The sequence below is a fragment of the Gymnoscopelus braueri genome (genome assembly GCF_963280865.1).
Source record: "Gymnoscopelus braueri genome assembly, chromosome: 11".
Taxonomy (NCBI): domain Eukaryota; kingdom Metazoa; phylum Chordata; class Actinopteri; order Myctophiformes; family Myctophidae; genus Gymnoscopelus; species Gymnoscopelus braueri.
The window spans coordinates 29,511,649-29,583,737 of NC_137613.1; the positions used below are offsets into that span (position 1 = coordinate 29,511,649).

The following is a 72,089-nucleotide window of genomic DNA, read 5'->3' on the forward strand; positions in this document are numbered from 1 at the left end:
CATTTACATTATAGAGCACCGAAGTCCTGACGTGACTCGTTCATCCCCAGGTTTGCGGAAGTAATTTCTCTATGGAGAATAACATTGGGTCATCTTAGAATCGTCTCATATAAGAATTGTGGTCCAAAAATAAACACCGCGTGTCGGCGTTATTGTCAGGGAGGGGGTTCTGTATCGTTTATGATAGTCAGTCACTTATATTTGATACAGTCTGTTTCTGGCGAAAATGTAACTAATTCGGCGGAAGTAACATTAGCGTTTTCTCACCGTCAGTTGATGCTTCATATCCATAAGAGTCAACACGCCGGGGTCATTTGTTTATTTTTGGAACACAGTTCTTATTTGACGCGATATTAAATACGTCTATGGGATTCAGAACGGGGGTGGAAAACTGCGAACCAGGTAGACAAACAAAGGATGTGTAAATGACGTCAGACTTCGGCGGTCTATAGGTAGGCTAGTCATCTATAGCCATATGGGTCTATTGTGTTAAGCCTACAAGTATAAATAATTATCAATGTATTAATTTATTTTCTAGTGTATTGTTTTTTTGTTGATGATATCAAATATCAAACATTGATTGCGTTCTAAAATACAGCACTGAGCGCACTGGCCAATGCAAACTAATAGGCGAGTGTGCTCCGGTGCGTAATTTTCGAACGCACCCTGTCTGCCTGCCCATTTCTGTGTCCAAGTCCATTCATTTGATTAAAAAGATCTAGGCTAGTTCTATAGAGCACCGAAGTCCTGACGTGACTCGTTCATCCCCAGGTTTGCGGAAGTAATTTCTCTATGGAGAATAACATTGGGTCATCTTAGAATCGTCTCATATAAGAATTGTGGTCCAAAAATAAACACCGCGTGTCGGCGTTATTGTCAGGGAGGGGGTTCTGTATCGTTTATGATAGTCAGTCACTTATATTTGATACAGTCTGTTTCTGGCGAAAATGTAACTAATTCGGCGGAAGTAACATTAGCGTTTTCTCACCGTCAGTTGATGCTTCATATCCATAAGAGTCAACACGCCGGGGTCATTTGTTTATTTTTGGAACACAGTTCTTATTTGACGCGATATTAAATACGTCTATGGCAGGGGTGGGCAACTTTGTAGATGGTGAGGGCCACAAAATTTCCTCAATCACTCTGGGGGGCCGCATTGTTTATCGGCAGGGACCCCCCCCCCCCCCCCTGTTGGCAAAACAGTCCGGGGGCGGTGCGCCGGTTCGGACCAAAATGCCAGGGCTGAATTTTGGTCCCAGTCCGCCCCAGTTTATCGGCACTCTCGCCAGTAGTACCCCATTACTCAAAAAGCCCATAATAGTCACATATGTGATAAATAAGGGATATTAACTATTATTATTTGTTATGACTTTGTTTTTATTTAGCATTTAGTAATGCTTCTATCAACTTACTACAGCTGTACTGCTAAACAAAACTTCACATTCCTGAGTATGCCTTTCAGAGTATTGCTGTAACCTTGGCTTAAAAATATACAAAAATGAACACTAGAATTATAGTTAATAAGGCTTCTATTAAAATAAACGAGAGCGCACTCTACTGGTGGACTGTTGTAATTAAAATGGTTCATGGAAAGTTGCATGTTTGGAACAGTTGAAGGCAATAGTTCTTCGGATATGTTTAGATTACTTTGTTTTTCTTTGAGATTAAAAAAAAAAAAAAAAAAAAAAAAAAAGTTTTTTTTTTTTTTTTTTTGGGGGGGGGGGGGGGGATTTTGGCCTGGGGCCGCATTGAGTGACGGTGCGGGCCGCATGCGGCCCGCGGGCCGCCAGTTGCCCATCCCTGGTCTATGGGATTCAGAACGGGGGTGGAAAACTGCGAACCAGGTAGACAAACAAAGGATGTGTAAATGACGTCAGACTTCGGCGGTCTATTTGGGCATTTATTTTGGTAAAAGTAACAAAAAAAGTAATAAGTTATATAATACTCTTCTTAGACAATAATATTGCAAGTTAACATAGGCCTACTATAAAAAAAAAATGAAGGTAATTAGTATTATGTTATATATTTCATTTTTAAAGTAACTTGCCCAACACTGCCCATGAATGACCAGGATCTTAAAGGACGATTTCACCTATTTTCAACCTATCTTCATATAATTATATTCACTATATGCTCATTATGTTTAAAAAAAAATCTACTCAGTCTGTGTCTCATAGGAGGGCTATATCATTAGGCAGAGTTTTGTTTTTTCAAACAAGATTTATTTGAAAAAAAAAAAAAAAAAAAAAAGAAATTATATATATATATATATATATATATATATATATATATATATATAAATATATATATATTAACGCTGGCTTCCATTATAGTATGCTAACTTTCCAGAAATAGAAAGCCTGCAGTTTCTATTAGCTTGGATTCCCCATCGATGATGTCACTGGTAGGCTTCAGGGTTTCTGAACTGACCACAGCCCTCCTCTGAGACACAGACTGAATAGACAAAAATGGTACCATATAATAATGACCATTAGTGAGGAGGACCAATTGTATGAAGATAGGTTGAAAATGTGTGAAGTCGTCCTTTAAGCAGTTCCACCACCATCTCTACGAACATCTATATCATAAGGTAATCGGAAGACTCGCCCCAAAACAGGCTAGCCCCCATTTTTGTTCGCCGACTTTCTGCCGACCGCTCGCTCGGGCGGTTCTTGTATTCTTGTATTTGTTTTACTGAGGATAAGGTTAGAAATAAATGTAGGGTTAGGCATAGTTTACGGTTTAGGAATACCAGGTAGACCGTTCCGAGGTCGCTGGATTTGCGCCCAGGGTGTTTTGGGGCGAGCGTTTTGGTATTCTATCATCACTGACCACAAGCCTGTTAGGTTTGAGAAGAAACTCTGTGACAAATGACAGAACTGAGTGATGTGCTCACTGTCCAGTAAACTGTGATCCACATAGAAGCACAGAAAACACAACGCCTTAGCCAGAGGTGAAAGTTTAAAGTTTAAAGCTGCAATCCATAACCTTTTATTGAATAAAACAGTATTTGAACATATCTGTTCTAATTAATAAGCTGCACCACAAACAACACATTTTCCCCCAGCCTAGGCTATACAGATGAGCAGGCTAGAGCTTTGTATGCCTAGTGCCGCCATCGGTGTATATGAACCTGTGTGAATGTGAATGTATGTGAGGCATACACTGTAAAGCGCTTTGAGTGGTCGGAAGACTAGACAAGCACTGTGTAAATGTAGTCCATTTACCATTTACCTACTCCAGGGTCTCGTTTTAAAAGTACTCTGCCTTTACTGATGTCTCTATGAAAGGAAATGACCTTTCAACAGGAAAGGATTTTAAAACTCATTATTTACCCAGAAATACTTTGACCTTTGCTGATAGTTAAAATACATAACCTCACTGGCATTCAGTTTGGGTTGTGAGGCTTTTGTTTTAAATAACAGTTTCGCAGAGTGTCTTGACACCAAGTTATTAGCCCAGAATGAATGTGTTGCTGTTATAATTCTTATGGGGCTCATAAAACATCAGTGTGTGTCTCAATGCTAAGTTTTATGCTGGCTGAGCAGTTGTAGCATTTTTGCTTGGAAACAGAGCAGAGGGTAAACTCATTAGCGTGAGACTCTAGGTCTAGTTCTGTGGCCTTGTGTGTTTCCCAAAGGCGGTTGGTGTAATTCAATACAGACAGGTCAGAGATTACTGTAAAAGTTTGCATAACTCTTGAATAAATCATTGGAATGTTGTTTTCAGTCTTTTCAAGAAAAACATCAATGTTTGTATTCACAATAATGTAGTGCCTTTTATTAAAAAAAAAAAAAAAACAACCAACCAAAAAAACAAAACAAAAACAAATAGAATATAAAACAAAAAAGTAAAAACCAACAGCATTTTTTTCATGACTTAATAATCATAATTACAAACTTTTAACGAGTGGAAGAGGCTTTTTCGACAAACTGTACACATCACAAAATGTCTGCCAGTCTGCCATTTACAATGCTTGCATCTTATTTTGTGATTGTCTAAAAATAACTAAACAAATCACACAAAAACACACAAATACAAGAACAAGCATCATAACCATGACTGCTATCACAAAACAGAACCGTTTCTCATCAGAAAGAAAGAAAGGAAGAAAGAATGAAGGGAAAAATAAAATAACATATTGAGCTGACAGCTTACTTTTGTTAACTGTCACCTTATTTTTTTCAAAAATATGATAACATTTTTATGTTGGTTTGTTTTTTTAGTGTTCAACACTTTGCAGCAAAACACAAGGAGTGTAATTCCTCCTCAAAAAGTAATATTATTAACAATAATCCTTACAGTGACCGCGCTGGGATTACAGAATCACCGTTTCAAGTCTCCGATGCCATTCATGTCCATGTTGACATTCTCGTCGCTCATGCAGTTACATCGATCAATTTCATTTATAGGCAATGGAGAGTGAAAAAAAAACAAAAAAAACCTGACCTCAAGTTCTTACATCGCTCACTTAGGACAGTTAACGTTGTGATTTTATGGACAAACAAACAAATAAAACAAATCCTCCCTATCTCTCCTTTTCCTCCAAGCTTAAGTGTCTTCATTATAGTAATACAAATGGCAGAAATTATAATATTATCATTATTATAATAGTCATAATACATATAGGGCTGAGTCCTGTACAGTACAATAATACACAAAATCCATTATCAAGATATTGCTTTTTGGAGACACACTCATTGTGTTAAGTTTGTATATACATCGACTTGGCACTGTACAGCTTCCTGTTCTCTCTCTCTCTCTCTCTCTCTCTCTCTCCCCCTCAGTCAGTTTTTCAATGTTTGTCATTTCTATGTCAGTTTATTACATGGGGATCCCATTTTACCAAAGGCATTTGGGGGGCGGGTAAAGAAATCTCATTGAATATCACAATTTATCTTAAAACATTCTCCATGGCAACCGGGAACATAATTTTTTAAGAAGTTGAAGAAAAAGAAAAACTAAATTTCCTTCTCTCCCGACATACAATATACACCCCCTCCCCTCCCTCCCCCAAAGAATATATGAAAATATGACTGTCACCATACATTTCATGTTAAGTATTGTTTCCATAATTTTTCTTAAAATTGTTAATTGCCATCAAGCCCTTATTTTTTTTCTCCATTTTGTTTTTCCTTTATATCTTCAAGAAGTCTGGGTACAGACACACACACACACGCAAACGCACGCACGCACACGCACACGCACGCACACACACACGCACACAAAAGAAAAGAAAGTGTGCTCGCGTGCACACATTTTGCGCAAGGCAGCCGGGAGCACGGCATTCTAAGGCGTTAGTACGGTGGGAAGCCGGCGTTCCTCCGCCTGGTAAAGTAGAGCTGGTGAATAAAGTTACCTCAGAAAGAAAGGAAGGGCGAAGCCGACTGCCTCACACAGGAACAACAAACGAGACCTCAACGAGACACTTGACGGACGAAAGCGCACACTCAATCCTCCCCGAGGGGCACCCCCCTCCCTTCTACACGTACTCTAGAAATAAACAAAACACAAACCCCCCCCCTGTCCCCCCCTGTCCCCACCCCATCCCATCCAGTCCTTCTCTGTTTCTAAAATGAGTTACTACAGTATAACAGGAAAAAAGAGAATAGATGTATCTTTAAACTCGTTTTTTTAATTTCATCTCTAGACTGCATCATCTGAATACTGTGTGAGAGTGTTAGTGTGTTTTGCTGTTACTCGTGTGTTTACGCGGAGCTTCACAAATGTCCATGGTACCAAAAAAAGTGCAGTTGACCTCCAACTCGTTCCTGCCGCTCTCTTCCTTCTCTCTCTCGCTCTCTCTCCTCCTTTTCCTCTCTCCCTCCAAGTTCATCAGCGGTGGTTTCTCACGTCACTCCTATGCCTTTTCATCCCAAAATCTTGGTACAATTCCTTTTCTGTGCATAATGTTACCAATTGTCATTACAGCTGAGACACACTAGGGGGCATCAGTCTCCAGCTTTCTCATTCCCATTTGATACAAAAACAACACACAGCCATTTCCCCCAAGCCAGTTCAGTACCATTTGTTCCTTGCAGGCGCGGTGGAGTTTAAATGAACCGTAGTCTGTGCTGATAATGCAGACGTGTTCGGTGCTTCAGTCTGTCCCACGCGGCTTGCAGGCTGCCGTTATTCATTTTGTTCAATGCATTTAAGTGCATGGGTTATTTCTCCTATGTTTATTAAAAAAGAAACACATTTTGCATCACACTACGTTGACGAGTCTGGGTCCACTGCCCCCCCTGAGTTCTCCATGTGAACTCTTATATATATATATATAAAAAAGACTGTAATCGCGACAACACTTCTGACCTCTTTACCCCCTCGACGTCTACTCAGTCTGAGATGACAGGGGTGGAAGGAAGTCCTTCTGGAGAGGGTCCTCAGTACGGAGTAGGATCTACAACACCTCTCTCTTGATGACGCTGTCTTCCCTTCTTCTTCCTGTCTCTCCACTCCGTGCCCCAGCTCTCAGATATGTGAAGATAGTGTGCTTTCCAGGCACGTGGCAGAGCAACTTCATTTCCTTACCACAAAATCCCCGAAGCCAAGCGTCCGTCGGCGAAGCCGTCTTCCGGCTCCCTCCTCCAGGAGGTATGTGACATCTATGGCTGTAGAAGCAACAGACAAAGAATTTCAGGGTTTCTATCCAACCAAGAACTCTAGTACTGCTGGTTTTCTATCCTAGGAAGAACTCTAGTACTGCTAGTTTTCTATCCTACCAGGACCCCTTGTAGTGCTGGTTTCGTATCCTACCAGGACCTAGTATTGCTGGATTTTCATCCTACCAGGATGCAATAAGAGTTTTTGTGTTGGATTACCTATCAAGCAAGTTTCAAGTCCCTGCAAGTTGTTGAGTTGTACTTGTTATCAATAAGCTGAACATGCAAGATTACTAGTCTAGACTACTCCACCGGTTTGGTCGTTTATATAAAAACCAGCAGTACCAGAAAACCAGGATTACCAGAGGTCTCCCTTAGGACCAGGTTTGAGGAACATCACCTCCCTCCTTCTTAACCGCCCTCTCAAGTCTCCTCACCATTCTTGCTGGGTGTTCTGTGCAGGAGGTCCAGCAGGATCTTGTTGAGTCTCTCCCTCTGTGCCTCCCTTCTGCCCAGCCCCGGGTGGTGGTGGAGTGGAGAGGAGGCCGAGGATGAGGGGAGCTCCAGCATCTCTCCCACCCTCTCCGTCGAGACCTCCTCCAACTCCCTCCGCTCCTCCGCCTCCTGGTGGTGCTGATGCTCCTCCACCTCCTCCTCATCTTCATCTTCCTCTTCGTCCTCATCTTCATCGTCAGGATCTCCCTCCCCTCTCCGCTGGGTTCTCTGGGGCCGTCCCGCTGCAGGGACGCGCTCCTCGGAGGCAGTGTCACCGTCATCCTCTCCTCCTCTTCCGTCCTCGCCCTCCAGAGGGAAGTCCTCTCCTCTGTCGCAGGAGGAGGCGTCGTCCTCGCAGCCTCCTGCTCCTTTGGGACGTTCGCTCTTCCAGGCTGAGCGACCACCATTCCTCTTGTAGTTGTCAGGGACGTAATGCGGCTGTTGACAGAGTTGTGAGTAAGTTAAAGATACAAATATAAAGTAATACTGTGTTCCAGTGGATGGTGAAGTGGTGAAGATGCGCTTGTGCCCTTGTTTGGTTGTTTAAATCCTGCCTGAAGACTTCATAATCCAAATTAGCTGTCTCCCTCTCAACTTTCCTACCGTCTGTTGCCCTCTCAGCTTTTCTATTATCTGTCTCCTTCTCAGCTTTCCTACCATATCTCCCTCTTAGTTTTCCTACCGTCTGGCTCCATCTCAGCTTTCTTACCGTCTGTTTCCCTCTCAGCTATCCAACCGTCTGTCTCCCTCTCAGCTTTCCTACTGTCTGTCTCCCTCTCAGCCTTCCTACTTTCTGTTTCCCTCTTAGCTTTCCTACCGCCTTTGTACCTCTCAGCTTGCCTATTTGTCTCTCTCCCTCTCATCTTTTCTCATGTTTTTTTCCTTCATAACATCTGTCTCCCTGTAGCTCCCTTAGACTGTAAGGGAGATAGATACACTGCACCATACCACCGTACCATGATAACAGACAACAATTGCCATTGTTATCTTTCTCATTATCAAATTAAAAACTTACCAACCATTATACAGGTTATTACATTCATTTTTATTACACGCTAATTTACAGTCATCACTGTGTAATTAATGATCTGTAATTAAAAAGGGTTAACATTTATTCACTGAAAATCTAAAACTAGTCTATCTAGCCTGAATGTGAATCTGTTAGCAAGGTGAGGAGTAGGTATGCTGCAAGCCAGTTCTAGGCCAGGTTTTCTTTTTCTTTTTTATCAACGTAGCCTTGCCTCTGCTTGTGCATATCTGTTTGAAGCACAGGGTAAGCAGAGTGAGCCCTGGTAAGTGCAGTGCTAAGTCATACATTAAGCTGTAACATTATCTCTCCACCCTTAAAATAGCTTCCCTGCGTTTATGAAGCAATGACAGCTCTGAACAGTCTGTCCTGTCTTGACAACACTCACCGAGAAGTCTCTTTTGGGCGCAAGCCGTTTGGGGAAATGGTTGAAGGCGTATGGCTTGGTGCAGACAGGGTAGCGGTTCCTGTGGATCTTGTAGAAGAGGTGAGCGGACTTGTCCAGCCGGTAATCGCAGATGTAAACGTCCTGCTCTTTGACGCCCTTGGGCCGTCCTGTAAGGCAGAAACACACTCTGTATTAGACTGGAGGTTAAACAGGTTATGTCCTCACAGTAGCTGTCAAATGGTGCAAGAGCAAGTAACGCCTGATTTATAATTAGTTTTGCGCCGGTGTTGTGCACAAAAATAGCAGATGTACAAAGTTTCAAACTCACAATGTATCACGCAGCGACGGATTGTGAGCTTGTTGTAGATTGGCTATTTTCTGTGCGTGACACCGAGACAAATCACACTTAACTGTACGGTAATAGCTGTATGTTTGTCACATGGCCACTAAAATCTCTTGCCTTGCTAAATGGCACACAGACAGAAGTCGTCAATGAAAAGCATGACTGCTATAGTATCATTTGTCTTTCCATTGGGTGTGGGGATTAAAACATATGCACTGTGGTTAGCATCAGTCTTCACTGTGTGTGTGTGTGTGTGTGTGTGTGCGTGTGTGCGTCCGTATGTTTGCGTGTTTGCGTGTGCTGTCTGTCTCACCTTTGCAGAAGGTGTAGAGGTCGAGGACGCAGCATGTCCCCACCACAGCCTCCAGGGGGATGATCTCGTACAACGGCATGCGGAACAACTCGTTCTGGTAGAACCTTCGTGATGGAGAATGGTGGGTCTCGTGGGGACGGAAGTAATGGTGGCCAAAGGCAAACCTCTCACCCCTTCAACAAGGAGAGACAAAGAAAACAGCAGCACGTCAGCTGCTTTAATACAACTGGGACTTTGTGGACTGCATATTAAAAACCTGCAATATGGGAAATTATTCAGCAAGCTAGGAACCTCTCCGTATAGAATTTTATGGACCATGGTCAGTCTTGCCAAAGTGTTCCACGGGAAGCTAATTTAGTTCCCTACACAGGCTCCGCCCAACAAAACCTATTATGACCCTAATAATAAGTCTATTCTGTGCTGACTGCAACTTAACTTTCTTGACTCTCACATGAGAGAGAAAGAGTTGTGAGTGTGTGTTTGAGAGATAGAGCGAGGGTCACATGTGTGGGAAGGTATGCTGTCTGTATGTGTGCAAAAACACCATGTTAATTATGTATTCTTGAAGTGTGCTGTAAACACAGTGACAATTTAATTTATTTATGCAAACTGAGCCAGGGGTAGGGGCCGTAGGGCTCGATAAGCATTATGCTTCTCCCTTGGACTTTTTGAGATTGTGCCTAGTTTTAAATGCACTGATATACATTACACAGACATGTATTTTGTTGTCCAAAAGTTCTGAAAATAAACTGTACTGAACTGAACTGAACTTTAAGTGGCTGGGTCAAGCTCTCAAACCACGAGGTACAGGTGAAATCAAAATGACACCAGAGGTGTTTTTGATGTCACCAGATGTGTCATGTAGGCAGAGATCTCTGATCGTCTAGCTATGCGAGACTATGCAGACAGCAACGGCACGTCACGCCGCTACGGTCTAGTCTGTGTTACGTCCGACTCACTTTTCGTTTTTCCAGAGTTTCTCAATGCGGAAGATGTCCAACTTGTCTCTGTTGACGTGAGACAGGAGACGGTACGACTGTCTGACAGGCTGTCCCTCTGGGGTACGTCTGCTATCCCTCATCAGGTACACACAGTCACCTGAATGAAACACACACACACACACACACACACACACACACACACACACACACACACACACACACACACACACACACACACACACACACACACACACACACACACACACACACACACACACACACACATTTGAATGTCTGACCAACTAACATTCAAGCTTCAACTTCAAACACATCTGAGTTAAAGGACAGCTCAATGCAATTACAATCTCTATTGGAAATCCAACAGATTGAAGATGAAGTGCTGAAATACATTTATGTGTGTTCTGAAATACCGGTCGAATTTGTGTTTGACATATGTTTGGCTGTTTATGATCATATATAAGTCATATTTTCATTACCACCTCTGTTCAGTAGAATGTCTATTTACAGGTTTGGATGATCTGTTGTGTTTCTTAGGGATTAATTCTGCCTCTGACAATAGATGACAATGTTTCTTTTGTGAAATATTAGGATCCATGTGTATTTTATAAGCACCCGAGAGCTTGTGTGTTTGAGTGGTTACCTTGGTGCAGCAGGAGATCGTCTCTGAGCAGGCAGATGTAGTAAATGGAACCTGACTGGGCGTAACTGGGCTGAGGCAGCATGGGGACTTCCTACACACAGACACACGGATTAGATTAGAAGGGGGACTCTAGTGGAGAGACTTCAAAGAAAGAAGAACCCAATAGAACAAAACGTCATACACAATCAGTGAACTGATCACTTAAACCCTATATACTTTGTTGTCCAGGGTCCACAAGGGGTCAGTCCTTTTTCCCATATTTATTCGCCAAAAATAGTTCATCTGTAAGATCACAACACGTCATGTTGCAACGCGTGTTGAGGGCTTGTAGATCAGCTATTTTCGCAGAATGTTCTCCTATTATGACATGCTCAGAATAGGGACGCTAGGGTTCATTTATGTAATGAAAGTGTTACACTAACAGTTAAGAGAGGCGAGGAATACATAATGATATCGATAATGATTTGAGATTAACGTACCCTGTCCACCGGGCGAGGATCACACTGTTCACACAGGTAATGCTCCACCTCCGTCTCCAACCGCATGCAGTCGAAGTGCTGCCAAACCTACAACAATATCAGTCAAACATCTAGTCAGACCTGCTGATGAACGCATGCCTTTTGCCTTCTAATTGGTTCTATGCATTGTATCTTCATTCCCATGCATTGTTTTAATCTGGTCAATTCAAGTCTCATTCTTATAAATTACTTGGATCATTTAACAGAAGTGAAGTAAATAAAACTGAACAATTTCCACCTAGTGACCAATGGTTTATCTGTCTGTAGGTTAAAATGGGTCGGTGGGGGCAATTACAGTACCTATGTTATTTTAAAAATTGTATCGCTGTCAGATCATTAACATTCTCTTTCAGCATCACTAAAATGAAATGGCCACTAACGAAGTAAAAACAACATTCATTACAGCTAACCGCAAATCACTGGACTGGGAGGAATGTGCTCCCATGACAGCTCCATCACAGTCACTGTCTGCCTTGGTGCCTGATTCAATCATGTGGAAAAGAAACGGTAGGAATTTGATTACAACTCTCTCCCTGCTGTTGAATCAGACCACACGGTGCAACGTTTGTGACTACCGAGGGCTTCACCCCAAATCACTTACAGATGGAGAGGGTCGTTTGATTCCCTCTGCTTTAACTCCACGTTAAAATAAAGGATTGTATTGGGCATGTCAGAAGGTCACCGGGATAGTGTGCGGACCACATAATCGGAGCATTCCCCCATTTCAATTTCTGCTCGAGACCAGTGTTGCATGTTCAGCCCCCTCTCTCAGCCCTCAAGTTTCCTGTCTCTCTATTATGCTATCTAAATAAATACCAAAAACATAAAGGATCTTAAGACTGCACGACTGTCCTGTCTGCTGCTCTATTGGCTATTGTGACTCCAGAGCGGTTCAGAGAAAGCTTTTGTTTGTTTTACACTTCATATGTGGTTGATAAAGACCCTACCAGCCACAATGGCCAATAGGCAAAAGGTTTGTTTTTGTGGCCATAGATGTTGAAATGGTTTACTTGTCTACTGAGTGCCACTACCAACCTAGTTGAACCCTGCCTGAAGCCCTATTACTATACTATACGGTCTGTCTCCTACACTGTCTCCCTTTCACATTTCCTACTGTCTGTCTTTCCTATACTTTCTCCCTCTCAGCTTTCCTACTGTCTCCCCAGCACTGTCTCTCTCTCAGCTTTCCAACTGCCTCCTACACGCCTGTCTCTCCCTCTTAGTTTTCTTTCTGTCTGTCTCTCCTACACTGTGTCCCTCTCAGCTTTCCTACTGTGTTTTTTTTACACTGTCTCCTTTTTAGCTTTCCTACTCTCTATATCTCCTACATCGTCTACCTCTCAGATTTCCTACTGTCTGTCTCCCTTAGAAAGACAATCCTTACCATGCACTTTTCACACTGGATCATGAGTCCCTCATCCTTGTACATTCCACAGATACAACGGATGACATCGTCGTCTTTGTCGTGGGACCCGGGCCCTCCCCCACCATGATGATGGTGGTGGTGGGCGTGGTCACGCTCCAGCGAATCAGAGCTGTCAGCCTCACTGGCGGTCTCGCCCACGATCTCATCAATCTGGACAGCAGCTTCGTGCCGGGCGCTGTAGTACGCCTTCCTCAGCCGACACACGTCCCTACCCACAGATGACTTCCTGCCATAGTATTTCTGAAACAAATTAAGTCATTTTTATATAATGTTACCCACTTAAGCCCTATTTTATACTTTGTTGAACGGCAGCATCAGGCAAAAATAGCTGACCTACAAGCTTTGTGAACCTGCGAATCTGCCATTTCCTCAATCTTCAATTTTTGGAAAATAATGACATGCCCAAAATAGGGATTCCATGTTGAATGTGTTTTAATAGAAAAAATCATTAAAAATCTCCAGTTAGGAGAGTTATGTGTGTCGTGAAAGCATGTGAACTCATCGTGTGACTATTTTAAAGTTGTTTTACTCAAAGCTCTTAAGCACAATTGTAACTATAATACTAGCTAATATAATCTGCTTTTGCTTTCACAGCTGCAATCATCTTGTAAGACCAGCTGTTGATTTCTTTCAGTGGTAGAGACCTCAGTTTGAAATTAAATTTGTCTCAGTGGCACAGCTGCAGGCGGACATACTGGGCTTGCTGCAGACACATTAAACTAAATATTGACAGGTGCTAAGGAACAAAAGAACCTCACAGTGCAAAAGGGACACTGTATTACATACCATATACACCATACTAGACAAGCCCCCAGCATTAAAACTACGTATTCATCATTCTGTCACTGAGTCTTTGAGGGGAGCTTCCCACTACTCCACTGGGATGTGACCAGTGTTAAAGGGGCATGAAATCCCAAGTCTATTTTTTTTTCAAACAGCTTTTAGCAACGGCCACACCCCAGGAGATTTGAACTGGACAGCACTTCATTGGATAGCACCGCCCACCCTCGGTCCACTGTGTACGCTTCTAAACAACAAGGCAGTGGCACTCTGGTTTGACGGCTGTTTACATTATTTAGCCAGCTAGTGTGCTAATGTTAGCTAACATAACATTTGAATGTATTGAAAAATAAAGTATTTTTTTTATAACAAATGTAAGACTTTTTACATCATTTGACAACAAGGCAGCTGCAGCGACAACGAGGGCTTGAGGCTCGTGAGGCATGCCCATGCGAGCATTTAGGCGAGCGAGTGCCCACGGGCTAATATCTTGAAATTGCACATAGTACTTATATATATATGAAAAGTATTTTTGGTTCAAAAACCTTGTCAACATTCAACGTAGATAGCTAAGTTTAGCACAGCTTGACAAGATGCGCAAATACAAGCCGACAAGAATGTGCATCTGGCCACATGTCCCCGGGCTCGCCTGGGGTGTGTGTGGGGGGGGGGGTTACTATCCCAATGAAAATTATCTATCCAATGAAAATTATCTGGGCTGAGGGCATTGCTGAAGGCTGCTGGAAAAAATAATGGCACTTCCTGAACAGGTTAAAAACTTCAGAAGGGTAAATAGATGTTAGATTTAGGGGCGCCCAAAGCCATAGGTGTGCCAAAGTATAGACAGTAGTAAACAGTATTGTCAATGCTTGCACATTGGCACACCTAAATATAACACACCCATTATGAATTTTGATAGCTGCAGCTGTGTTGCTTACATCACGGTCAGACTTATGCAGCCTGCCATGTTTTTACCCGTCTCTAGTTTTTAATATAAACCAGATAACAAACTACTTAAATCAGCCTAGGGTTTCTTAGCTCTTCAAGGGGGTGAGAAAAAGACAGTTGAACAAGCTAGCCAAACTAAAAAGGCAGCACCCATACATCTCAACCCAACAATAAAATATTTCCTTGACAAATAAGTGTATTTTTTTCTTTTAACAAAAAAAGGTTATCCTAGTTTAAAGGTCCACTTAAGACCTCTGTGACCTTAAGACCAAGTGCCCCAGAGAGGTTTTTCAAGTGGCGCTCGTTTAAACTAAGCCAGACTCAATACACTTGTAAATCAGAGGGTCTGTGTGTAGAGGAACAGCAGGCATGACAATATAGCCGATCTGAGAGCTGTGTCTCTGTCTTATGTGTGTGACAGAGCGTGCATGTGTGGTGGAGAACCACCCACCTCTGCGTTGCGGAACACTTTGAGCATGTCGGTGTCGAAGGCCTCCACCGTCTTATAGTGGCCAGTAAGGATCTGCTTCTCGATGGTGCTGAGGTCCAGAGGATCAGACACTTTCTCATAGTACTGACTGTTCCTAATAATAACACACAGTCAGGTGCTGTTTATTATGGTAAATGTCAGAACCATTCATCTCAACGCTGTTGTAATTGGAAAATGTCTGAAAGTTAATGATTAACAGGAGCAGTTTTGACAGTATGTACTCTGATTGAGTGGGACAAAATCAGGTTAAATATAATAATATAAATATGTCTTGAAAGATCACGTAGCACAAAACAGTTGATAAACAGCCAAGATTTATTTTAACTTGAGTCTTTGCTTGCACTAAAGTCCTGTCAAAACAGTTTCCTTTGAGGTTTCTAACTGTGTTTGTCTGCTGGTTGGTACTGCTTAACTTAACATTCTGTCAGAATTCAAAAGCTTTGTTCATTCCTTGACCAGTGCGTGGGTTTGAGATACATTCTTACCTCTTCCTCGATGGGAGGTTCACCAGTGGAGCGGCCAGCGTCTGCCCAGCTGAGTCTGTGGTCAGAGAGAAAGAATGAATTTCCTGTCAACACAATGTCATTATTTTTAAATCACAGTGCATCGTTACACAGTGAAGAGAAGGAGAAATGCTGACTGACGGACCAGTGAGGTTTGGAGGTCAGAGTAGGAAAGGAATTTAAAGTTGTAATGGAACGTTTAGTCTAGTTTAACCGCTCAATGATAAAACAGAGGGATGAAAAACTTTTGTAGAATTATAAAAAAATATAGATAATTGCATTTGTGCAGACAAAATAAAAAACGAGGACTTATTTATACTGTATGATCTAATCTAAAAAACAATATTGTATTATACTGTATTTAAATATCTATATTTTTTACAATTCCTATGAAAATATCTAATATAATAATAATATCTAACAACAGCCTGGTTATGGTTAGTAAATTACAACCAGCCTCTCTGGCAGGTTTAATTCTATTGTTGGCAAAATTGGCATTATTTTAACTAAACTAAACAGTATAAAATGTCAGGTTCATTTTAGGTGTGTTCAAACGAATGTACTCATTAAAAGTTAAAAGAGGAATCTTGCCCTCTGAGGTTTCATGGTTGTTAGCCGCACCCCAATATACCGTCCTCATACTGAAGTGTTTATGTTAACGGCTGCTACGCGTGTTTACATTCAGCCTACATGCCTTTCATTGAGACGCTCAAAGTCAAGTTACATGGCAGCAGCAGAAATACCGTGGAGGTAATATGACTACAGTTTAAACACACGAGAGAAATGACTGGCACTTCTTGTAACCTACAGAGGGCAGCGTGCACAACCAACCAACAACCGCATGCTCTGAGACCGCATGACAACAGGAATAGCCGTAAACCGCATGTACATTTCCTGCAGAGAAAAGTCCTCAAAAACATATTTTTCATGTATATTAATGGAGGGCTTCGTTCTTTTGCTTGGTGTGTGAACTGACCCTTGTAACTGGTGATCATGTCACAGATTTCCTTGAAGATGTGTGCCAGGCGAGCCGTGCGCGTCACCTCTGTGTTCTCTTCGGCAGCAGCCAGGCGCCGTGTGCGCACAGACCTGGAGGTCTGCAGCGCTGAGAACTGAGTCAGGAACACGTCTGGAAACCACAAGAAACGCTGATGTATAAACTGGTACTTTATGAAGGCAACGCGCCCATCCGTTCATTTGTTCTGCTACTTCCTTACAGTCACTACAATAACGCTGTGTCATTGTAACAGAGCAAAAGTTATTACAACAAAATTACACTTTTTCTCATAGACTGGAATATCTAAATCTTATTAATTTAGAAGATAATTTATTTATTCTTAATTTAGAAAAATATAACCAAGTATAAGTTATATGTGTTTCATACACGTTTCATTTACCCTCTTAAAAAAACTAATTGTCTCCTTTAGTTGTTTGGGGGTATTTGTCACTGCGCATTTGCACATGCATGAAAGCTCTGTATTTAACCAACTTTAACTATTAGAAGCAATGGGGAAGTAAAATTAACATGGCGCCCGGGGGAGCAGTTAGGGATTTTAAGTGTCTTGCTCAGGGACACTTCGACACTTCGACTGGGCGGCCGTGGAGGTGAGCGATTGACCTTCTGATCACCAGACGGCCTCTCCTGCTACAGCCACAGCCGCACTTCCGCGTTCACACACTCCCACACACCTGATTTGATGTTGCCATCGTCTCGGATGACCCCTCCCCAGCGGGTGTAGACAGACAGGCTGCTGGCGTCTCTCTCTCTCTCCCCTTCTCTCTTCAGCAGCTCCTGCTTCTCTCTCATCTTCTCCCAGTTCCTCAGGAGGAACACTCGATGCTTCAGCACAAAGTTCCTGACAGGGCCAGACAACCCAGGACTCTGTTAAAGCACTGCATTCATTCATATGGATGTACGTACGTATATGTGTGAGGTGATGCAGTCTGTCTGTGCAAGCATGTGAACGGTATACTGTACACGTACATCCATATAAGACTGAAGTAGAATTCAGACTGCCATCAATCAGTCAATCAATCAATCAATCAATCAATCAATCAATCAATCAATCAATCAATCAATCAATCAATCAATCAATCAATCAATTAAAACATTTCCACATGCAGGGCAGTGTTGATTTCGTCGACTAAAACTATGACGAAAAATGTTCGTCGACTACCTTTTGTCACTGACGAAAACTAAATAAAAACTAAGCTATGATGACTAAAACTAAGACTAAATATATTGACAATTTCGTCAACAAATAAAAACTAGACTAAAATGTTAGGGAGGGACTAGTGGAGAAGAGATCCAGTAGAACTAAGACAAGTCATTTTATGTTTGGTTGCGTTCTGAAAATAGCAGATCTACAAGCTCACCACCACGACGCGTTGTGAACTTGTAGATCTGCTATTTTCAGCATACAACCAAGTGTAAAATCAGCAATTACGACGCCATCAAGGCACCGCCAAAATACATTTTAGTCGACTAAATCAACTGTAGATTTAGTCGACTATAATCTTATGATATTTAGTCGACTAAAACTCGACTAAAACTAAAACCTTTCAGATGACTAAAATATGACTAAAACTAAATGGAATTTTATTCAAAAGACTATGACTAAAAGTCAATCAAAATCTGCTGTCAAAATCAACACTGATGCAGGGTAACAGACAGAAACAGAAACCTTGTTCGAATTGGTGTTTTGCTAGAAATTCCATGTAAAACTTCACTACTAAGAGAATGTTTTCTTACAGAGTTCTAGGTAGCTCGCAGACTACTATACTTGGCTGTTGCCGTTGTAGAAAACTGAGCCAAAGCATTTGGTTTCAGGACTCTGTAACACTTCGACCTATACTTCCTGTTTACTGGTGTTTGGGTGAGGGTGCGTGTGTGTGTGTGTGTGTGTGTGTGTGTGTGTGTGTGTGTGTGTGTGTGTGTGTGTGTGTGTGTGTGTGTGTGTGTGTGTGTGTGTGTGTGTGTGTGTGTGTGTGTGTGTGTGTGTGTGTGTGTGTGTGTGTGTGGTGTGCTTGTATTACTATCCACTTGGGGAAATGTCCTCTCCAGGATATTAGACTAGACAAAAAAAATGATGTAATTCTTTTTATATAGCTAATTACAAATTAGGATTAGGCTTAGGTTGGGTTACAAATACCCCCAACATTTAAAAAAATGGCACCTTTAATGAAACATTTTGTGTCTGTGTGTGTGGGGGGGGGGGGGTTACCTTTCTCTGTTGGACATGGGTTTCATGAGGTGAGGGTAAAACTTGCTGCTGTCACTTGACTCTTCTTCCTAGAGAGAGACAGACACAGGGTTAGAGACAACAGTTCACAGGTCACTATACACCATTCTGCCTAATGTATACTCACAAACGACAGTGTTGCTTGCTGGCAAGAACTGATCTCCAAGTTAATGTGTCACAGTCTGACGCGTTGTTAGCTTGAAGATCAGTTCTTTCCACCACAGCACCACCAGAAAACATGAACTACAATAAACAAAACAAAATAAAATAATAGAGCCCAGAGCTGCTTCATTGACTTTGAGGAATTGTACAAGGTTTGCCTTTTGTTTTATGTCTGAGGTTTCTATTTTGGCAGTGGTGCCATGTCAGAACTAGTAAGTAAACACTGATTCCAGACCGGACCCTCTGTTCCTTGCACAGCTCATCTATTGTATTCATATTGTGTTTTTTTTAAGTGACATTAAGCATGTACTGTGGGATAAGAGGTGCTGGCAAGAAATAAATCAGAAACAAGATGAGCCAGAGCCACAACCGTTTGTCTTAGTAAGTAACCACATACTGTCTCCAGCCCCATGTATCTGCATCATGTGTTTGACTGATACAGTTTTCCTTTAAATACACATCTGATCAGACTTTTTAAGTGTATTTATGCTTTTTCTCAAGAAAATACCAAAAGTTCCACAGTCATAAGGTTTAGAATTTACTGGTTATATATACACACATGCGCGTGCGTGCACACACACACACGCGCAGACAAACGCACTCACGCCAGCGCGCGCGCACACACACACACACACACACACACACACACACACACACACACACACACACACACACACACACACACACACACACACACACACACACACACACACACACACACACACACACACACACACACACACACACACACACACACACACACACACACACACACACAAAAAGTCGCAGACTGGTGGTTGTACTCTGATGTCCTCCGGAACAACAATATCATATTTCAAAGCTAAAATTAAGCGGCATGGCCCTTTAAGTTCTTTGTGTCACATTTTTAGAAACCTTGTGCCCCAATAAGAGTTCCTCAGAGACAAAGGAACACTGATGCCCTACATACACAATGCACCTGAGTTTCAACAAAGCCAAAAAGGACTTGGCTCATTTTTCTAACCAGCCGGTAACTGACAAAAACAACAGTCTGCCTTTCAACAAATGAGGGTCATTAATGACTGATTTGTCGCTATTTTGGAATAGAGCAACAGATTTATTTTTAAAGCGGACAAGGATTACTAACAAGTGGTTTTCCATGTGTAAAATGGTTTCAGTTTTCTCTCAGTTCAATCTGTGAGTGTTTTTCCTTCAAACTGTTAAAACTATTTTCTGACCAGTAATTCTACCACAGGCAGCCTTTGCTTCCAACACTATCTTACTCTGGCTCTTTGTCACTCACTCGTTTTTTGAGTTGGTGTTTGGACTTTCGTTTCTCCTTCAGACGGCCGAGACGCCGAGTCCCGCCTGCTTTGCCCGGCAGGCCGTTGATTCGCTGGCTCTTCCCGCCAATGATTCCTCGACATCCTTCAGAACCGCACTCACACACTTGCTGTAAAGTAGAAACAGAGGGTCGAAAAAACCAGAGGGAACAAGTTATGGCAAGTCACGAATTGGAAGTCTGGAGACACTTTGGAGCATCCAATCCATGTATCCAATTCTATATAAAATGTGTCATTTTCTGAGAGCGATCTCTAGATACACAGACATCTGGAAATGTCACATTTTATTCAGGTCAAAAACTGTTGTCCTTAAAGTTAATCATGATTGTTTGACAAATGCAATTATTCAGATTAGAGTAATCTGAGTATCCTGGTTACTGGCCCGCAGTGTGTGTGTGTGTGTGTGTGTGTGCGTGTGTGTGTGTGTGTGTGTGTGTGTGTGTGTGTGTGTGTGTGTGTGTGTGTGTGTGTGTGTGTGTGTGTGTGTGTGTGTGTGTGTGTGTGTGTGTGTGTGTGTGTGTGTGTGTGTGTTATCTGAGAGTTGCCTCACCTGTTCCTCTGTGTTGAAGGAATGGAAGTTGTAGTCGTAGGTGAGTTCAGTGCCACTGTTCATCTCCTTTAGGGCAAACAAACCGATTCTATACACACCATTCACTGACCTGGAGACAAGACAGACACATCACAGACACACAAGTAATCAGAGACGGACAGCCCACGACACAGAAACACACAGATGCAGAGAGTGAGACGGAGATAGAGAGAACGAAAGAGAGGAGAGAGAGAGAGAGAGAGAGAGAGAGAGAGAGAGAGAGAGAGAGAGAGAGAGAGAGAGAGAGAGAGAGAGAGAGAGAGAGAGAGAGAGAGAGAGAGAGACAGAGATAGAGACAGAGACAGAGACAGAGACAGAGACAGAGACAGAGACAGAGACAGAGACAGAGACAGAGACAGAGACAGAGAGAGAACGATTAACAAGAACAGAAAAAGTTAAAGGAATACAGTTCACAACTACCAACCAACCTGGTGCAGAGAGTGAGACGGAGATAGAGAGAACGAAAGAGAGATAAGAGAGAGAGAGAGAGAGAGAGAGAGAGAGAGAGAGAGAGAGAGAGAGAGAGAGAGAGAGAGAGAGAGAGAGAGAGAGAGAGACAGAGACAGAGACAGAGACAGAGACAGAGACAGAGACAGAGACAGAGAGAGAGAGAGAGAACGATTAACAAGAACAGAAAAAGTGAAAGGAATACAGTTCACAACTACCAACCAACCTGGTGCAGAGAGTGAGACGGAGATAGAGAGAACGAAAGAGAGATAAGAGAGAGAGAGAGAGAGAGAGAGAGAGAGAGAGAGAGAGAGAGAGAGAGAGAGAGAGACAGAGACAGAGACAGAGACAGAGACAGAGAGAGAGAGAGAGAGAGAACGATTAACAAGAACAGAAAAAGTTAAAGGAATACAGTTCACAACTACCAACCTGGTGTCCCTATTTTTGGGTATGTCATTATAGGCAATTTTTTAAGAATCTTTCAAAAAGTAGCAGATCTACAAGCTCACAACATCAACACACTGTAAGCTGAGCATGCTGCCGAGGGCAGCATGCTCCTATCCTCATTGATGGGGTGGAGGTGGAGTGTGTCACCTGCTTCAAAATGTTGGGGGTCCATATATCAGAAGATCATTCCTGGACCCTAAATACATCCTCCCTGATAAAGAAGTCCCACCAGCATCTCTTTTTCGCGAGGAAATTGAGGAAATTGAAACTATCTCACATTCTCAACTGACTCCGGAAAACTTTTACAGCTGTACCACTGAAAGTACCCTCACCTACTGCATCACAGCTTGGTATGGAAATTGTACTGAGCGGAAATCACTGCAGAGGGTGGTGAAAACTGCTCAGCGTATCATAGGCTCTTCACTACCATCAATCGAGTCTATCTACCAACAACGCTGTCAGTCTTAAGGCCCCCTCCGCTCTCAGAGGTGAAAGGGCTACAGATGTCTCAAGACCTCATCCACCCTCATCCAGGAACAGCTTTTCCCCCTCAGTTATTATTTTGTTGAACTCTAAATGCAAGTGATAGTACACCCCGCCTAACCCCGCCCCGCCAGACCTGACTTTGTATTCCTTATTTATTAGTACCTATGCTGCTACCATCTATCTAACATCTATGCATTCTATCGCTCTTTTTGCATTGGATTGATGCCATCAAGATAACTTTGTTGTATAATTGTGTTCAATGTCAAGATAACATCATCCACCCATCCATCCAAGATAGGGCTTAAGTGGTCAACTAGGTTATTTTTCTACACAACAATACAATACATGATGTCTCCATTCCCTGTGAGTTTGTTTATTCCTAGATAGCCAACCTAAATACAGCCACGATTCAACATTTTGGATAAAGAGGCTGGGCTGTATTTTCCTTGGCTTTTGTTCAACGGGATTTCATCAGTCAGTCTGTCACTACATTGCTCCTCCTGTTAGACTCAAGCAGCACTTCATTTCTTTTTTGCCACTCTCTGCCCAGAAGAGAAGAACATTATTCTATTTGCCCGGGTGTCTTTATAATTTATTCCTTCTATAGGTGCAAAATGCTGCTTCAGCACCTCATCTACCGCTCTACAGCTGTATCTGAGGCCTTGCTTCATGTAATCGCTCTTCTATGACAAGATGAATGACTCGCCATGCTTTGTGCCCCAAAATCCTCCATCCTTGTACAAGCTTTTATTTCGGGCACACATTCTGGTGTACACGCGCACTAGCACATGCATGCCACGTACACACACACACGCACGCACACACGACACACACATAGGCGAACATCGTAAACAGAAAAGCAGGCTGTTGTCTGACACGTGTGCTACACAATCTGTTCCTGCAGGCAAGCCTCAGTACACTTCATGCACACCCACACCCACCCACACCCACACCCACGCACGCACACACAAACAAAACGCACACATACTCAACACGCACTTACATCCACTTGGTGCGTGGACACACACACATGAACATGGAGTGTGTGTGTGTGTGTGTGGTTGCTAGAGCTGTGTCCTACATTGCAGGCTGGTGCATGCTGCAGGGCAGAGTAGCAGGTCTCTGTGGTCGTTAGCTGTCTGTGTTCAGCCCCTCTGGGGTTAAACACTAGTAACACAGCGCTAGCTGCAACCATCCTCCTACACAATGGCAAAACAATAGCAAAGCAGGTCTTGTTGTTGTTGTTGTTGCCTGGCAGTGGAGACGCCTACTTAAACTGGTCTCTGTTGACTGTGGATTTAACCTGGCCAAGGGCAGGGTCCTGACCCTGCCGAGAAACCAGTCAATTGGTTTATCCTGGACTGTGGACGTTAAAACCATTTAGGTCTTTGTCCGCTGGCTGAGAGGAGCCAAGGTGATTGGATCACATTACGACCGCAAACCTCCACTAATGACGAGAGGAGGTTAACACTCTCATTTATGATCACTGAACACCTGCAGCGTTAAGGGCAATACACAAAGAAATGCATACGAGAAGCCACATCTTTTAAAATGGCAGTGTAGTGTGCACAATGTTACGTGTTGATTTAGACATGGGTCAGATGTTATTTGTCTCACGCTGCCCAAACATCATACAGGTGAAATCTCCTACTTGGGTTGATGCAGAAGATATGGGGCCCTATCTTGCGCGCTGTGCTATGCCTTGGCACTACCTGCTACCCGTTCATTATGCACAAGGCAGCTGGCGCTGTCCCCAAACGGCATCTTACGGCCGCGCTATCCACTATACATTATGTCGACTCCTTTATTTGCGCCTGGAGGTGTGGCCGATGGGCGTGTTGTTGTGCTATCCCTAAAAGTGCTATCTTGCCCACACACATATGGGAAAGCGCATAGTGGGTTTTCAGACCACTCGCTATGCCAAGTTTGGTAGAGCGCGCCTGCAATGGAAATGTCGGGAGTTGGGCTCCTAATTCTCCTAATTATCAATGAATCTCTGTGATTCTAATTTTCCTATAATCAGCAGAAGTGAGAGTGTCAATTAATTGTGTCAATTGTGTTTATATAAGATGTTAGGCTATTCAAAGACAATGATTTGTGCTGCGCAATGCCATTCACTCCAAACCACACTCTTCAGTTTTATTAATCCATTGCACAGGAAATCAAGAACGGATTATAATAATTTACCATTCTCTATAATCAGTAACATGTGGGTGATACTTATATGTATCAAATATGGTTTTGGTTTTATTCAAAAACAATCAAAGGCTAGAGCTTATGATGTAAACGTCAGGATTTGTCCTGTGCCTCTCATTGCGGCTGCAGACACAGCGCAACACTTCTGAATTAAGTGATTCTGAATGTGATTGTCATTACAATTTGACTGTAATCCACAAAAGTGTGACTGTTAATTCCTTCCGTGTAAACAATACATTGTGTTTTTATCAGCAGTTGCCAGTTAAGCTTATGAAAGACAATAAAATGTGTTTTGATCTGCCTTTGCTATAACCACACCAGACCATTCAGTTTAATTAATCCAGAACACAAGCGATTGCTGTAATTTAAAGTTCTCTATAACCAGAAATGTAATTCTGTGTATCAAATATAATTTTATTACAAGGCAATCAAAGTCGGACTGCCTCTTCCATGGGCAGAGAGGGAGAGAGCGTAGATAGCACTGGACATAACGGCTTGCACAGCCGGCTCTTAAAAGCAATGGCACCTACTGTAGCTGGCACGCTGATTGGTTTTATTAATGGAACGCCCAAACCACACCTATGCATAATGTAACGGGTAGCGCAGGTGTTTTAGGGATAAGGCTGGTGTCACAAGATAGCAACTCGGCCACGGGAACGCCCCTTGCGTGATGCCAAATCCCCAAATAGTGGGTAGCGCGACTTGGGCGCAAGATAGGGCCCTTAGTCTAAATTCCAATCAATAAATGAAAGGATGTGAAAGTGTATTTAGTATTAGTTTCTGTGATCAACAGGTGTTCTGATGCAGTAAGAACCCCACCCTTCAGTTTAAAACAAAACAAACGCCACATTTACAAATTCTATTCAATTGGGGTTTAGCGAGGGGACACAACATTGTGTTCATATGTCCAAAACATCATATGGCAAGCTCTCAGGCCTGAAAAGACTTAGCAAAAAAACAAAACAAAGGCATCACAAGGAGGCTGTAGAGGAAACAGAACAAAGAGTGACACCCACCACTTTTGCATTTCACAGTTGGGCTCACAGCTGTGGTTGATGAAGCGCGCCTCGTTGCCCATGCGATAGCTGTCAATCACCATGCCACTGTCCAGATTCAGACAGTAGTTACCACTATGGGCATAGTACTGCTCCATCATACGGCTCCTGATGGGAGGAGAAGAAGAGACAGAAGGGGGAGACATACAGAGAGAGAGAGATCATGTAAGGGAAAATATATATATTTCTGAAGAAATAAAAAAAAATCCTCTACATTTCCTTATTACACAATCCAACAATGTCTATCAATGTTTCATATGTTATTAAATCAGATTTATGCACTCAGGAAAAACAATAGACAAAGAGAAGATTTTGGTGAATTATTTTCCTGTTACTACATTGAAAAATAGAATAAACAATCATTTGTGAACATTGTTACTGAATTCTCTATGTTGCTTATTAAAACAATCAGTACCTATCATACTTGGAGAATGTAATGTTATTCACCCATACACAACCCACATGACTAATGCCCAATATTCACCTTGAACACATGAGCCCTTATTCTGGGCATGACATAATCGGCGATCATTCCGCAAAAACAGGCATTCCGCGAAAATACACAACGTGTTGTGAGATTTGGTGTAGAGGGGAAAAGGAGGGAGCCAAGTATAGATCCCTGGGGGACCAGTTAATGAAATATATAGGATTTAAATATTTAAAACAATCATCACTGATCATCATCACTGGTCTCACCTGAACTCGTGCTCGCTGACCACCTCTCCCAGGTACTCGATGATGAACTGCCCTGAGCGGAGTGACTCCTTGGTGCGGATACCCCAGCCCTTCCCCTCGGCACGGAACCGTTCCAGACACTGGACCCAATCGTGTCTCTGGATATGTTGGTTGTCACATTGCTCCCTGCAGGGGCAGGTGCTGGGAGAACACTCGGCGAAGCTCATCCTGAGGACGATGGAAGCGAGAATGAAGTTAAGTGTCGAGTGTAACGTGAGGCCGTTCTTAGAATGATCTGGTCTGTTCTGCCATCATTCACATTCGCCTTTAGCAAAGGAAACACACAAAAAAACAAAAAACATAGGAATAATGACAAGTTATGTAAGTTCCCCAGAGTGCTGCTTAATTGTCCAGCACTCACAAGGGGAAAGCAACCTCAATTTGTTATGTGTTTGTATGTTCGTGCATGTGTGTGTGCGCGCGTGTTTGTGGGTGTGCATGTGAGAGTGTGCATTTGTGTGTGTGCGTGCATGCGTGTGTGTGTGTGTGTGTGTGTGTGTGTGTGTGTGTGTGTGTGTGTGTGTGTGTGTGTGTGTGTGTGTGTGTGTGTGTGTGTGTGTGTGTGTGTGTGTGTGTGTGTGTGTGCATGCATTTACCTGTTAAGGCAGTCGTCCAGGCAGCCTTTATCAGTATGTTCCTCAGGAGGTCTGCAGCTACATGTAGTTGTTTCATAACCAGAGAGAGGCTTCACATCCACATAAACATCTGTGATAGGTGTGACAATGTGCTTTTAGAAACATTTACATTTACCTGTTAACAACAGAACCAGTTAAGACACAGTTCTATAGTTTTAATGCACCGTTATCATGTATTTTATATTATTACGTGAAGCACCTTATAACATTTGGATTTAAAAGTGCTGTATGAATAAAGTTATCATTATTAATCCCTGATCATGATGAATAATACATGGGAAAATCCTGTAATAGACACTGATCCATTAAAACAGATGTGAGAGACATTCCGGTGTCCCAGGAATTAACAGAGAATTACAACCACCAGAATTTGTCAAACCATAAATACATTTTTGTTAACCAAATAAGTTCTTGTCTAATAACTGGATCCAGTGTGGGCAAATAAATAGCCTCTAAACCAAAGATTGGGAACATTTTGGTTGTGGCAGGTGAAGTTGTTCTAATCTGCCAAATATTCTGGGATTACAGCCTAGTTAAGACCATAGATTTGCAACGAGCTGATTCTGTTTTAAGACAGATTTAGATTCTCGTACGATAGTGTCTCATAGTAGATCTACAAGCACACGCAATGTGTCACTGTGAGCTTGCAGATTGGCTATTTCCGCTATTCATAATACAACAAAGTATAGGGCTTAAGTGTTTAACCCATCCTAACTATTAGGAGCAGTGGGCAGCCAGTGAGCAGTGCCCAAGGATCAGCTCCAGCTCTAAGGTTACTGTCTTGCTCAAGGGCATTTTCCATTCGACAAATCATATTTGATTGATGAGCCAACGTAACTGGAGAGTTTTGAGAACTGGCTAACGGCACCAACCGAGTGGAACACACAAGAGCAATACTGGCTACTCACTTGATCTGATCTTTTTATACAGGGGGACATCAGGCCTCTTGTAGAGCTGAAAACACACACGCACACGCACACGCACACACACACAGTGCGGTCAGCACAGAACAGTTTAAGAGAAAGAGACAAATGTATAGTCTGTAGCCCTCACACGACCCTCCTCGTACCCCAGTGAGTGGAAAAACAGTAATAACACGTAAAGGAGTGGACAAGACTGATCACCTGGTCATGTTTCCACAGCCACAGGATGTCGTAAGGCAACTGGAAATCAATGCGCTTCTGTCTCAGGTACTTCCCTGGAAAGAGGAGAGTCGGGGAGACAGGATGCAACATAATTGGGTGCGTGAGAAAGGAATGCTGGGAGACAACAGAGCTTTCTTCCTCCTTCACCAAGACAAACTTCAGCTATGAGTTATTTTGGATTTAGCATAAATTTGGCTTTGGATAAGTGACTTTCTTTTTTTTACATTTTACTTCATGGATTTCAATTGGCCGATCACTTGCTTTTTCAAATGTTTTCTAATGTTCCTGATCACATCCTTGCAGATTATGGTCATTTTGTTGATGCAGCAAGACTCACCAACATGGATGGGAGCAGGGAAGAGTCCGTAATCGTGTTCTCCAGGTATATACTCTAGCTTTTCTTTCTTTAGCTGCAGCAGCTGACTGCGGGGACTGCAGGGATGTAGGACAGAAACAAACAGAGCATGAAGCACTACAAAGATGTGGATAGTAGAGAAGACATAAAAATATATGTAACATACTATTATGCAATAATTGTATCCAATGTGGGATGAAGACTCGAAATATAATTAGTAGTTAAATAGTACTAATTGTTTGTAAAGACGACAAAATAAATAAATATTCATCGTAAATCATTTAATTGATACATTTTTGATTATCAAACTCACTCTTCAGTCTTGTACACATCAGAGTAAAGCCCCGCCTTCTGGAACTTCTTCTTTGGAGGTCTGGCTGGTCTCTTCTCCCGTTGGCCGGTTATGGACGTGGGGGGCGGAGCTTGTTCCCTGGAGACGGCGCCTGGGCGTTCCGGAGAGGAGTGGCCGTCTGGCTTGCCTTCCAGCGAGCTATAATTAGAACCGTGACTAGGTTTCTGGTGTTGACTGAGCTTTGATAAATGAACCTATTTATACAATCACACTGAGTTCTAAGATTAGCGCTTGCTGTGACGGTTTTGCTCAAACAGAGTCCCACAGTCACTACCTGTCACACTGAAAACCCCTTTCAGCTAATTTTACACTCTGTTCTTCCCCCTAATTCTATCAGCAAACCCCACGTACGCGGGTGTGTGGTTGTGGTTGATGCGTGAAATCGCCTTAGCAACGCTATGGTAACGAGGCAGACTGGCAGGTCGAGACTTACAGTCAATTCAAAGTGGGCGTGCTGGCTTGGTTAATACTATGTAACTTTTACATCACCCATTTCAAGAGAGCTATTGAACTTCACACTTATTTGTCCAAAATGGTCTATGAAAATATACAGCTGAAAAACACAAATAATACTGGAAGAGGGCTTTAAAACCATAGTGAGAGTTAAGGTCAGTTTGTGCTTTGAGCATAATTGAGCAACAAGTGTCAAACGATGCAGCACTTTACGTGTCTCTGGGCATCTGAGTTTTGAGCATTAATACTGTCTGTGACAGTGAAGAGGATGTAGTCTCGTGCATCTCTGTGGTAATGGAGTCTTCCTAAACAATCAGAGTACGCAACATTACGTACTCTCTGCTGCTCCTGTCCTCCCTAACTCACTTTTGTTGTGCACCGCATCATTCGACACTCGCAAAGCATAAATTGACCTTTAGACTCACCCTCTGAAGTGTTGCAGCTCGTCCGGCGTGATCCAGACTCTTCCTGCCGGTCCAGACGCCCCAGACCTCACTGCCAGACCGCCTGGGTTCTCCTCTCTGTCCACCAGCTGCTCCTCCGTCTCCTCGGCCTCCCCGTCATCCTCCCCGTCATCCTCCTCGCCCTCGCCCTCCTCTTCCTCGCCATCTCCCTCCCAGTGCTTCCTCTTCTGGCCTTTCCTGCGCTGGCCCTGGATCACAGACTCAATGGCATCTGTCACTGTGTCCCCCTCCCACCCTCTGCCTCCTCCCAAACCTCCACCACCACCTCCTCCTCCCCCTCCCCCTCCCCCTCCTCGGTCCCGGTGCCTGGCCTGGGCCACTTCAGCGGTGACAGCAGGGAGTGGAGGTGGTGAGGGAGGCGGCGAGGGCAGGGGATGCTTCCTGGGGCGCCCCGGTCCCCTCTTCTTCACCACGTTGTTCCCCGTTCTCGCCTGCCTCTGCAGCTTCTTGGCGCGGAGGATCTTGTTGACGTGGTGGAGGCTGTGTTTAGGGGGCTGTGTGCCCCGGTGGGAGTGGTGGGGCGGGGAGGCCTCCAGGCAGCAGTTCTGGGCGGGGGAGAGGCCGGTGGAGGAGGCGGAGGCATGGGGGTGGAACAGTGGGGCCTGGTGGTGGTGGCGGTGGTGCAGGGTGCCCTCTGGGCCCTCGGGAGTGGAGAGGGTGATGCCTCGGGTCTGAACGCCCGGGGTCACTGTGTTGTAAAGAGAGATAAAGACAGACAGAGAGAACAGCGGTTAACATATACAGTACGTTATAAACTGCCAAGAGGAGTAAATCATTCTTGAGTGTCTGTTTTAACCTGCTTGGAGTAAGATATGATAAGAAGGGATTACATAAGATAAAGAGGGATTATTACATCAGGATAACTCAGACCGTCATCTGGTTAGATGTCAATTAGATTAATCAATTAGTAGAGTGACTTGATTTTCAAATACTTCCACAGGTTTGTCTAAGCTTGTTGACAGATGTTGTCTTATGTCACAAAACAACTGTCACCCGGGTCTCCAAGTTGGCAGACTGTTTGACCCAGGTCCAGCAAAGTGACAAAGTGTAGGTTATATTTATTTTACTATCCAATATTATGTGCTACGATAAAATATTGCACCACTGAGGATGTGAGAATGTACAGCTGTGAGAAGTCTACACGACGAAACTTTTAATAAAACTTCTCTTGAACATGCAAGTGGCAGTGTGAGGGTATAATCTTTCCAGATTCATCTCACCTACTGTTTTGTCGCCTACGCACCTGCTTGTAAAGTAACTGGGTGTGCGGAAGTCTTTTTGTCACAGCTGTGAGAAGGACATCAAAATGTGGAGGTAGAGTATCATATAGGAAACTGGCAGAGATTAAACTGTCTGGGGAGCAACTGTCACATTTTCTGTTTTATAGAATGATCTAACAACTTTAACTCCACTAAGGCATCATCGAAGGACATGTATGATCATTATGTTAAGTCTGTGGGTGTCACTTTGTTGGAGATTTCAGGTTAATTCCCAGAGGTCCCTCTTTTACTCTATTTCTACAACTCTCACTCTCCTGTTTTTCACTCCTTTCATCCCCTTCTCCGTCACCCTTAACTCAGTGTGTGAATGACTACTGTTTTCATTGGTTTTCCTTGTTCTAATCCTTTCCCTCCTCTTAAGCCTGATTTATACTTTGTCGTACGACAGTGCAGCCGCACTGATAATAGCCAATCTACAAGCTCACAAAGCGTTGCATTGCAACACAGACAGACTCCGCGCTGCACTCTCCATTCTCCAGACTATTTTCTTCCATTCTCTCCTCTTTCCTTGCTCGTATTAAATATTCATGTATTGTCTTTGCCCCCCTCATCTTTCCTGTCCTTCTGCAGAATCCCTGCTTGCTCTCCTTCCGTCTCTCCTATCCTCCTTTCACCTTACATCAGTGGTTCTCAAGGTGGGGTCCAGGGAGCCCCAGGGGTCCTTGAGGGGGTTCCAGGGGGTCCCCACAAAATGAGTAAAGTTTAATTTCACTATTATTTTACCGGCAAAAAGCCCAATGACAGAATGTGTGAGTATTACTATTCCGACCATAGGTCTCACTCTCCAATGTTATCTTCCCACATTACAGTCTAGACAGTTCTGTACTAAGTAGTCTACTCTTATGGGGGTCCCTGGCCCCCTGGCACAAAATCTTTTAAAATGGGGGTCTGTGGCCTAGTATCAATTTGGCATGAAAATGCCTTGTACTGCCTTACAGTACAAGACTTATTTCTCATTTGCCTTTTCTTCTCCCTTATTCATTCTCAGTCAGTCCCCCTACCTTAACAGTCCAGCCTGACCGTTGGGTGACCCCATGTCCACAGCCTCTAATCCAGGATTAAGCCGACTGGGTCCACGCTATTTATATGGCCTTCATGAGAGCCTTCCTCATCCTTCTCCTCATCATCACACACCCACAAACACTGGCTAACGACACACTACTGCTCTGCATTCATCAATCCCAGTCAATGGGTGATGCTCCAGCCCAAGGAGGCTAGCGTTACCGTTACGCTCCATCTTATCTATTTGGGTGATATTAGCCGAATACAGGTGCAAAACGTGGTTAAAAAAACAGGATCAGACTATGATTTTTTTACTGCGGGTCTCAACGATGAGACTGTCTGCCAAATATAGCCCTGATAACAAAATACCCCCGTGCCAAGCATCACAGCAACATGAGAACACGAAATGTAGCATCTAATGTGGCTGCTTCAGCATAATGCTGTGACAACTACACTGGCAAAGCAGCCAGTTAAAGTCATTATGTGGGCTTTTCCTGCCAAGGCCTTGATCGCTGGTGAGGGCTATTGAATATCTCAGCGCAGGGCACGCGCGTACGTGCAATGTCGCTGTGTCTTTCTGCAGAATTTCTATTTTTCATGGAAAGTGGCCAGTCCATTCCCATTTTTACTTTATTCTGAAAATAGACAAAAGAACAGTGAGGGAATAGAGGAGATACACAGGAGAAAATGCATCCATTAGGGATTTGATCTTAGATAGATGCGGTTCCAGAGGCAGAGTCAGAACTACTTCACCATCTCTGGGAGGTCTAAAGGGGTTTTGAATGGATACATGGCGTCAGTAAACAGCAGAGATCAAGCAAGGATAGATGGCTCACTTGCCCGGGCCATATGGCAGTTTCCGCAAGGGTCATTGCCCAAGTATATAGTCCTTGAATCACTGCAGCCACTAATGGCGCACACACACTGTGCCAGTTCCACCGTGGCTGTGCCAGGCCATAAAAGCTCATCGGACATCATCCAATCAAATCCAACCACAGAGTTCTTCAGGCAATAAAACTGGTAACTATTTTGGGAAAATGAATTTGGTGCACAATTGAATTCAGTAACCTTCAACAATGTCAAATTTAATTTGGGTCGAAGGATTTTATGTGCAGAATGGCCTATCAAATTCCAAAGCCACAGGGCTACATGAATCACAGGGGATTTCATTCTTGGAAAGGAATTTTCAAGAACAAATTAATACAAGCGGTCCTCTGACTGCCAACAATGCTTGTTATTTGTTACTACAGATAAGACAGAGCCCTAGCCTATTTTTCCTTCCCTGAACAATGCAAACTCTGCTGTGGCCTGTAAGTCAGTTATCAATGGATGCTCTTGGTGTAGCAAGCCTATTCATGCAGCTCCCTTTGTAATTCAAACCCCCATAGAATGGCTGACTCACCCGTCTCTCTCCTCTCTGCTGATGTGGAGCGGTCCTTCCTCAGCGTCCGCTCCATGCGGGAGAAACTGGAAGCGCTCTCAGTGGCTCCGCCTGGCTTCCTGCCCTTGCTTCCCCTCAGGGAGGTGCGGGTGAGGGCAGAGGCAAACAGGTTTGTATGGTTAGGGGGGTCCTGGGCGCCATGTTCCATGTCTTCTGTGGGCGTGAGGGGCTCCTCGTCCTCGCTGTCTGAGCAGCCTGCCGCGTCTTCAGCCTGCCCATCTGAGAAAGGTCCCTGTCCGGACACCGTGGCTTGGTTCCTGGAGAGCTTGGTGTAGTCTGCCTCCGAAGTGCCCATCCTGAACCAGGACTCTAGCGGGTGGTGACCCCTCGTACCGCTGCCCATCGCTAACCGGGAGGGCCCCAGACATGACATGGAGCTCTCCTTGCGCTTGTACCTCTCTGCAGATGACGATGACGATGACGACGGGGAGTTGGCTGAGCCAGCTCCTGCCTGCTTCGAAACCCCGGTACTGGCAGGATCTCGACCAAAGCGGCACCGCTGTAAGGACTCAGCCATCCCCACGGCGCCGGTCCTCTCTGCCCTCCCTGGCACTCCACTGTCGGGTATTCCTGCTCCAGTATTCCGACTCCCTGGTGCTCCCGTTACTCCTACTCCTCCTCTTCCTGGATCCGCCCCGTCCTCCTCGGCGCAGCGCTCCCTGTGTTTATGTCTGTGTTTATGTTTGTGGTGCCAGCCGAAGGAGAGCTCGGAGGACATGGGGGGATAGAGGACGGGCGACCTACCGGTACCTCCTCCCAGGTACTCCTGCCTGAGCAGCTTGTGTTTCTTTTTGTGGAACTTGGAAGGGTTGAGCAGGAGGTGTGAGGGGTGGTGATGGTGCATGTAGGAGGGGGGAGGTGGTGGAGGGAATGTAGGGGAGTGATGGGAGTGGTGGGATGGGGCGGCGTGGGGCGACTGGTGGTGCGGATGGGGGTACATACTGGCCGCAGGGTAACCTCGGTAGTAGCTCAGCCCCAGCGGACCAGACGCGTAGGGAACGCCGTACGACGGGTGGTAGAATCCGCCGCTGGGCAGTGGGAAGCCCAGCCCGGGTACGAACGGAACCTCGGACATAGATTCCCTCAGTTTGGGAGGCCGTCCTCGCTTCTTCTTCATGTCTGGCTTACGGACGTAGTGCAGCGAGTCACACGGGTATGCCGGGTGGGGCGAGTAGTAGCCACTGAAGTTGATTCTGAAGATGGTGGGCAGTAAGTCTCTGTGTAGATAGTGATGTGGGGGAGGGCCTCCTGCGCCTCCAATGCTGCCGCCGGGCCTGCTTCCTACTCCTGGCACCCTGCCGGGGCCTGTTCCGGCCGCCATCCCCATCCCACTGCTGAGCCGGTGCCCCGTGGTGCGGTGTGCTATTCGAATCTCGCTCAGCCTCACTACGATCTCGTCTAGCTCGGCAAGGAAGTCGGGGTCCTGGCGACGGGAGCGTAGCTGAAGGTATTTCTTCTTGCGTTTCCGTTTCTGTCTCTTTAGCTTGTCGTAGCCGGGGCAACCATGGCTGCGCCGTTTACACTTGTGCTTGTGCTTCTCTTTGTGTCCCACCAGAGAGGACGCTGGGGCCGCCGGATGAGGCCGCCGGGGGTCGGGCGACGACCTCGCTCCGAGGGGCGAAGGTGACGGGGAGGGGTGCTCCAGCAGCACGGAGGACGAGTGGCGTCGCCTGCCTCTGGAGTTGAGCCCCACTCCGGGTCCCATAGTTGACCCCATGACCCCAGGCATGAGTAACCCACTGCCCATCCCCGGCGGCAGGCCTACTCCACCCAGACCGCCTGCACCCCCAGCTTTCTCTCCTCGGTCGGAGGTGCTGTTGTTGTCTGTGCCAATGCCGCTATCGCTGGGCACCGTCTCCTCGCTGTGCGACTCGCTGACTGGTGATGGTGTGGCCTCCTTCAATTCGCTGAGTGGGGCAGGGGAGGTGGGGTGCAGGGGCCTGGGAGGGGAGAGCTTACGGTAGTGGTAGTGCTGCCTGTAATGGTGGTGGTGGTGATGGTAGCCACGGCAAGACGACTTCTTCTGGGAAGCCGCCATGGCCGAAGAGGATTGTGAGCTGAGTGGGGCTAAATTACGAGGATTAGGGGCGGAAAAGGTGGGGGGAGGGAAGGGGAAAGAGTGGTGGCCATGGTGGGAATGAGAGTGGTAATGGGAGTGGCCTGGAAAGTGCACTGAGCCTGGCTCCACAAAGCTGGCGTCGCTGATGGGGCTGTGGCCGCCACTGGACTGGGAAAGGGAGGGTGAAGGGAAGACTTCTGAGGAGGAGAGCTGATGGTGCTGCTGTTGGGACTGGTGGTGATGGAGAGGAGACGTGGTGTTAGGGGACAAGAACGGCTCAGAGGGTGGTGTCTGACCCGTGGATGTGAGGTGGCACGCCGATTTTGGCTTGCGGCCTCTCCGTTTCCCCATGTATATAGTCCCCTTTTTGCTGACATTGATCTGCGGGCCTAGCTTACCCCCGAAAGAGGCAGCGAGGGATGACAAGGACTGTGTTGTAGCTGCCACAGTGGTCGCCGCGGCACTACTGGGAACTCTGGGTGTGTTCTCTGGACCTGGACTCGACAGGATCTGACTGAGGATCCGTTTCCGTTTCACACTCTTCATTTTGTTTATTTTGCCTATGATAGTTCTCATGATAAGCTGTCCATTACCTTTGGCACGGTACCGCTTCTCATCCCCCGCCTCTGGCGCTAGGGTGGGGGGTTGGCCCTCCTGCGGTAAAGTGGGGGGAAGGCGCTTGGGGCGCCCTCGTTTTCTGGGCATGGGTTTGGGAGGGTTAAAGTCCACCTCTGGGTGAAGGACAGGAGGGTCCTGCTCCTCTTTGGACTTCATTAACGATGAGAAGACCTTGGAGGGGGCTAGCTTGTTCGCAGGGCGCCTGCGTACTGGGGCGTCTAGCCGGGGCATTTTGGACTTGGGCCGTCCCCTTTTCCTCGGCTGCGGTGCAAAGATCTGTGACATGGGCATTTGTGCCACAGAATTTGGTCTGATCTTATTTGGGTTTGGGGGCCGGCCCACGGGTCTTTTTATAGGCGGGGATGTTTCCAGGCTTGATGATAAAGGCATGGTGGTTTTGCACTGGTCGACGGGACTGCCCTGTCCTATCCTCTGCGCCTGGCCCCTGTTCACAACACGTGTCCAACGGGGTTTCCTGCCTCTGCGTTTTTTGAGGGGCTTGCTGTCCTGCTCCGCGGGAGAGTCCGGCGACGAGTCGGACTCTCCCGCGTCTCTGAGTGGCGCCGGTGAGCTTTCTCGGTCAGCAGGTTCCAGCGGTGAAGCTGCTCTTTGAATCATAGGCTCGGGGGGACTGATGGTCCGACCGGGTCGGCTGCTGTCCCGGTTTGGACTACGTTTGCTGGGGCTACAGCTTTTCCCCCTCTCTACTCGGAGTGACTGATTACCAAGGCCCTTGTCCTTCCCCTCCGGCTTTCCTGCTCCTGATGGAAGAGGGCATTTGGTTAAGTCTCTGGAGCCGTCTCTCTCCTGCTCTCGTTCTCTCTCCCCGCTTTCCTCTGCCAGGCCAGGACTCTCTCGTACATGGTGCCCTTGCAAAGGGACGGGGGAGGCCTGGCGACTCAGTGCACTCCCTGCCCTCTGCTCAGCTGCCGCGGCGTTGATGCTGGCAGAAGAAGAGGAGGAGGAGGAGGAGGAAGAAGACGAAGAGAGGCGAGAGGGCGAAGACGTTGCGTGGGGCGAGCAGTGAGCGAGACGCGACTGCGACCTGGCGCTGTTGCCGTCATTGCTGTTGTCCTTTGAAATGTTTGTTAGCCGGTTGTTGCTGTAAGTGAGGGCGGGACTGTTGCTGCGACTGCTGCTGTTGCTACCCGTGTTCATGTTGCTGCTGTTACTGCTGCCGGACTTCCCATCTGTGTCCTCTTTCCTCGGTGGGGTGAGGGACTTGTCCATAACACTGTCTTTGTTGCGGGAGCCGTAGGGCCGACCTGGGGGGCGTGACACAGGAGGTGGCGGGGCAAGATGGACCACTCTCGAGTATGTGTTCCTATTGGCCATGGCCCTGTCTCGCTGCTTAGCGGTGGGGGCCATGAAGCCTGAGTTGGGGAGTGTAGGGGAGTGGGCCATCTTGGGCGTTTTGCTTAGCTTGGGTGTCTTTGAGGGAGGGCAGGTGGCTATGAGCTGAGCCAGTTTCTCAGTGACAGAGGGCGCTCCCCAGCTAGGAGCCCCCCGGTCCTTCTCACGCTGACCCTCAGCATTGTAGGTGAACTGAGGAGGCTTGACCCCTTCCAAGGTGGGCTCTTTCAACGCAGAAGTCGTTGCAGAAGGCGAGGGTATCAGGGGGTTGGTTTGCGGAGTGGGTGTTTTCTTCCCAGAGGTGTGCGTTTTGCTGTCTGATGAAGGCCGGTGAAGATTGAGAGGTCTCTCGGATGTTGTAGAGGCTGCTTTTGTGTCTGACTTCATATCTGGCTTGGAAGCTATCTTTGGTGGACCCTGTAAAAAAAAATAAAGAGAGAGAACAATTAAAACCATTAATCTCCATTAAAGTCCAACACATCATAATTACTGACTAAACTGTTAATTAAAAATAATCACGCAGGCCGTGATCTCTAACCAGAGATCATCATGTTTATAAGATTAATTTCTCAGAGTTTAAAGAGGACTCTGTGTGCTCTGTAGTAGAGCAATTATATGTTGACATCTTAACAGTAAAAAGTTGAGCAAAATAACACACTGTGGTATCATATGTGCTATGTGCTTGAGTCTGATGCAGATCCCGATTTGAGAGTCCTAGACAACCGATTAAAGATGTTTTGACCGATATTTTGTAAAAAAAATATAATTATATATTATTTTAAGAAAAGGAAAGATAATCACTTTGAAAAGGTTTCTATTTGAGAATATTAAATGTATAAGCAAACAAAGTAATAAAAACAAAGAAACTTTTTCAACAGATAAAAACATTATGTATATTATCCTTCAATACATACGCATAAACAGAAGTTTATTATTTAACCAACAATTTAAAAAATTCCTTAAAAAACGTTTGGAAAATGACATGACCCGCCATTAATCGGGTCTCATCGGCTGCATAATTATTAATTGCCGAAACTGATGCCATCCAAAAAGTTAAATAACGCCAACATAACGGCCAAACCAATATATCGGTCAGGCTCTAGTGTAAATGACAGTCTACTGTGGTGCTTCCCTGGTCATGCCCGAGGGTGCTGCTCCTCTCAACTCAATAACACTTATCAGGGTCAGACTGGGGACAAGGGACTGGGAGAGAGCGCTGGAGAGAGAGGTCACGCAGGGGGGGAGGGGGGAGTGTTTGGGGGTGGGGTGTTGGTACCATCATGCAGAGACAGAGGAGAGACGAAAGGAGACAGGGAGAAGGGAGAAGTGAGGGGGTGGTGACTGATGGTGGCGAGCACAAAAACAATCAAAAGAACGATGTATGCAGTGACTATTTATCCAAGCAATAACGTGGTCATTACTGAGCAGTGTGGACCATTATGACTGACTGTTTGTGAGGGTTTTTCCCAACCTGGGGTCCGGCTCTGTTTGGAGGTAGTCCCAATTTTTTTTGAAAAACTTGTTGCACAAAATCATAACATAGCTTTCATCGACTTTCAACCTAAAAGCTAACAACACGTTGCAATGTGAGCTTGTAGGTCTGATATTCTTTGGGGGCAGAGCTTATAGATCGGCAAATTTCAAGAACTATATTGTGTGTGTGTATGTGTGTGCACGTCCACACGTATGGGGGATCTCAGCTTTTGAGGTTGGGAACCACTGTGGATGCGATCACACTTTTGACTGTGCATTTTGGTTAAATGTTGATTACTATCATCCTAGTAAATAGCGGCTAAACGTCAGAAGTAAGGGTTGTAGTTTTCACATTCGCAGATTTTACTCCAGTGACATCACTGAGGTTAACTTTTTAGTCAGCTTTGGCTGTGTTTTAGAGACAGAAAATCGCTCATAGTCATGGCTGCTAATGTACAGTATATATACAGCATATAGATATGATATAAGAATTGCGATAGTGTAACTTAAATGCAAGACCATATGTTATTGAGTACACATAATAAATATGTATAAAGTTAAAGTAATAATGGAAGAGGGTGCAGAGTCCAGACACCCTGTTTTATGTTTTTGGTAGTGGATCAAAACAGCATTGAAAAGAAGAGAATATTTTGTGAGCATGCTGCCTGTTAGTAACGAATGGTCTGCTTTCTTTCTTTTCTTTTCTTTTTTTTTTTTAAAGCAGGGCATGCAGCCAGACAGCATCTTGTGCAATCGCAATCCCTTGGATCGCAATCTCCTCAGCTCAGTTTTTAATGTGCTGGACAGGAATAACACTTTCTGAATCTGAGTCGTTCCCTCCCCCTTACCCTTTTAGACGTAGCACTCCCGTTCACCGGGGATGGTGAAGCGGTCGTAGAGGTGGAGGAGGAGGAGGAGGTGACGGCAGCTGAAGGTACAGCAGTGGGTGGTGGTGTCGGTGTGGATCCTGTCGTGGAGGAAGAGGAGGAGGAGGATGAGGAGGCGGCAGAGGGTGGGGTTGGTCTGCTGTTAACACAGGGGCTCTGCTCCCTCTCTCTCTCCCTGCCCACAGCGGGACTCGGGGTGGGACCGCCTTGTCCGTCTCCCGTGACGCTTCCCCGGTTCCCTCGACTGGCGCCACCTCCACCACCTCCTCCGCGAGACGTGTGCCTCACGGTGGCCCTGAACGCCGGCCGACATACGTAGTTCTCCAGGATCTTGGGGGGTTTCTTCATGCGCTTGGCCTGGAGGCCGATCTTCAGCTTGACATTGCCCTCCGACAGGCTGCTCTCCTTGATGGAGAAGTGGGACTGGTCGCCGCCGCCACCTCCTCCCGGACCCGCACCCTCTCCTCCGTTTGCGCCTCCTCCGGGTCCGGAGGAGTCGGCGGGCGCGCCCTCTCTCTCCTTTTCCCTTTTCTTCTTCTCATCCTCCTCCTCCTTCTTCCCGCCCCCTCCCTCCTTGTCTCGCTCCCCCAGGGGAGCCGATGCAGGGAGAGGGGGTGGCGTGGCGGTTCCCCCCTGAACCTTCTGATCCATCAGAGATCTAGGGGGAGGTTGGGCCGACTAGGGAGGGAGGGAGGGAGGGGGGGATGATTGTGTGCGATTGCAGGTAGAGTCGGCTGTTGTTGCCAAGGGGTCCTGAAGGAGATGGGACGGGGGTGATAAGGGGGGGGGGAGAAGGGGGGAAAGGGGGGGGTAAGTGGGGGGAGTGAAAAGCAATCTTCAACTGGCGTTGTCTGTCCTCCCTTCTCTGGCTGTCTGGACCTCTTTCTCCGTCCTTCAGCTGTTGAGGGGGGGGGGGAAAGGTAGAAAAGAAGGGGGAGGGGGGCAAAGGCAAAGGAATTCCAAATTAGTCACCTGATCAGGGAACGTCACACAATGACAGCTGAGGTAGTGTGTTACAGAGCACCGTACAGTGCACGTCCCATAATGAATGCTGGAGGAGAACAGGCAGACAACAAAGTGTTTTTTATCATCTATTTGGTTAGAAAACTGTCCTTCATCCTGTCTGGGTGACTTTTTATGATGCGTTTGTCCTCCTCACACAGCCAGTAACAATCTGTGGCCTATTTACTCAGCTGGGATGTCTCTACCTTAAAAAGGGAAATGGTGCTGCCCCTAAGGACTCGCTTCACACTGATTCCAGGACAGCTCAATTGGAAAGAAAACGAAACAATGTCACTAAAACATACCTGGTACCCGGTACTTTGGCAAAAAAAGGCAGAGCAGAGGCAAGTTCAGCCCGGTATCATGCATGGACAAGCGCTACAATACTAGCATGGTTAGGGGTTTGATTCCATGTACAGCTATAGGGCGTGACACTACAACCAACTGGATAGAAAGAGGCAGTACTAATAACACCAAGGTGAGGGGGTTCCATTTACCTGTAAAGCTCAGTGAGCACAGCACTAACGCTGCTATGGCGGGAGCTGGGGGGGGGGTCTGATTGGCTCTGGGAACATTCCTGCTGAAAATGTGGCCTCAATGTGATATAGTAACACCTTTTGTTTTGTATAAATGCGTCCCACATCGAATTGTGTCTCCGCTGGAGAGCTACTAATCCTAGCCTACAAGATGAGGAGTTATACACACACTGGCTTCCTGGTTGTTTCATAATATAAGCTGCCAAATGAGCCATCCCCTAGGTGCCCTCATTTGCTGCTCTCAAAATGCATCTCTGTACAAGCGGCCAACCGGTCACTGGCTAGTGTGGCAGCAGCCAAGTGCAGCGCGGTTCTTAATTGTGTTCCTTAGAGGACAGCCCGATTCAAAGAAATTGTCCACAGTTCCCTACGGTCGCAGAGTGATTAAATGCGGCTTCGCCCCCGAGCAGGTGCTTTCTGTGGGTGAAGTCATTTGGAGGCGATTCAGAACTGTGACCTCAGCACATTGGGTCCTCTGGGACAGACAGAGGATCCGGCCGCCTTTTCTCAGCCTTCCTCAGTGACCACTGAGAGTGAGTGATAGAGAGTGAACCTGCCGGCGGTTTCCATGTGCCCTACATTAGTGCAAAGCACTAAAAGAGCCACTTAATGGAACCTCGGGAAAGGCATACAAGTTATTGCATGGCAAAGCAGCTGGGAGCAGAGTGAAGGAATCGGCAATGTGCTGAGGCTTAGAAAAACTGTTTGTTTTGGATTACGATTATGGGAGACGGTAGTAGAGACCGTCTGTGGAACCACACAGTAACTGCTGCCCAATTCCAGTACAGCTCAGGGTTCCACGCCCACTTTTCTATGTTTACTTCAATTACTCACTCCATTTCGCTTCAAAACTCTAGACCCCCCCCCCCCTCTGCTACACATTCCATGCTCAAATCACACCTCCCTCTTTTCTCAGACACTCCATCAATCTCTCTGTTCTTTCAACCCTTTCTTTAAGCCTTCATTTCTATCCTTTTCCTCCCCTGATCGCCGGACTTGGAAAGCAGCGAGGAAAGGGAGACAAACTAAAGTTGCTGTGTTCCTTCTTTAATCGAAAACACATTTCACCCCCCCCTCCTCCCTTCTCTCTCAACCCTATGCTTTCTCTTGAGTGACAAATGTTCTCCCCTTTCTTTTATACGTGCTGTGATATTAGCTGGACTGCACAATTAAATAAAAGGTTATCGTGAAATCATGATTTTAAGTTTCACAATTATGTATTATTTGACAGCTGTGGCACCTTGACCTCATCTCCTCACCAGTACACAAGGGTCAACTCATTTCCCCATCATCAGGCTAACAGAGGCACAATAAAATCACAGAGGCTGCTTACCACTTGACCAAAGATATGACAAGCACAATGAGCAACAAAGACATTATGGAAATATTACAAAGTAAAAACATATGTTTACACTAAAACTCATCATCAGCAATAATTGTGATTAATAATGATAATTAGATATTGATCAAAACATAATTGGGATTAAGAATGTTGCCATAATTGTGCAGCCCTACATAGTAGCTGCCTCGGTGCCTCCGCTGGTCTAACAGCACCAGGACCCAAAATAAGCTTCTGTAGTACCAACTAAGCTCTGCTAAGAGGCCAGTGACACCAGGTTACAGCAAAGCCTCTCTGTGAGTCAAAACCTTTCTCTCACTTCTTACGTCTAGCAGGCGAAGTCAAACCAATTACAGGCACTTGTTCTCCTGTAAATGATCCGATGCCGAGCTGAATCTCTTTCCGTTCTGAAAGCGATAGTTAGAGGATGTTGATAAACCCTCACATGAGAGCATCTTGTTGGCATCAAGTTACTTTTTGGCTTTCGAAAGGATGTACTTTCATACTCATTAACAGTCATTACATTACACGTTTTACAACTCATAATGCAATACAGCAGGTTATCCTACAGAGGATGCTACTCCTGTGGGGGGCTCATGACAATCAGTCATGTTTCTGACAGTAAGTTGACTTCATAGCTCAACAGCTGTCAACCAGTAGCCAAAATTGTAACCTGGAAAAAGGGACTATAAGAGGGGAAAATGCCACAAGAAAACTCAAACCAGGAAAACTAAATATTTTCTTTTAAATGAAGGGTGGACGAATAAAACGATGACTTAAGAAACGGTGGAACAGGCTGCCTGGAACATAGTAAACAACTTCCCGCGCCCCCCTTTCCATTTTTCTCCTCCCCTTAACTCCCTCCTGACTTTCACTCCCTCCTTACTTTGGCACATGTTGTTCATAACTGCTGGTTTCCCTTTGGCTAGAGCGAGTCAGTGTATCGACCCCACCCCCCACAGTATTCATATGAGGGGCTGGCTTCAAACCTACTGAAACTGATTTCATTTTCGCACTACCCATCCTCGCCCACTCACATACTCTTCCTCATGAGCATGGAGTATGTGTGTGTGTGCGCGTGTGTGTGTGTGTGTGGGGGGCACCAAATTCCTTCACTCCTGTTAGCTTGCATAATAATCTGCTATCCACAGCTTCCGAACACAATGGTGGTTTCTCTCACAAACCGAGGATGACAGGTGTCAGTCAATCAGAGCATCCCTTGTGGAGCACATGACAATGTACTGTTCCTGATTTAGGAATCGTATGAATTGGCTCAATCCAGTTGCTAATTAACCTAACAGTGAGAGACCTCAGTTCAAAATCATGTAGTAGGCCTAAATGTTTGTTTAACCGAAAGGCAGAATATGTTAGTTTTCTTTTCTTTTCGATTTTTTCTCTTTTGACAGCAAGCCAGGCATAAAGGTAGCCTAGCTTGTCACTCACTGACAGGTGGTGTTTGCGGTTGAAGACATACAATCTACTTTCGGATCTACACCACCACAATCAACACACCTTGCCCGTCAGGAGAGATTATAAACACGCTACTATAATTGTTGTTAATTACCGTGCTTACTCTGGCATTACTAATGTACTACATAGCCTTATCACACTGATGAGTACAGCTATTATTATCGAAAGCCCCTGCAACGAGTTTTCCTTGGAATATAGGCTACTGTACTGAATGCATGAAATAATACAATCAATGTGTTTAAGAAAAATCACCTCAGTAGATAGGGTGTGGAAGCTGTCAACATGCGATCAATGGGTTGTGTGAACCACGTAACCATGTTGTATTGCATTGGAGCAGAAATAATTCATAAAAATCGGTCAAGAATGCATTAATTAGGCTATTAGTTTATCAATATTTACTCACCTTGGTATTTTTTTCCAGAAACGGTGCTCACATTATTTGACTTTGTATCCTTCCTTCGTGCGTATCAACATGGTGGCCACATGTTTTATATTCCAAGTGCTGATGTGCCAAAAAAAAAAAAAAAAAAAAGCAAAGGTGGGAGGAAAATCAGATATGTGAATGAATTTTCAACTCAGATGTTATAAATCTATTCCAGTTAAGCCTTTCAGTACTATTATCACCCAATGTCCTATGTATGTATAGTCACTTTAGGACATCTTTACGTGTGCAAGATCCATCGCACCACTGGAGCGTTTATACTGTATATACGGTTGATAAAGTAAACTCGGTGTATTATAACAAGGTAATGCAGCGTCCAAAAAAAGACCTTAACCTCCGAACCGGAGACATAAAAGCCCAAAAATAGCCTATTGATTTGTATAACCCTGCAGAAAACCTAAAGTTTTTGATGGCGTCAACAATCCGTGGCATTCCTCTACATGTGTCCCTAGAAGTGTAATTACAGTGTATCAGGGGAGAAAGTAACAGTATCCATCCAAGGCCACTTTCATGGACTGATGTTTATTTTGTAACAGCTACCATGATCCATCGGTCCCATATAAAAGACACATTGTGGCCACATCGTATCAATGACCAACTCACCGTCTATCAGACAGTAAGGCTGGTATAAAGAGCGTTGTGGCCACGTTTATTTCAACTATTCTTAGATCAGATGTATAATCTATCTGCGGGGGGAAACGTTTAACAAATGGCACAACAACATAACTGTACAGTCATTACTACTCGTGTTACTGGACAGAGGAGCACAGGCTAACGACGGCTAACGCTTCACTTATACTTCGTCGTATGCGAATGCCGCGCGACACATTTTTTCAAACGTTATTTTTAACTGGAAATCCGCCTTGACGTGATTTTTTCAGTTTAAAACACGTGATTTTTTTTTGTGCCCAGCGCGAGGCTCCCGCACCTCAACAACGAGGTATAAATATGAGCGTTAAAACGGTGCGATATTGTTTTAGCTTCACATTATTAGCGGAGCCCAATAGCAGCTACACTACAATCACAAAGACGTTTCTTCTAAATAAACGTGGCTGGGGGGAAAAAAACCCCACAAACCTAATAAATCAAAGCAACTGGGGAAATTATAATGGTAATTATAGCGCTATTGACGTTTCGGTGAAATAAGAAATAACAGATGCAGCGCGTGTGTACGCTATAAAAACACACACACACACACACACTCACACTCACACTCTCTCACACACACACACTCACACACACACAACACACACACACACACACTCACACACACACATACACACGAACTGTCAACAAAATGGCGGCTGCGTTGAATCAACAGAGACCCGAAATGGATCTCCCTCTATTTTTCTTCTTTCCTCTCTCTCTCTCTCGTCTCCCCCCTGGAAAATGATATTTTATTTCCTTACGGCGATATTCCGGAATCCGGGAGTAATTCCGAATAGAGGGTCCGATGTTGCTCTCCGTTAGCTGAGCGTGGATGTGTCAGAATGGGCCTGGCTCGTTAATCGGGCCTCCATGTCTGCACAGCCCGTATCGTTACTGTCAGTACAACATTACGGAGGGAGGGAGAGAGAGCAGTGTTGCCATGTCCGCTTATTATAAGTGACTTTGGGCTTGTTTTTCAGTTTTTCTTGTAATTATTGCTAGTTGCGGGTTGCGTTTTTTGGGGCTTGTTTCTTAAGTGTAGTTGCTTTAAGCTTGTTTCTTAATGTTGTTTAAACCAGCTAGTACAGCAGATTAATGGCAAATGTCATAAGAATCGTTCACTTTGTGATGCTAGCATGAAAATTGGCACAAATTCTAGGGCCACTCTTATGGAAAAATGTGCTGGCCACTCAAAAATCCAAGATGGCTACCTTTTTTTTCAAGATGGCCGCCACCTTAGCAGAGCATATAGTGATATCATCTTTCGGGTTGTGATAAAAAGATGAAATTTGGCACAAATACTCTGTAAGAGCCACTCTTATGGAAAACGGCACTGGCCACTCAAAAATCCAAGATGGCAACCATTTTTTCAAGATGGCTGCCACCTTAGCGGAAGCAGATAGTGATAGGACCTTTCGGGTTGTTATACAAGGATGAAATTTGGCACAAATACTCTGTAAGGGCCACTCTTATGGAAAAAGATGCTGGCCACTCAAAAATCCAAGATGGCGACCATTCTTTCAAGATGGCCGCCACCTTAGCGGAGAAGAGAGTGATATAATCTTTCAGGACACAAGGAGGAGGAAATTTGGCACAAATACTCTTCAAGGTCCACTCTTGTGAAAAAGGGCGCTGGCCACTGAAAAAAATCATCATGGCCACCATTTTTCAAGATGGCATCTATAAAACATAGAAATAAAGTTTTTGTGTCTATACATGTGTTTTTGGGGTTGCAGATTCCTATAGACGTATTCATTTTCATGTCAGAGCGCACATGTTAGTTGGTGGAGGAAAGCTTATTATAATAGAGTGAATGTCATTGCACAACAAGGGCACATTGGTGACATCACTGCTGTGTAACTCAGCATGGGGTTCAGTGTCAGCTGATCTAGTTTTACTAATACAGTAGTAATAGTTATATTACTACTAGTTATATTAGCTTATCCGTGTCACAAATGCTGTCTAACAGCCCGATCAATTAGCTAGTAATAGTTAGTAGATTTAGTTATATAGCTGTGCCTGAATTGACAGGGTGTGCCAGCACGGGAGAGCCGAGCCCAGGCAGGGTAAGCAGGGCTATTCATGACTTGTAAATGTATACGTACCCGGAAGGTGTACAGATCACACAGGACTTAAATGGAACTGGATGAATGATCAGGCTAGGTGTAGGTCTCCCGAACCTAGTTGTATCCCTAACCTGAATGTGCGGTATCAATTTGATTAAGTTGGTAAAAGGATAGCCTTTTTTTCTTATTTTATAAACTTTATATGATGTTCTGCATAGTAGTGCATATAAGTCTGTCATTTAATGTCACTATGAATTGAGTACAAAGGACCCCAATGGAAGCAAGCCAATGGCTTTCTTAGGTTTTTAAATTCCTATTAGTTGACCTTTTATTGAACTGTACTTTCAAGTGTTTTTTTTAACCCCCCCCCCCCCCCAAAAAAAAAATGCAAATGCAAATCCAATGTTAGTCAACAGGCAAACTGATTGGAAGAAATGTTGTCTTTGTCAGAAAGACACAAATAATGATGCCCTAGTGCCTAGTATCACCTCCAACCCATCATGTTCCTCAACACGATGGCTACACCATGCTTGCCACCAATGTTCCACTCTTTCATGAGATCAATCAAATGTGCCAATGCCAATGAATGAGGATGAAGATGGTGGTATAGAAGATACTTTGAAATCAGGCCAAGTATCACACAAGTTGTCGACTAATGTTCAACAAGAAGACCAAATTAGATCGTGCGAGGAAGCGACAGTCAGATGCTCAAGATGCTTGAATGACCAACCAAATGCTGACATAATTTATGTCCACTAAGGTTTTGAAAATTCAAGTGTCTGAGTGTCTGTTTTCTTATCAAGTGACTCACGACACAGCTACTGCCAATTTTCATGCTTGCATGTATCATGACCTGAAAGATTATATCACTATCTGCTTCGCTAAGGTGGCGGCTATATTGAAAAAATGGTCGCCATCTTGGATTTTTGTGTGGAGAGAATTTGTGCAAAGTGAACGATTATGTCATTAATCTGTTGCACTAAGTGGTTCTCAAACATTTTCATGTCAAGGACCCCCAAATTAATATGTATTTGTGCCAGGGACCCCCCATTCAAGATTTGTGTTGTTAAAATGTTTCAGAAATATTCAGCAATTTTCAAATTTCTTAAAAAATAAATGAAAAATTACAATTAGCAGGGCTCAAGTGGCCTTTTGCTTATTTTGGGCTTGTTTTCAATGACCTGGTTGCTTATTTCTCTCGCAAAATCTGGCAACACTGAGAGAGAGAGGCAGGGAGGGGGACAGGAGGAGGAGGAGGAGGGCAGATGTCGGTCGTACGCACGCGGCACTGTGGTCACTTACACACACACACACACACACACACACACACACACACACACATGCAGGGCCTGGCTGTAAATAAGTGTTAACTTAGTCCAACACCCTGGGTAAACAACAAACTTTGCTTTGCTTTGCTTTGTGTGTGTGTGTGTGTGTGTGTGTGTGTGTGTGTGTGTGTGTGTGTGTGTGTATGTGTGTGCATGTGCGTGTGTGCGTGCGTGCGTGCATGCGTGCGTGCGTGCGTGCGTGCGTGTGTGTGTGTGCCCCTGCATTGTGCAGTTACATTAGTGATAAGGGAGGACTCAACTTTCACACTCTCTGAATACATAATTGACGACCTTGTGAGGGGGAAGCGGATGCCCACTGTGGCAATGTTTACCCTCAGCAACAGCGACAAGTCTAGACCTCTAGACCCCCCCCCTCTTTCTAGGAATGAATGGATGATTGAAAGAGGGGGGGGGGGGGGGGTTAGAGTGAGAAACTATACAAGCAAGAAAAAAAAGAAGCTATATGACTATTCTATTCTATTGTTATTCTTTGGGGATGTGACTTATTTTTACTTTCAACTTTATCTCTCACATTATTTAACAGTTATAACAATCAGACATGCAAAAGTGTCACTTTTCAGCTACAGTCACCTTTTTGAACCCAAATAGGGCAATTGTGTGACACCTGACCCGAAAGAAAACAACATGTTGTCACCTTTTTCACCTCGGGGCTGTTTGCCCCGAGGTGAAATAGTATATATTGCTATAGTATATATATATATATATAATAGCCATCATAATAATAATAATTGGATTTATCGTATATAAACATTAGCTTGTGGGTGGGTGGGCAATCTGGCATCATGGAAAATGTCACAAAACGTAACACCTGGATTTGATTGGCCAACAAATGTCACAAAACGTAACATCCGGGGTTTGTTTGGCCATCTGGATGTGATTGGCCAAACTTCACATGATGTAGTTTATTGTTTATTGTTTATTTGGTTCCCCATTAGCTACTGCCATAGCAGCAGCTATTGCCCTGGTGTCCACACAAAATTACATTACATAACATGAAAACATATCATATGATAGTGTAAGAAAACAGTTAAACTTAAAATACAAACAAATGTTTAAAAATCTATCTCAATTATAGTGCTCTGATGATCAACGGAATTTGAGCCATGTAATAATCCTAACTATTAGGAGCAGTGGACGCGAGCAGTGAGCAGTTTGGGGTTAAGTGTCTCAAGCTCAAGGACACTTCAACACAATAGACTGGGTGAGCCTATAGGATCAAACCGGCGACCTCCGACCTCCCAGACAGCCTCTCTAGCAGTACCCACAGCCACACCTAAATGCAGATTTTATAAATATGCAAACAAGTAGATATAGAAATATTCCCCACTTAAACCCTATGTATTTCATTGAGTGGTCACCAGGTCACCTCCTTTTCCTGTACAGCAAATCTTTGCGGAAAATAGCTGAGCATATTGAGGATCCATTAATCTATAAAAACTAGGATCGGGCCGCTCACCAAGACGCACTGCCCATCCGACCAATAAATGGAGATCTGTATCTGTCAGTCTGTCAGTCCATTGAGTGTGAACTTCACACTCAATGGCAATATTGTTATCGAGGCTGTGTGGCTTGCAGTAGTGTCAGCTGTAACTCTGAGCTGATGAAAAAAACTAAGAAGAGCATGACAAGGGTATGATGTACACATTCAAGTCTGATGATACAGATGATGATATCAATTGTTCAGATGAATACGTCCTTCTGCATCCTACAGTAGATTATGTTTTATATGCATGTGATTGAAACTGCCTTCGTCTGTATTTAGAGTAACTGTTTATACTTGTTGTACGACAGAGTCAAAACTAGCTGATGCATTTTGAGCCGTCGTTTCCATTATATCTTTAACTGGGTTAAGCAACTATCAACGACTTAAGCCCTTGCCAGCTACATCTTTTCATGTGTCCTGTATGTCCATGGTCCTGGTATAGCATGAAAATGAAGTCCAGTATACTTTTATTTTGTCAGGGCCATAGACATGTTACAATCAGATGGTTACTCATCTGATTGTGTGACCTGACATGCCTATGCATTGTGGGACACAACAGGACACACATGGAAAATATTAGAGTTGAAAGCATGACAGGTAGCCTATCCCAGGGCATGCATTATATTTGTGCATAGTTTGGAGCCAATTGCACTACTGCTGTGCTATTAGGAGGCAAACAGATAAACGCCCTACGCCTTGTCTATTCTAAGTGTAGGATAGGATAGGATAGGATAGGATATCATCAGTTATCATAGCCAGACTTAAAGCAGGACTTAACGTACAATTTGTTTTAAAAATGTGTGCTAGAAAAGCATTTAGATATAGTGTGCCACTATATTTTAAACAGTGGATGTCTCATAATTAAAAACTCATCAAATTGGAATTGTGTTATGTAAAAATAAATGTGTGACACTAAGAGAAAGAAAGGATGTAGATAGGTGCAGTTCACAGGGTTTGTCTTTTAATAACACTTTTAAACAGAGAAGACATAATTTGGGGAGAAGCAAGGAGAACGGCAGGAAGAGTTTATTTTAAAATCTAACCTGGAGCTTCAACAGAGGCATTGCTTTAAAATTCAGCTAACCTTTCATTATGTTTCACAGTCACTGTCAGCTTTCGCTGATGAGTTCATGACTCCCGAGTCAGTCATTCAGAAAACCACATGGGGAGCCAGCATCAGCGACGCGGACGCATCACTTCCGCAACATCGTTGTCAGCAAACAGCGGAGACCATTTGGTGTGTAACACAAAAAAGGCAGCGGGGTGCTGCTACAGCTCACTGGAGTACAACACGCCAAGGTCTTTGGTGGAAATAAATTAACTGAGTGGTTCTGAAGGTGAAAGCTGTGAGTTACGTCTAGTAGGGCGTGTAAATCTGTCACCTCAACAAACAATCACTTGATGTGACGACAAAGACAAAGCATGTGAAGTCTGGAGCAGCGGTAAACGTTGAGGGAGGTAGATTATTGTCCTCCCGTTTCTCAGAGTGCTTGCCTCTCCTGTCGCCCTGTCCTGATGGAGGGGGTAAGCGGCGGCTCCGACGTGGGAGGGAGACTGTTGTCGATGCCATCGAGACTTTTGCGGCAAACCGGACAGGTGTCGTGCTGTTGAGGGAATGCACAATTAGGAGGATGAGACATGTACAAATAAGGTTATCAAGATTACAGCAGATCTTCATAGTTTTCTATGGCAGTGGATTTCAAAGTGTGGTCCAGGGGGGCCCCATAGGTCCTCCAGCCGGCCCCGTCCAAATGAGGAGTAGTTTAATTTCAATATAGTTAAAATCACTTTATTATCACTTTAATAATTACAAGTGACTATTTAGATTCAACATCATCACTATTAATCTATTACTTATGTACAATTTATGACATTCTAAATGTAAACCAAAACATCCTTTTACATCAGGATCCCTAAGACATAATCATTTGAAATTAGGATCCTAAAAATCTATTTGGGGGTCTGTGACATAAAAAAACCTTGTTCTAAGATAGTGGTTCACAACCCTAATCCTCAGGGACCCCGGGCACAGCTTGTTTCTTATTATTGATAGCATCCCAGGTCTAAGATCCATGATCATCAGTCAGACTCTGAGAGAAAAACACATTCAAGTTGGGCGACAGTGACCGGACATCAACATGCAACGCGGAAGGTATTCCTTTTGCATCACTTTTCAATGTTCAGGGTAGTCCAAGTCATGTGACTGATGACGTAATGTGGATCCTCCATGCAATATGTTGACGCGGCAGTAAATATATTTAAAATAAGTGAGGCACGCCGCTAGGCACAGACACTCACTCAGCTACCGCCTCTCTCGGGTGTGCCTCATGGGGGCTCAAGCCCCTTTCTGACAATTCAGTGCCATTCTACAGTAGTTGTACACTGACAGGGTTGGAATCGGTTATCATTTCATCATCGTCAACATGCTACGTGACAGGGGAACGTTTCACATTGCATGCTGACGTTTGGTCAGGTGTTCAACAGCAGCAGTATAATATACACAAGATAATTATGGATAAAAAAAAGAACAAGAAAAATATGATATGATAAAGGATAGAAGTAAGTCCAGGCAAGACGCACACACTGAACAATTTTAGCATCAGAGTTACAGAATGTGCAGTTAGATCTGTACTAGGGCTAGGCGATATGACTTCAAACGTGGGCTCCTGGATTCAACTTACACAATCGATGTATGCGGACAAGTGATTTGATTTAAATGACATAACTCGACACAACGTTCTTTTTATGTTTAAGCTCAGGCGTGTTTGCGCTTGTGTAATCTTTGCTGCCAAATGCACTGAATTTCCCAGCCCTAGTATGTACATATATATATCTACTGTAGAAGGTATTTACATCTCTATACATCTATTTTGTTATATATTTGTTCTATTATACATGCGTTCGGGTGTTTGTTTATAGTCTGTTGCTTCCTTAGTGTAATGACACCACCCACGCATGTGACTGAGTTTATTTCCCCGGGTGGTAAAAGGAATGAGCAAAACATACTGCATATCATCTATTAATAGCCAAACGTGTGAGAATCACAGATTTCATTTCCATCACAAAGCATACATTACTCTCCTGGATTGTGTTGATTTCTCTACCGTCCTGTCCTTACGAAAACACAGAGGACTATTCTGCAACAAGTGGTTTCCAGGTCCATCACATTAGAAGTTAGTCTCATGTCCCTCACGTCCAACTCTATGCTCGTGTCTCAGAGAGATTAAAATCTCTCAACTCGTCCATCTTGATCTTGATTTATTGTACATTTGCAGCTTTATGTTCGAGAGTGGGGGCTCGATGTTGCCCAACTCGTCAACATACAGTATTACAAGTTGGGAGTGAGCATGCATTGGAGAGAAGGACGTCAATGCAAGCAAATTCTTGGTAGAATTTAAAAATAGCAGTGGTAGGAGTTCACAAGAACCAGCGTTGGCAACCACTGATCTAGGACTCATCATGAAGCAATTATTACAACATTATTATTACACAGTACAGCAACAAAACGGCTACTGTTTTCCCTGCAGACCTCCCAGTGTGGGTTTGGCGACAGACTGTCTAAACCCACATGACAAAACGAATACAGTATCTTATGTTGAAACCCTCGGGACAATGACCACAACCACTTCTCATCCTTACCAGTTCAAGCCAAGGCACTATACAATCACTATGGAAGTAGTGGTGGCAGGGAAGCTGTCTGACTGATTCCCCCAGTGAATACTCCTCTCTGCACACTGGACACTCCAGTCTGCAGTCTGGGGAGCACAAAAGGAAGACAGTTCTTTGTAAATGAAAGGTGTGTGTGTGTGTGTGTGTGTGTGTGTGTGTGTGTGTGTGCGTGCGTGCGTGCGTGCGTGCGTGCGTGCGTGCGTGCGTGCGTGCGTGCGTGCGTGCGTGCGTGCGTGCGTGCGTGCGTGCGTGCGTGCGTGCGTGCGTGCGTGCGTGCGTGCGTGCGTGCGTGCGTGCGTGCGTGCGTGTGAGAGAGAGTGTGTGTGTGTGTGTGTGTGTGTGTGTGTGTGTGTGTGTGTGTGTGTGTGTGTGTGTGTGTGTGTGTGTGTGTGTGTGTGCGCGTGCATGCGTGCGTGCGCTTGCATGCGTACGTGCGAGCATGCGTGCGTAACTATTTAAATCATGGGACTGATGATCCACACTCAGGGGCGGCCATAGCTAAGTGTTTAGTGAGCCCGCCTAGGGAGCCAGAGGCCCTGGTTGCCCTAGGTACGATTCCAGGCCACGCCAGCATATGTGTCGATGAAATGAAATTTGTCCCTGAGCAAGACTCTTAACCCCTAATTGCTCACAGGCCCTCATTGGAAACAAGCCCGCAAGGACTTTCATGAACGTCCTGTTAAAAGGAATTATCCTTATCCTTATCCACACTGCAGTATAATTTTAATCACAGGAACCTGTTGTGACAGAACACTATTCTGTTAGTACATTAAGTTATCCTGCTATGTCAACATACGTCAGTCGGGTTGTCCATCCATCCATCCATACATACACTATATAATGGGTATGTCCATCTGTACGTATGTCCCAACCTTGTGAATGCAACATCTCAGGAACACCTGGAAGGAATTTCTTCAAATTTGGCACAAATGTCTACTTGGACTTAAGAATGAACTGATTTGAATTTGGTGACATTTTTGGGTAGGGTTAGGGATGTAAACTGCGACTGGTTGGCAGAAGCATGCTCATGCAGTATTATATTTAAAAAAAAATATATACCTATGTAACCTATTATGTATAAACCTATACAGTACATTTGTCTGTCACCTTGATAAAGACCCTTCAAGTCATGGCACAATCAAATCCATCTGAACTTGTCTCTTTTGAGTCATTGAAGAGACTTCACTGACTGCAGAATGTCAAAACCAACCAAATCCGCTCTAACGGAGGTGTTCCTGGAGTCATGTCTCCCACAGTGTGTGTGTGTGTATGTATAGTACAGTACAGTACAGTGGTTATGTCCATGCTGGGAAACCACACCTGTCTGTTCCTGAGAGACGCTGACTGTTGGCAGAGATGAGATCATCTCCTTCTCAGCAGGGGGCGGCCCTGTGCTCTCTAGCTGACCCAACAACTGCAACAACAAATACAGTCTATTAACCACATCAACCAAATTAACCAGCATAGGTGACATTTTTCTAAACAGATTCAAAAACAAAAAGGAAATCATTTTTTTAAATTCAATTTTCTTACATTTTTCCTATATGTTTTACACTACCCTTCATGTGTGGTCCAAATTATCTGAAACAGGGCCCAGGTTTAAAAAATAATAACATTCAGCTTTAAGTGGTTAAATACAGGGAAGAGTTTAGTTACTGTATTTTGAAATCTGTTGAACTGAAGAGTGAAGATTTAATTTCCCAATTACACTGTTTAGAAGAGAGGAAAAAATCCCTCTAAGGACTAGCATACTTAAGTACTATAAATATGGACAAGAACCAATACAAGCAACTTACCCAAGAACACTTTGCCCAAGAAACATTTCTGACAGTCTAATTTCTATGACTCATACTGTATGTCCTCACTACACTCTGGCAGGGAATGGGTTCAGACATTTCTCTGTGTTTTACAAATAGATCATAATACAAAGAGGTGTACACTAAGGCATCGGCTATTTTAAGACAAGGGAACATAGCCTTTTAGAGAAACAGAAAGAAAGAAAGAAAGAAAGAAAGAAAGAAAGAAAGAAAGAAAGAAAGAAAGAAAGAAAGAAAGAAAGAAAGAAAGAAAGAAAGTATTATGAATTAACAGCCAGAATGTTAGAGAGAGGGGAGAGAGGGAGAGAGGGAGAGAGAGAGAGAGAGAGAGAGAGAGAGAGAGAGAGAGAGGAGAGAGGAGAGAGAGAGAGAGAGAGAGAGAGAGAGAGAGAGAGAGAGAGAGAGAGAGAGAGAGAGAGAGAGAGAGAAGAGAGAGAGAGAGAGAGAGAGAGAGAGGGGACAGTAATGAATAGCAACCAGGATAACAGTTTGCGGTGAGGCCAAAAAACATCTAAAGAGAATGCTGAGACAGACAGACCGAGACAGAGAGAGAAACAAGAGAGGAGGAGGGTTGGTTTGCTGGTGTAAGGCATGAGAAAAGGACAAGACAAGGAGAAATGTAACTGTAATGTGATAACGGAGGGAGAGACCAAGAAAAGAGACAGAAAAAGAGCTCAACAACTGCGGCATTACTGACCTCTGTGATCACTGCATCAAGACCTCCCTGACCCCACGCATAGTCCCCTGGGTTCGAGTGCAACTGTAACATGCTAGTTCTGATAGACAGATAGATTAAGAGACAGAAAGAGAGAAGGGAGCAGGGCAGAGAGAATGTCTAGTTTGTCATGAAAGGAAATGCAATTTAAAAAGTTAGTGGAAAATATAAAAAGTGTTTCCATTTACAGAGAAGCTGGTGCTGAGCCCTGGTTTCCATTGTTGGCAAACAGGCCGGCCAAGAACTGCTGCACAATCCTTCAGATGGAAAAGACAAGAAAACAGAGATGTCTCGTCTTTAAAGATGCACATTTTATGAACCACTTTTAACCTAGCATCCCTATTTTGGGCATGTTATTATGGGCCAAAATATAAATTGATTTTTTTTGGCAGCGATTAAAAACAAAATAGCAAGATAGCAGATCTAGAATCAGAATCAACTTCATTGTGACATCACAGGTTTACCAATCTGGGAACCCATCGCCAACTGAAAATGAAAAACAGCGCCCTCTGCTGTTTGTTCTATGTCTGTTGGCTCTGGGGGGACGATAACGTAACACCAGAGCACAAGGAGCACGGTGTTTGTGATGCGCCTTCAGCGCATCACTTCCGGTTGGTGCGACTATGTTTTCATTCCCACTAACAATATTTCTACACGGAACACTAACACCACTTCTCCCAGAGAACATGGATCGTTTTGGTTATAAGCCCACTTGTTTCTATGATGAAAGAGTAAGTTAAAATGTGAATATATTTCCGTGGTTTTGTCTGCTCCGCGGACGCTATTGTTAAATTAGTTTCGGTTTGTTTCGAGGGGGAAAGATCGACGGACATGTGAATCCCGCCCACTACATTTGATTGGGTAAAGCGCGGCCTGCTTCCTGATCTGAAGGCACGCCCACTTGTAGCCCAGTGTGTACATGTTACGACGAGCCTTCACGACAGATTCTCACGCAGTGCAGAATCTGTTCTTGAGAGATTACAGGTTTACAGATGTAAAGAAGTGGGTGAAATTCATTGAATGAACTGTGCAAGCTACATTGTTTTTGTTATTAAGATAAATGAAAGGGGAGGGGGGGGGGGGGTCAGGGAGAGCAAGGAGAAAAAGAAGGAGAGGCAAAGATATCTACATATAAACATATAATAATCCAGCTGGTATACATTATGTACATGAGGTTAGACATGAGGTGCATGAACATAGCAGCAGGTATGTACATGATATTAGACATTAAGGTGCGATCTAATCTACAAGCTCACAACGGGTCACAATGTGACGCGTTATGAACTTGTGGAAAGGCTATTTTCACTATTTTTTTAAGTAAGTTCAATCTTTTACACACCTCTCTAATTTTAACTAAATCACTCAGCTGATGATATTATAAATGTGCAAATTCTTAAATGTATATACAGTGTTGGGGAAGTTACTTTACTTCTTACTTTCAATTAACAGTAATAACGTACATTATATTATCACTTTCAATGGCAAGTCCTTTTGTGTTCCTTTTCCAAAACATCCTCAAAAGCGACAAGTCAAGCTATTAAATGGAAGAGGGTAGGCTAAATGCAATAGAGCATAATGCCACAATAATGTTATTGGTATTAAAATGCCACTTTATCAACCTAAATTAAAATCTAAATGATGAAACACAAACAACTTAAAAGCTGCAGCACCCTCTATGGGTACAGGGTGGATATATATATATATATATATATATATATATATATATATACATATATACATATGTACATATGTACATATGTACATGTGTACATACATACATACATACATACATACATACATACATACATACATGCATACATGCATACATACATACATACATACATACACACACACACACACACACACACACACACACACACACACACACACACACACACACACACACACACACACACACACACTCACCCCTCCACCGCAGGCGTTTGGTCGGATCGGGACGACCTCCTCTCTTGGCCAGGTTGGTGAGAGGGAGATTCGGTCTCTCTAGTTTCCATTGGTCCTGAGGAGATTTCAGAAGGAGGCTGTACCTCCTCCTGGTCACTGGTGGCCACATCGTGGTTGGGGTTGGGGTCTGAGTCGGAGTCAGAGGAAGGGGGATCCGACAGCAGTGCAGAACGTTCCATAAACAGAAGCTGCCATAGCTTGAAGAGAGGTATTACTTTTTTTTAAACCACTTTTTAACCACCCCTCCCCATCCCTTATTCTGGGGGTAATGTTTGTTAAAAAATAGCAGATCTACAAGCTCAAAACACATCGCAACACGACGTATTGTGAACTTGTAGTCAGTGAAAAAAACATGTCAGTTTTTACTAAGATTAGAGGGTTTAAATGGTTAAGTCAGAGAGACTGGCTTATTCTAAAATATCAATAGCAGTCAAGAGGTGCACACACATCCGTAAGTCGGCTATTTCGACAGGTGCTAGATCAGCCACAGAGGCTGAAACGTTGTATTTTTTTTACCGCTATATAAATAAATATATTTTTCTGGAAGCATTCCAGAAAAGGAGCGGACCTTCTCTCTCTACCTATTCTAAAATATCAACAGATTTGGAAGCAAAAAAGGATGTAAGCTTTATACCTCTGAGAAAAGCGTGCTTGATTCATCGCTGGGTGCTGTTGTATTGTCCTCCAGGAGACTGGAAATAAGCAAATTGTTAATAATGTAAAATAGAATAGATATGAGCAACATATACCATAATAACATTTGTAATTGTACCTGGAGTCTTCTGCCACCTCTTCAATGAAGCCAGACTCACACCTGGGGCATATTAAGTCCTTGAGGAGAATTAACACATACAGTAAATGAAAACTACATTATGATATTAAAAACAAACGCCTTGCACGCACTCTCCCTCTTTCTCTGTCTCTCACACACACACACACACACACACACACACACACACGCACACGCACACACACACACACACACACACACACACACACACACACACACACACACACACACACACACAGGATAGGTGGGCAATAGGGACATCTGGGCACCTCAATGTAAAATTGGCTATTTTGTCCAAAATGTAAAAATATATATATATATTTGGAAAATGTTTTTAAGTAGAGTCAAGTATACATGATTAGAACATGCTTAAACATTCGACAATTAAGATCTAATATTTCTACAATTGCTACAAAAGCTGTATATCCAGTCATTTTGGGGCATAAACAAGAAGTTGAAGGATACAATTAAGTCTGATAATGATGCATATGCAATCTGCATCACATCATGTATACTTTACATTACTTAAAGGGGTAGTTCACCCCCAAAATATTTTTTTTTCTATTGATTACTGACCATCTGGAGCCTTGAATTCATAGATATTTTTTTGTTTTTGTCACATTCCTAAGCCAATAATTTGATTATAATAAATGTGTCCCCATTGATTCCGGTAGGAGACACAAATGCATTTGTGTCTCCTACCGGAATCAATGGGGCTAAATTTATTATAATCAAATAATAAAGGAAGGAATGCGACAAAAACAAAAAAATATCCATGAATTCAAGGCTCCATGGGGTGAGTAATCAATAGAAAAAAAGTTATTTGGGGGGTGAACTACCCCTTTAAGACAATTTTTTAAATATATATATACTTTTAAACATTTTGGAAAAAATAGACATCAGAGGTGTCCCTAGTGCCCACCCATCCTGTATCCACGCACGCACGCACGCACGCACTCACTCACGCACACGCACACACACACACACACACACACACACACACACACACACACACACACACACACACACACTCGCTGTAACTGTCTAATATGTATATGTCTAAAAATATTCGTGCATCAAGTAAAAATTAGACATGTCTGTGACAGTGTCTGGACACCGTGGTCTCATACGCCCCCCCGCCCCCTTCCTTGTGTTTCTCACATGCGGCTGACAGTTGACTAACAGTAGTACTTCTAAATATGGCAACAACGACGCAAATGAAACATGCTTCTATTTATTCTTATTCTTCTAAATGAAGAATACGAATAAATGCCATCCAGGCCAATCAAACCACGAAATTAAACAGTATTTTATTCTAGCAGTAGTAGTAATAGCAGACTAATAGTATAATTTATAAAAAAAGAAGAAAAATAAATCAACTTTACAGTATCGTCTACTTTTCGAGAGACGCACAAACTCTTATTGCCTGGACGCGTCAGTCATCCAAGGCCAGTCCGGCAACGGGAGAACAACGCACAGTTCCCTCAAAGTAACTCACCGGGAATTTTGGGTCAATTTCACATTTACAGCAGTGACAGAAAAACCGGTGTTGTGTTGTCGCCGCAGCCTCCGCCATCTTCATAGTGTATATATTTAGCACTGTGTCGCTGACATAGGTGTTGCACGGACATTAGTACCCTATCGAATCATGCGACCCTCCCTCAGTGCTCACTGTTCTATACAAGCAACCAGGACTGAATTGTAGTGATTGAGGTCAGGTTAGATGTAGGGAATTATTAGGGTACAAAACTCTGGTAAGACTTTTGACAAAACGCATTTTCCCCTTTGCAATAACATGATGAAAGGACCATAAAATACAATACGATCATACTTGACATACATTTATTTTATTATCAGTATCATCATCGCTTCCAAATAGCGATTGTGCCTAAAGTGCGAATCAGCGACACCTAGAGTCACAGAATTCAATTGCCTATACATTCCGGTGTAGCATCTATATGGTTACAGTCGTTGGGAGTTTGCCAGTGAAGGGTCAGTCCAGTCTAGTGGAAGTGGAACGGGATTTATAATTTAAATATTCAAACTACTGGACTGCAGTAGTTTGAAAAGTGTAATTACAAATCCCGCTCTAGATCTACACGAACAACAAAGAATGTTAAGTAAATGCACTGCAACAGCTGCTGTCTCACAATGGATTATTATTATATTATGGATATTAAATGATTATTATTCTTAGGCACATTTTCAAATACACCAGTTAGTTGTACTCAAACAAGTTTCAACAAGAGTGAGAGTAAAACACATTTTAAATAAAGTTAGCTTTAATGGTCAACGGCTCATATTTCATAAGTTGGATTATACTTAGCCACAAACTATGCAAATATACTAATGTGAAGTCACAAAATCAAACAAGTTGTTACCATAACATCGTGGATGCAATTTTCTTCATGTGCATTGGGGGTCGCCAGAGAGTTCCAGGTCCTTCTAATAAGTGCTCACACACATTAGGAGCAGACTGTATTTACAGATGCAAAATCAGAATCATTGCAGAATCTTAGTTGAGTCTTAACAGGACATAGTTGTAGGCTACTTACTTTCGATAATACAACCAAAACCAACTCAGTAAAACATAGACCTAGTGCTACACAGGACCACAACGGAAACAAGCCCTTAGAACTTTTTGTGTAATGCTTTTAACATGATTGTATAATTTACTAAACTGTTAATAAAGTATTCAATCAATCAAAACATTTGAAACATTTCCAAAAAAAGTAAATAATTTTTATTTTTATTTTATTTTATTGACCAGAGACGCACAAATAATTGACCATTAGATAAGCATGACATCTCTTCTTTTTTTTTATTAAAACCAATAGTGATTTTTAATAACAATCATAACAACCACAAACAAGCACCAACAGAACAATAACATCACAACCAAAACAACACAGTTCTCATTTTTGACAGAGTTTGGCAATAAGGGTAAATATGCATTCTCATTTGGCATAATAACAAAACAATTGGTTAGTTTTCACTGAAGCAACACAATAGTAGTATTGGTAACAGATAGTTGAGCGGTAAACGTAACACTCGCCCCAAAACACACTCGCCCCCATTTTTTTCCGCGGACCGCTCGCCCCTAGCGGTTCGTGTATTCTTGTATTTGGTTAGGAATCAGTTTAGTGTTAGCTATAGTTTTACTGAGGTTAAGTTTAGGAATAAGGCTTGGTTTAGACATAGTTTTACTGAGGTTATGTTTAGGAATACCCGGTGGCGAACGTTCCGAGGTCGCCGAATTTGACCCGGGGCGAGTGTGTTTTGGGGCGATTAAGTAATGAATCAAATGATTTAAGTGGCATTGATTCAGTGTTTTAAGCATTTGCAAGTCCTCACTCCCCTTTAGGAAAAGACCCAGGCAAGACCTGCTCCGAAGAAACAGAATTGGCACACAGCTTGACTTTTGCGTGTGTGTGTGTGTGAGATAACATAATTGTGTTTAGCTATTTTGCAGACAGTATTTGCTACAGAACATTTGCCCATTATGTATAATTTGTCCTCCGCATTCACCCATCCTAACTATAAGGAGAAGTGGATGCCATTAATAGAACACCCAGGGGGTTGAGTGTCTTGCTCAGGGACACTTTTGACACTTAGGTAGGTTGGGGGGGGGGAACTGGTGACCTTCAGATTCCCAGATGCCCCCTCTAGTCTCTACCCACTACGGCCGCGTGTGTGTGTGTGTGTGTGTGTGTGTGTGTGTGTGTGTGTGTGTGTGTGTGTGTGTTTATCTATATAGTACATATACAGTATACTGTATATACATATGTAGATACTTATCCTTGATTTACCGTATGTAACAACAGAGCCTTTCCCTGCATTCATTAACACTTTGTTTTACAATACTGTATCTTCATCACAAACAATAAAGTACATAACCCCTCCCACCTCTTTCCCATTCCATAATATATATCAACAACACACATGACTTGGTGCCTCCAGTTAGAATTACCCAATGCCTACATGACGTGGTCGCCCTGACCTGCGCTGTACAGCTGTCACACTTAACATGAGCCCATCATTGTCCTACCCCCTTATCCTGCAGTTCAGATTCCCTTGAGCGCCAACATGGAGCCATTTTCCTCTCCCCAAATTCGAATGATGAAGGAAGAAATTAAATGGGTCCCATATCAGCGCCTGGGGGAGGGGCGGCGTGCTCCACCAGCTCACCTTCCAACACCACACCTGTCCCCCCGCCTCCGCCCTCTCTATCGAGGTCCAGTGAATGCTGCCTGGCCTGCGTTGGCAGCTGCCTGCCGTACAGCCTGATTGGACATTACACCACTGGCGAACTCGGCCTGGGCTTTCACGAAACTGGCATCTGTCTGCCTGTACAGAGAATGGACCTGCAAGGCATGGTGGGGAAGGGGGGGGATGAGGGGTGCAGAGAGAGACGATACATGATACACATAACCAATAACCAATTCATCATCGTACCACACTCATTGTCAGGGGGCAAAGATGATACCCTGAACCCGATATGGAGGGCATTCTTCGGACCGCATATTATCTGTTGACAGCTCTGTGGTCGGGCTACTATAGGGGTAATTATCAGGACAAGACACGTGGAAAGTCTTAATAGGAGGGCAGATGATATGCTCTCTTTCCTAAAACGATCTGACCCATTAGACAATATCAGTACTTTCTGCTTTGATATTCCTATAGCTCCCAGGTCTGCTGCACTGCATTGTTTGTTATTGTTGTTTGTTTGTTTTTTTTGTGGGGGGGGGGGGCTTGGGTGTCCTCATCATTGCATGCACATTCATATTAAATTATTTTGTTTGCTCAAAGTATTCACTCAAGAGGTGTATGGCATATGATGCAATTTCCACTTTAAAAGTATCCCTGGTTATTAAGCCTTGCATGCCTTAATACACTATAATTGCCCTCTCATACCAACATTTTAAATAAAAACATTTAATAGTTAATATTCAATACACATTTTGACCTATGGGGGCTGCTAGTGCTTCACGTTTGCAAAGCAGAGTAAGTTAAAGGTAGGGGAAGTAATTTTCTTGTTGTTAAAATAAGTGTTAAATAACTCCATATTCTGTACTCATGATATAGAATGTTTTCCCAATAACAGGAGTCTCCCTGTCTCTCTCCAGTTCTTTAGTAAGACTAAAAAAGGTTATAGACAAGACAAGAACTAAGTGCCTGTTGCGGCTGAACAGACGTCATGCCTATGCTCTCTGTACTGCCTTGGGCAAATTATGTCACACATTACCCAGAGTATATTGAGGCATAAACAACAATGGTGGCATATGAAATAAACACACACACACACATATATATATATATATATATATATATATATATATATATATATATATATATATATATATATATATATATATATATATATATATATATATATATATATATATATATATATATATATATATATATATATATATATATATTTTAACAAGACATCTAGAGTTTTTTTTATATACATAAAATGTATAGACTGTAGACCCAAATGATTAGCCAATATCAACTGGGATAATGAATTTAAACATTTAATCATGTTCACTGTGTGTGTGTAAGTTTCTTCCATGGTAATGTCCTGCATCCTGGCTAAGAGCTAGTAATTTGGCACTATAGCTAGTTATTTGGCATTATACTCTGCAAGAACTATACAGACATTCATCCAGAGTTTACCTTCTTGAGCATGACTACCCCCATGGCAGTCTGGGCGGTGAAGCAAACAGCGTTTAGCATCATTATCACACCAACAGCAACATTGGTCTTAAGAGCAGCCAGGCTCACGATCCACCCACTGAGAAAAAGAGAAAGTTACTGAGAGATGTATGAGTTAAGGACTGTCCACACCAAGAATGATAACTATAAAGATAATGGTAATGATGTGACATTCCACACTAATGAACTCTGACACTAACGATGACACGAGTGATGTGTTGAACACACTGTGACACACTGTAAATTTACGATACCGTTCATCACTGTCGTTATACAGTAGTTGTGGTGTGGAGTGCACTCCACTCTGCCATCAACTCGAGTTAGAACAATTAGTAAAAAAAGACATAGTTATCATTATAGTTATAGATATCGTTCTTGGTGTTGGTGGCCCTTTAAAAATCACATATGATTGATGTGAAAAAGAAAGCTGCAATACTAGGATAAATTTGTTTGTGGAGAAAAGAGGATCACAATCATCTTTAAAGGAGTAGTTCACCCAAGAAATGACTTTTTTGGGTGAACTACTCCTTTAAGTTTAACATTGTTTTTTTTTAACAAAAGGTTTCATCACTAAGAAATTCAGTGCTGATCGGTCCAGCAGATTGCAGGATTAGCTCCAAACAAACACAGACACACATACAGGCAGAAGGACCGCCCTTTAGACGGCTAGCCTCACACAGATCTATGCCATAAAAATTTTAATGACAAAAAAAGAGGTTGCGATCTCTCTCCCTTCAGAAAGGGGAAGCAGAGAGACAGTATTTTTCTGTCTAGGCAAACACACACACACACACACCACAACAGGGGGTACAATGAGATTACGAATGGCATTTGCTCAGCATGTTTTAGGTTTTACTTGCACAGCTGGTGTTCAACAGAGGTTACATGACCAACATTTTCAAAATGTATCCAAATGCCAATTCACACAAAAGTATTTACATGAGTGCTAGTAGCTACATAATATGACCAGATAGATAGATTAGATGTTTATTTATTTCTGCTGGGTATTTATAGCAATTTCAAGGGTCATATTGCATTCCCTGGTAGCCCACACTACAGATAAAAGTTTTTTGATACGTTTTACTTGTGGAAAAGACTTCCGCACACCCAGTCTCAGTCTCAGAGCAGATGCGTAAGCGACAAACAGTAACCTGAGCAAGGTCTACACGACCGAAACGTTGTTACATAATAAATATTCTCTTGAAACGTGCGGTCTAGAAAAGTGGCAGTGTGCGGGTATCTCTCCTTTTTGATCTGATACGTTTTACTTAAAAGTAAAAAAAACTGGCTTGTGGTATGAGCTCAGATGCAATATCCACGTCAAATCTCACATAAATCACTGGGATCACTACATGTATTGATGTTGGAGTGCTTTATGGGTCAGTGTTTTAATTAATCAAAATTAATATGTATACGATGCTTCTGTATGAAATTAAACACAGAGACACGTCTTTAGTAATCAGACCAATCTTGAAGTGTTACCTACGCGATCAAACCAAGCGGGCACACTAGCTGCAAGTAACTCTTAGATCATATTTTTTATATCGTTTTCAATAACGCAACGTCTACTGCCTCCTGCATTATGTGCAATTTCAAAACAGGTGGTACGCAGGACCGTTGAGTGATTTCCAACGAGCGCTTCCAAACTCCAACACATAAAAATAATCACCTGCACGGAATTTATTGACAGACAGTAGCTCATAACATGTCTATGGTGGATTTTTATGAAACAAAAACTTGGCAGATACAAAGAGGATAATCCAAGCTTTCCATACAACTGCAATGTTGGTGAGTTTAACGTCGTTTAATACAATCAGATCGGACTTTTCCGCTTGTATGTATGGGCTGTCAAGGGTTGGTATTGCAACTCTAGATTCCAGATATTAAAAATAGGATCTAAGAGTTGCTTGCGGCTAGTGGGCACACGTCATATAAAATAGTTAATTAACAAGAATGTGTTAATGTTCATGCCCTGCAGAGGTTGGACCCTACACAATATTGTTTTCCCTAGGATGGTTGGTGATGACAAACGAAGCGCTTGATTTTTGTCATGTGATAAACATCTCCATCCACCACGGCCTGCGAACTCAGACGGTATGCATTGCTCGTTGACACACACTGCCATCAGCTCTTAACCGTGGCCTCTTGCTCGCAAGCAGCTCACGAGCCTCAAGCCTGAACTGTCGGTGTGCCTGCCTTACTGAGTCAACAAAAACAAGCGCTCCTCTCCACCAACCATCCTAGGGAAAACAATGTAGCAAAACCTACTGCTTTTGGTGACCTATGACCTTTCCTCTAGCGCCGTCCTTCGGCCAAAAGGCACTTTGTAACTTTTCTTTTATTATAGTTCTTGATTTTAGTTCACTTTAAAGCTTTATCTGTTGTTTACAATATGTGTTGATTCTTCAGTGAATAGACAATATATACCCTCGCCTCAATTCTTGTCAATTTTTTTTTCCTTTAGTGTTCAACAACAATGCTTATCTTCATGAGCATCATCAGCAATGCCAATATATGAATTATATTCGTTAAGTCACACCTGTTGGAAGAGTAATGCGAAAAACACTTTTGTTGTACCTGAAACCCCATCCTGGAATTCCAATGGTCATGATGACATATGTGACCACTTGGGCAAAGAACACAAAGAAGAATGCGAAGAAGTTGAAAGAGCTGTCAGCCCTGGAAGAGAGAGATAGAAAGACATTTCTTTCTTTAAATCAAATTAAATACCCAGGCTACCTAATGGCATTCTTACATAGCACCACAACCGTGTTACACCCAGCTCATCTATTTGGGAGCTAGTAATGGTACGCACCTAAAAGCTTTGTACACAGGCCTGTACCAACAGACGAAAGAACAAGGAGTGAATAGCAGGGCCCACAGGATAGCTAGGCCCAGTCCCACACCTCCAGCGGGGTCCACACAAAAATTTGACAAAGACGAGATCAGGTTGAAGAGCAGAGTACATGCACCGACTGGAGGAAAGGAAGGAGAAATAAAAGAACGAGAATCAGACAGCATAGAGAGTTAAATTACACACATTTTGTTATGTCACCAACTATCAAGTATTAACCTCATTATTTACCTCAACTGAAGAGAGAACATGCAATCATTTCCAATTGATCCTATAAAACAGACCAAAGTACCCAATCGACGAGTAACAATAAAAAATGTAAATGCAGCAGTTCTGCCCTTCCGTCAGTTTTCCAAAATAACGTTACAAGCCATGGTGCTTCAAGCGCTTTCAATCTGGCATCCCTATTTGGGCATGTCATGAGTGATTTAAATGTTTTAAGCCAATCTACAAGCTCTCAACCTGTCGATTTCTGCATGACACCGTCATACGACGGAGTATAAAACGGGGCTTAAGTGGTTAAAAGACCTGTGTTGGTAGAATTATGAAATAACCTGTAGGAAGCACTGAGCAGGCAGGAGACAGATGCCCAGAGTAATGGGCTATTTTGCATTGAAACTCATATAGACACTTGAGCGATAGCAAATCACATTGCGTGTCATGTCAGGACAGTTTCTGTTGAAAAGTAAAATACAAGAGTGGCTGCGAGTATGACTATGAATGTTATTGTACATGAGTAATTACAGCAGTGGACATGTAAATTATTGTCACTTGTCTGCCAGAGACCGTATGGTAATTTCGACATCCTCAACAACATCCTCAGTCACCATTTGTTATTATTGGAGCTTTTACAGTAATATACCATTTCAATACATTTTGCAATGTGCAATAACAGTCCTTTATGTCCCTGTACTTTGCAGTAAGTGTTTAATGAATTTCTTCCCTACGGCTATCAGAGCCATAAACGAGGACAAAGCTGCCAGGTCAAATGTCTTCAAACTGTAAATAACAATTTGCTCAAAATAGAGAACACAGCTTTTTATTCTATACTGTACTTTGCACATAATGTACCTTGCACTATGTATGAATTATATGTTTGTATGTAACCCGGTTGCTAAATAATTTCCCCATCATGATCTGTTCATTCTCTATACATGCTGATAATTTCTTAACTTTTTCTTAACTTATATCATAACCTGTTACTTTTGATTGTTTAATATTATCATTGATATTGTTACCATAGAAGCATGTCACACAAATATTAAGAAGATATAAGATATATAAGAATTTTAAATGTTTCATGTTGGGTTTTCTACAGGCCATCCTTGTGTAGCGGTTAGAGCCTTTGGTGTGAATGGTCGTGGGTTCGAACCCCGCCTGGGGTCGACGTCAGCAAGGGCATGCGGTCGCAACGGGTTCCTAACACCAGATCTAATGAGATCTGAGCCAAGTCTCCCGAGGAGGCGCGTCTGAAGCCTGTCCTGGACGGGAATCTCCAGACGTAGAAACAGATGAGGATATTCGGTTATGTAACATTGCATGCCATAGGCCCCTCCCTGTGTATGTACCGGTCCGCATACTTGTCAATTAAGTAATGTGAAGACTGAAGACTGGTGAGTTTTAGACTTAAATTTGCTGAAATTAAGTCAAATTTATCTCACCCTTTCCCTCTTTAGAATACTATTTTAGGCTGCTCGGAATAGGTCAAAACACATTTTTCTAGCACACCAATGAACACATACTGATGAGGAGACACTGCAAGCCTTCATCAACTGTCAAGACACAGCGATTTGTTTTGCTTGAAATAACTTGCATGTGATGTGCTTTGACCTACTAAAGTGGGACTGACCTGGACTCTACTTAAGTCTAACTTATGTCTAATGTAAAGGAGAGATAAAGTGGGACTGACCTGAACTTTACGCAAATCTAGCCGCAAATCTAAACGACTCACTGAGTATGTATAATCGCAATTGCTACGTTCAATAGACAGCACTCTTCTTGAGGTAGAAAAGTCTGGTCTAATTAACTCGCCAAAATTGCATCTCTATGGGCAGCCTAAGTTCTTTGTATCCATATGCTCTTCGTTTCACAGAAAATAATTGTTGTCATGTTATGAGCAACTTTCTGACAATAAAATCTGTGAAGCGTGCATTTTTCCAAGTGACTTATTTTCTTGCTGTGTTTTACACCTGTGTTTACTTGTTTGTGCTCATTGTCACCAGCGTCCGAGCTTAATTCTCGTTTTACATCACTCAACATCCTGCATATGTGCAAATCCACCTGTTAACATCAGAAAGTTGCTCATAACTTGACAACAGTGTATTTTTGTGAAACCAATGGCACGTAGATACAAAGAGGATAACTCTAGCTGTTCATAAAGGTGCGATATTGGTGAGTTTATCACTGTTAAATAAAATCAAGGACTTTCCTATCTCACACAGTCTATGCAAAGAATTGTGACTTACCAGTTATACATGCCCAGTGAGTCTTAAGTCTAACTTATGTACCCCCCTCTTCTTTTTTTATTTCTCTTTCTGGAAACAAAAACAAATTTCACCCACTGTTTTACACCTGTGATGTGACAATAAAGATGATGATTCTGATTCTGTCTAATGTTAAAGAGAGAGAGAAATGGACTAGAATGAGCTTTGACCTCAGGGGATTCCTTTTCAAACCTTATGAAAAGTACATTCTCTTGGCCGAGTAATGAAAGAGGACATTTGCAGCCATGATTGTAAAAAGAAAAAAAGAGGGGCTTTAGAATAAAAACTCGTCCCAGGGGACTATACTGTGGAACTCACACGTCCAGAAGTAGTACATGATGGTGACAGTCCGCTGGAAGTTCTGGCTGATGTCCAAAGTTATGTCCTGGTAAAAGCACGGTCCCACCGGACAAAACGAGGGCAGCGGGGGCCAATTATTCTGACGTGCTAAAAAATAAATAAAAAAAGGAGGGGGGGGGGGGGTTACAGAAGAATTCTGATGAGTGCATTTACACTCTCAAATTAAAAGTTTAAAAGTTTAATTTGCTGAATAAATAGTTGATAAAACAATATGAATTGCTCAATTACATTAGCCATGCTGCAGAGAAAACAGATTTATGTTAGCATCAAGTTAATCGTCCAGCATTACAGCAGGCAGGGTGATTAATTGTGTTGTATACTTTATTCCATGTACAGTATACTTTATGTACACAGTAATCAACATTAATGTCAATGCTTGACATTGGCACAGCTAAATCTAACACACCAATAATGGCCCTCTTTACTGGACTTCCGAAAATGACTGTTGGAAGAATCCAGCTCCTTAAAAATGCTAGCCTGATTATCAGACTGAAGCTGCGTGGAGCTTCAGTCTGACATTGGCTCTAGTGTAGGCGATTACAAGGGGGAGGGGATTAGAATTTCCCTAAACCAATCCTAAGGGATCCCCACCCCCACCTCCGACTCTCATTGGACAATACATTTTGTACCGAATAAATCCTAGGTTCACATTTAACACCCGACCAAGAGGCAGTCCACTCAGAGAGTGGGCGGGGTCTATGGTCTGGAACCAGGCTATAAAAATGCTGCAGCCAGAATACTCACTGGGATGAGAAAAGATGAACACATTGGCCTCCTTATACAATACAGAATTGATTACTGAGAACTCTCAGATCAGACACTGGTCTCCTAAACCTTCTTATTCTCAACTAGAACTACAGTATATTAAGTCCCTGCCTCTGTGTGTGTGTGTGTGTGTGTGTGTGTGTGTGTGTGTGTGTGTGTGTGTGTGTGTGTGGTCGGGTGTCAAATGCTGTATCATGTGAATGTGTGGAATGTGTTCTTTTTTAATGTTTTATTTTATGTATGCGAGGGGGAGGGACGTACTATATATACACTCGCACAGAGACAGGGGACAGTTAATGGAACATAACGTGTCTTAGTAAGTAGTCAGGTGTTGAGCCACACGAGCCAAAAGAACAGCTTCAATGCTCCCCTCTGCATCTGTCTCAGGAACTCTAGAGGGAATACCATTCGAACAAGATATTCCCATAGGCCTAAGTCTAAATGTAGGTGTCACTTTAGTCACTGTTCCAATTCTACAGTAACAGTAGCCAGTTGAGCAGTCTTAGTGACTGAAGTTCCTGCCATCTATGACCCAATAATGAACCCTCTTTCAAATTCACTTAGATCTTTTCCTCTTGCCATTGTAAGCCAAAATCAAGGGCAAATGGGCCTATGTTAATTGATTCGTTGTATCAAGCAGTACACCTGCTTGAAAACAGATGCATTCGTTGTTTCTCCACTCAGTTTTCATTTTAATTTGTCTCCCATCTGTGTGTGTCTACCTATCTATCTATCTATCTATCTATCTATCTATCTATCTATATGCATGTTGAATGCATATTGTATGAAATGTGCTATAAATAAAATTGACTTCATATGTGTAAACAAGGCTTGCTTACACCTTTATTTATTATTGTACTTTTGCTGTAGTAGCCTACTTTTAAAATGTTGGAAATGACTTGCAGAGTGTCTAGCAGGATGGAAAATCATGCCTGCTGATGGATAGCATCCCGCTAGAACCTCCAGCCTGTTATTTTCC

At 43.5% G+C, this 72,089-nt stretch overlaps 2 protein-coding genes and 1 pseudogene across 4 annotated transcripts in view; all 3 read right to left on the bottom strand.

Annotated features, from left to right (window-relative positions):
* Positions 1-3,624: 3,624 nt before the first annotated feature.
* ash1l (ash1 (absent, small, or homeotic)-like) lies at positions 3,625-45,964 on the bottom strand. The gene is made up of 27 exons (XM_080442197.1): positions 45,835-45,964; positions 44,387-44,485; positions 39,598-40,534; positions 33,208-37,693; positions 29,485-30,211; positions 28,568-28,744; positions 28,237-28,331; positions 27,879-27,952; positions 27,663-27,708; positions 26,716-26,824; positions 26,081-26,287; positions 25,346-25,492; positions 20,715-20,823; positions 20,125-20,274; positions 18,663-18,730; positions 17,128-17,294; positions 16,415-16,567; positions 15,421-15,475; positions 14,897-15,029; positions 12,676-12,957; positions 11,253-11,339; positions 10,774-10,864; positions 10,131-10,269; positions 9,172-9,344; positions 8,516-8,682; positions 7,043-7,538; positions 3,625-6,614 (listed from the first exon to the last, which is right to left on the bottom strand). The coding sequence occupies exons 3-27, from the start codon at positions 40,285-40,287 to the stop codon at positions 6,523-6,525; spliced, it is 9,120 nt and encodes a 3,039-aa protein (XP_080298323.1). The 5' UTR covers positions 40,288-40,534; positions 44,387-44,485; positions 45,835-45,964; the 3' UTR covers positions 3,625-6,522.
* Positions 45,965-50,925: 4,961 nt separating this feature from the next.
* On the bottom strand, positions 50,926-60,523 carry LOC308095397 (E3 ubiquitin-protein ligase RNF115-like; annotated as a pseudogene). Its single transcript, XR_013935116.1, has 9 exons — positions 60,426-60,523; positions 58,910-58,968; positions 58,772-58,829; positions 58,099-58,334; positions 56,361-56,429; positions 56,155-56,233; positions 54,961-55,054; positions 53,611-53,726; positions 50,926-51,575 (listed from the first exon to the last, which is right to left on the bottom strand). The product of XR_013935116.1 is annotated as an E3 ubiquitin-protein ligase RNF115-like (transcript).
* Positions 60,524-61,729: 1,206 nt separating this feature from the next.
* scamp3 (secretory carrier membrane protein 3) overlaps positions 61,730-72,089 on the bottom strand; it is a 13,007-nt gene continuing 2,647 nt past the window's right edge. For both annotated transcript variants that reach the window (XM_080442215.1, XM_080442214.1), the window contains exons 6-10: positions 70,304-70,432; positions 67,464-67,623; positions 67,226-67,327; positions 64,610-64,727; positions 61,730-63,291 (exon numbers count right to left, since the gene is read on the bottom strand). In XM_080442215.1, the coding sequence (XP_080298341.1) occupies positions 63,154-63,291; positions 64,610-64,727; positions 67,226-67,327; positions 67,464-67,623; positions 70,304-70,432 (647 nt within the window). In that variant the 3' untranslated portion in view covers positions 61,730-63,153. The remainder of the gene's footprint in view (positions 63,292-64,609; positions 64,728-67,225; positions 67,328-67,463; positions 67,624-70,303; positions 70,433-72,089) is intronic.

Coding starts and splice junctions, on each gene's coding strand:
- ash1l (XM_080442197.1), bottom strand. CDS start 40,287: ATGGATCAGAAGGTTCAGGGGGGAACCGCCACGCCACCCCCTCTCCCT. Junction 26,288..26,715: donor CTGGACGACTGCCTTAACAG/GTAAATGCATGC, acceptor CATCGTCCTCAG/GATGAGCTTCGCCGAGTGTT. Junction 12,958..14,896: donor AAGTGTTCCGCAACGCAGAG/GTGGGTGGTTCT, acceptor AATTTGTTTCAG/AAATACTATGGCAGGAAGTC.